Source organism: Somniosus microcephalus, unplaced genomic scaffold, assembly GCF_052327205.1.
Source record: "Somniosus microcephalus isolate GS21.2 unplaced genomic scaffold, FLI_Smic_1.0 unresolved_chr2, whole genome shotgun sequence".
Lineage (NCBI taxonomy): Eukaryota > Metazoa > Chordata > Chondrichthyes > Squaliformes > Somniosidae > Somniosus > Somniosus microcephalus.
This window is the reverse complement of record NW_028225180.1, coordinates 78429666-78501441: the sequence shown is the minus strand read 5'-3', so window position 1 is coordinate 78501441 and position 71776 is coordinate 78429666. Positions and strand designations below refer to the sequence as shown.

Below are 71776 nucleotides of genomic sequence, written 5' to 3'. Positions count from 1 at the left end.
CTGGAATAAAAAGCTAGCATCAGTAATGGTGACCATGAAACTATCGGATTGTCGTAAAAAAAACCATCTGGTTCACTAATGTCCTTTAGGGAAGGTAAATCTGCCGCCCTTACCTGGTTTTCAGCCAGCACTAAAGCACAAGCCCCTCTATGCAGGATCAGTCCCCCGCCCCTGCCTCATCATTCCGGCGCTGAATCATCGTGTGTGCCATTAGCCGTGCTTGCATTTTGTGGAAAAGTACAGCAGCGGCAGATCACCGCCTCCCCCAAACCCTGGGGTTTCGCGAGGATGTTGCCAGCACTGGGGAATTTCAGCTACCAGCAAAGATTGGACAGGCTGGGGTTGTTTTCTTTGGAACAGAGGCGGCTGAGGTGTATATAATTGAGAGGCCTAGAGCGGCTAGGAAGGACTCGTTTCCCTTAGCAGAGAGGTCAATAACCAGGGGGCATAGATTTAAAGTAATTGGTAGAAGGATTAGAGGAGAGTTGAGGGGAAATTTCTTCACCCAGAGGGTGGCGGGGGTCTGGAACTCACTGCCTGAAAGGGTGATAGAGGCAGAAACCCTCATCACATATAAAAAAGTACTTGGATACGCACTTGTAACCTACAGGGCTACGGACCAGGAGCTGGAAAGTGGGATTAGGCTGGAGAGCTCTTTGTTGGTCTCCTTCTGAGCTGTCAAATTTCTATGATAGCATTTTAATTTAATTTGTTAAGTTTGCATTAAACTTTTTTTTTCTGTTCAGTTTACAGGTTTGTTTAAAAAAATATATTGGTTGTGCCACATGCTTGACTTTTAATAGGCTAATTTTGCCTATGATAAAGATAAAGTCAGCAGGCTTGGTGCAGACTTTGCTCCAGCCTGATTGCGTCATAGAGGCCACTGCGTAGGCGCAGTGGGGGGGGGGGCGCCTCCTGCATTAATCCGCGCAGGCGCAGTGGGGCGCTGCGGCGGTTGCTCCCGGACCCAAAACAAAACCGGCCGCGACCGGTCTGACGCTTCACCACCACCACCACCCGTGTCAATGCGCCGGAAAGTTTATTATGTATATAAATTATAAAAAAAACCACTGGGCTAAAACCGCCCGGACACATCTAAGAATCATCAAAGGCGTCGCCTGAGAGTCAGTTGGAGGCTCGTCCTGGGCAAATCAAAGGGCCGACGCTGAAGGGCTGGCGGGACTCTTTTTTGTGGGCGGAGTGATCCCCCAGCCCAGGCGCCGCCACCGGCCAGCCTATAAAAGACGTCGAGCGGGCTTTGTTGCGCAGTTAGCGACGGAGCGGAGCGGTGGGAGGTTGTGGAAGGGAGGAGAGCGGGAGGGATCGCGGCGGAGCGGGCGAAATATTATCAAACAAGTCCGAACTGAAGAGAATTCAAGCGGCTTTTTGATATTAAAGCGGGCGGAATGCTGAGGGGATGAGGGAGGGAGGGTGGAATCTGGTAGCGGCGAGGAGGCTCCGGCGGTGAGGTTCAGGCGGCGAGGAGGCTCCGGCGGTGAGGTTCAGGCGGGGAGGAGGCTCCGGCGGTGAGGTTCAGGTGGGGAGGTGGCTCTGGCGGTGAGGTTTAGGCGATTATGGGCGGCGGGGCGAATCGCGAAGCCGGGGGTGGGCGTGCGGTGCGGTGGATTTAGTGCCGGGGATTGCGGCGCGGATAGACTAGGTAGAGATGTGGCGTTGGGCTCGTTAGGGTCGCGAAGCGTGAAGGAAAATTCTAAACTGTCGAAGGAAAGGTTTCGCGGGCGGGGCGCCCGCCATTTTGTCGGGTTGGTTCGGGATTGGCCGCCATTTTGTCTGGGGTGGGTTCGGGATTGGCCGCCATTTTGTTTGGGGTCGGTTTGGGCTTGGCCGCCATTTTGTCTGGGGTTGGGCCGGCCGCCATTTTGTGGCTCGGCCGCCATTTTGTGAACCTTTGAACATCAAATGGTGGTTCATTTTCCCCCAGCTCCTCCCAAAAAAAACCCACACGCCAACCTTTTGAGAGTTGCTATCAATGGTTGAAAGCTTCTGGGTTTAGTTTGGAGGGAGGGTGAAACTAAGTCAACTGGAGTTTGAGGGGGCAGGGAAAAACGATGTTGTCTATTCTAAGGCAACTGGAGTTACTTCTGGTGGCCCGTCAATGTGCTACTGGCTTATAATTTAATAAACTGGCCAGTCAAGGTCTGAGAAGGGGTGGAAAAGGATGGGAGGGGCTGCTCAACAATTTTCCCTCACTTGTTAATATCCCAAGTCCGATGGGCTGGTGTGGCATGGAGATTAAAAAAAAAAGTTTCCGTACCGTCCGAAGAGTTAAGCTGGGGGTTTACTTGACTTGTTTTGTTCAAACCCTGAAGTCGTGCCAGGTCTAAGTTGTAACTGTGCCGGGCGCGAGGCTGGAACCCGACCAAGAAAGCTGCTTTTCATTTTTATCTCTGCGAAACTAATTTGTTATAATTAGCCGCAGAATTAAAAAAAAAAAAAAAGCTGATTGGAGGGCGTTGGATCACTTTGAAGGTTTTAGATGTCACGGTGCCTGCCGTTTGTGGGAGAGACTTGTTCTGAAGGTGCGGTGCCCAGATTATTGAAGGTGAAGTTGAGTTGTGAAGGACTGACCTGTAGAGGACGTGAGCGGAAATCGCCCAGAACTGACATGAAGCGTGGATGTCTTAACAGGCAGGTTAAGATGGAAGAATGTCTTCGGGAGGAAGGGGTTTGGATAGGAAGAAAGCCTGAAGCAACGCAAATGTGAGGTAGCCAGTCCAGATGAAGAGTCCCTGGAGGAAGGAAGGCTTTGTGGAAGCTCAGAGCAGGGGTCGTTGAGGCAGAGGTGGATGAAGAGATGAAGGGTTGAAATCTTCTGGACCAAGTCAGATAGGAAGAGTGAAGAAGAGAAAAAAAGCGAGGCTGGTTTGTATGTTGAGAGCCCAGTAACTTGATATAAACTTGCTAACATTGCAAAATCTTGTACAGTTAATTTGAGCTGGCTGTAATTTAATTTGAGCTGGCTGTAATTTTAACTACGTGGGATTCCTGGGGTGGGCAACAATGTTGAGTTTTATTTTTCAGGCCTCTGATTCTGTAAGCAGTTCCAATACTGGAAGCTTTCTGCAGCAAGATGACATGGCTGTGTCATGCTTTCTAGGGAGTGCTGATGTGAGTTTTGCATCGGACCCAGTTATTGCTTTGCTCTTCGTATTTTCTGTCTTACCTAAGTAGGCTGAGGTTCAATATCCTTGTATGCAAGTCTGATGCGTTCAGGACACCATGGCACGAATAAGCAACTAAGGTTCACTTCTCAACAGCTAAGTGCACGTTTGGACTTTACAAAACTTTATTTCCTGGTAAATTTATTCATCCTAGCATCTTGACTTATGGTTAGATCTATATGATCAGCTGCAAAGGCTAATAATGATGGGGGCAGTGAGGAGGAGGGGGGTCATGATTATATCTATCTTGGCTTTAAGCCTGCTGCAAGAAAGTTTAGACTCCAGTTTTAAAGTCTGCTTTGTAAAGTATATTTCACTGTTTGGGCCAGTGTAGCATTCAGTTGCTTATAGGCTTTAAGCCGGGGGTGGATGATAGAGTTGAAATTTGGGGTTAACAGGCTGTTGGGCTTTAAGCCTACATGTGCCTGGGGCTTTATGCCTACATTATTCAAAGATTTGAGGGGGGCTGTAAATTTCAGTTGGACTGGCTTTATGAGCATCTCAAAGCATAGCTTTATGCCTGTGATGCTGAAGTCTTGGATCTGGAGTGTTCAATGTTAATTTAAGCTGCTGATGCATGTAGCTGGGCTTTATGCCTGCAATTAACATTATCTGGAGGGTACTGTACCAACTTTAAACTGTCTGGGCTTTATGCCTGGAGTGAAGTTTCAGTATAAACTTCTGTTCTACTTGTATATGGACTTTATTATGGCTGTAGGACAGAACTGGAATTGTGGGCTTTATGCCTGTACAGAACTGAAATTGTGGGCTTCATGCCTGCAGTATAGAAGTAGAATTATGGCTGCAGTACAGAACTGGAATTGTGGGCTTTACGCCTGCAGTATAGAACTGGAATTATGGGCTTTACGCCTGCAGTATAGAACTGGAATTGTGGGCTTTACGCCTGCAGTATAGAACTGGAATTATGGGCTTTACGCCTGCAGTATAGAACTGGAATTATGGGCTTGACGCCTGCAGTATAGAACTGGAATTGGGCTTGACGCCTGCAGTATAGAACTGGAATTATGGGCTTGATGCCTGCAGTATAGAACTGGAATTATGGGCTTTACGCCTGCAGTATAGAACTGGAATTAAGGGCTTGACGCCTGCAGTATAGAACTGGAATTATGGGCTTGACGCCTGCAGTATAGAACTGGAATTATGGGCTTTACGCCTGCAGTATAGAACTGGAATTATGGGCTTTACGCCTGCAGTATAGAACTGGAATTATGGGCTTTACGCCTGCAGTATAGAACTGGAATTATGGGCTTGACGCCTGCAGTATAGAACTGGAATATGGAATTCAGTGGTTGGGGGGTTAAGGGTTGGCAAAATGGTTTCTAGTTCTTATTTTTCAGGCTTAACAGACCATAATCAGGTCAATAACCAGGAACACATTGAAATTGCTCATCAGAAGATTCATTCCAACTTGGGTCACCGGCTTTTTGTGTATCATAATTGGCTACTTAAGAGCTCTGTAGGCAGCATCTAATCCCGCAAGAACACTTCCTGCTTTTCATCAGGACACAGACTGATTCAGTTAAGTGCGAGCAATGTTTCTCTACATGTCAGTTTCAAAATCAGTAAATTTGTAAACGAGTGTAAAATGTTAACTTGTAAATCATGTAGTTTTCCCCATTAGTATTCCCATTAAAGTAACTTTGTAAATTAATGCATCTAGTGGCAAAAATAAAAATCCATTGTCTGGTGGGTAGATAATGGGTGGGGTACAACAAGCTCTCCTAGACTTTTCTTACAGATCATATAGACCCCTTGATGTCAGTAACAGACCATGGCTGCAAGGAGCCTAACCCTTCAGGACCGTGGAGATGGAAGTTGAGCTTGAATGTCCAGTAAAGCCATTTAGGAGCGTGCATATTGGAGCCTTCACTGGCAAAGTCCATTTTTCTGTCGTAACGGTTCTTTCTGGCTAAAAGGTTGCCGATAAGTTCTTAAACACTTCTCATCAGTTTTAAGTGTGCCTAACTAAAGGTAACTGTTTTGCTTTCTGCTCAACAAGTTGGCTTAACCGTCTGCATGTCTGAGATACTAGTAACTAAGACTTTGTTAAAGCAGTGAGGTGGGAACAAAGTTCAACTCCCTTTCCCAGATCAGTAGACTAGATTGCTTGTGCTGGCCATTAATGGGTGTTTTGTGCTGAGACCCTTTGAACAAAAAGGTAGCCAACAGATTGATTTAAGAAACAAATGACTATTTACTGAATATATTGGAGCAGATCTAGTATTAAGAACAAATTTGTAACTAGTTTAATTTGAGGAAATGCAAATTGCTAGGGTGGAACAAGTGCTGTTGAGACTTTTGCAGGCATCCAGGGAGACACATCTGCAATGCGTCAATGAAATAATGTAACTTCCACATGGGACCAAAAAGATGGTGAGGATTGAGCTGTAATAAGTGTCGAGTGGAGCCCAGGGTCTGTAATGACTGTTTCATGATAGGACAAGAACTGAGTGATGGCATCCTGTTGCAGTGCTGAAGATAAGTCAAACACATAATGTTTCCTATTTGGAGTTGTATCTAGTGGTAGTGTAGTATTTCTTGGCAAAACTAGGCTCACCAAAGCAGTATATGAATACTGCCTATATTGGTATTGCTGGAATACTGGAAATTCTACATTTTGCATGGAGGAATTCCAATATGAGCAAAAATAACATGGGGCTTTGGTATTCTGTCTTGTATAACACTCACAAGCTTGAATTCCAGCCCTGTTTGAAAAAAGGTTTTGAAAATGTTCACTGCCATACAAGTTTATGTAATACTGCTTTTATATAGATGTCCCTTAAGTACTGGTGTTCAGATACTTGGTAATGTTAATATACTTGTCATTGATTAATGGAGTGCTTGTATACACTTGCCAATAAATTTCCCAATGTTTGTTTAGAGGAATTTCTGTTCATATTTCTTGATGTGGGATTTGGGGAATAGCAAGGGAAAAGTTGTCCCAAGATTTTATTTTCCAGGTGTGCTCCTACAAAGGTTTTCCTGGTGTGGAAAGTTGTCTGTTGAAGGTTCTTTTAAAGCTCTCTGCAAAATCGGCAAGTAAAACTCCAAATAACAGCAGAATTAAAAAAAAAAAACAAACACCGTGATTCAAAATACAGAAGGGTTGATGATTTTCTGTACTGAAGGTAACTGCACATGATGCTGTAGAACTGCACACTATGCTGTAGAACTGGCTTTTTAAACGTTTTTCAGATACTCCGTCCAACCCTAAGCACAGTTGAGTGGAATGCTGTTGTATGAAGACCAGAAAGGTCCGTCTAGTTGAGTAGTCTCTAACCCGTCAGTATTTTGTATCTTTGTTTTAAATGTGCTTAGCTGGGAAAAGTCACTTCAATTCTCTTGCAATTTTGTACATCTTTAAGATTTGCTTGACAGAAGGGCCATTTGGAATCCATGGCATAGAAAGTGTTCATTGTTAAGCTGCATATCAATCTTTCATCTCCCTGTAGAATTGGCTGTATTTGGGCAATGTGTACCAAAGTTCCCATTTAATTGCATGGCCGCACAGCTATCTGAAGCTCTTGCGCAGGTTGTTTGCTGGCTTCTCAATGGGGAAAAAACTGCATGTGCGGAGGTTTCCCGCGTAGCCTTTGAAAGGGGACCATGCACTGAAATAAAAATGAGGGACATTGATGTGTACCCTAACCTTTTTTTCGAGGTCTATTTTCCAAATGTATTTGTAGGCTGGATTGAAGTGTCAATTCTTGGTGGTTTCCCTGTCAACCCAATCCTGTGAATTTTGGACTTTACTTTCCTAGCTGCTTAATAGCTGCATGGAGTCAAAAGTGGGAGACTAGTTGTAAATCACTCTTGCATGTATTCTAGGTAATGGCCTGATCAAAATCTGTACTTAAAGTAATTCATCAATGTATAATTGTTGTTGAAATTGCTGAAGTTGAGAATCTGACAAAAAGCTAGGTTTTGCATGCAAGAGGCATTTCAGTAAACATTAGTTTCCATGATTTAATTTTGTATTAATACTTAACCTCCTGAAATAGCATGAGGGAGGGAGGGGAAAAATCAGACTCTTTCTTTAGACTTTTGCAGGTGTGCACAAGACTGAGCCCTAATCTCATGAGATATAAAAGGATGAGTGGTGAACTGAGTGTTCGTGGTACTGAATATCTTGGATCCTTCCATCTATATGCACGATTCTCCTAGCCTTGTTACACGCCTTAGGTCCTACAATCTTTCCAAACCTCTAGTTGGTTGGGTTCAGAAGTGCTTCTATCACAGATAAGTTACATATTGACATCTCCGTTAAAGTTTTGATGCTCTAAAATTGCAAACTACGTGAATTTGATTTCAAGTGGTGGGGGGGGCGGGGTGATTTCCTTTTAAGATTTGTTTTCCAGATACTAGAACCTACTTGGAATCATAGTGCATACATCTGAGCCAACTACCCATACTAAATGCAGTAGGTCATGTTTGCAAACAGTGTGTAATACAAGATACATCTATACTAGAGATGGTAGTTTGTCAACTAATGGGAATTACTTCAGAAGGTACAAGTGAGCTACCAAAGTAATGACTACCAAGAATCAGTCTGGTAAGCAAACAACTGATCACCTTTCACCTTTGTCAACTGCTCTAAGTGCAAAGTCCAATCCATTACTTTAAACTGAGGATTAAATTTCCCAAAAAGAGCTCTTAATCTTAAATCAACTAAATTTTAATTATATGAACTCTGGAAAATGGGTGCATCCTCAAGTTGTTAATGCTTCAAACATTTGATTCAATGCATACTGGGGTTCTAGGGGTGGGTGTTAACTAACTTTCAAGGAATGAATGACGAGCTCATCACTAAAACTTGTTTGTGGGGTTAGGGCTGTAAAATGGCACTCTTTAGTTTTATTTTCCAGATATCCAAGCCCATGCTGCTCAAGTGGGACTGGACACTTGACGGGAGCTGAAACACCTCAAAACAGCGCAATGGGGTTTAGGATGGGGAACAGTCTGTGCTTAGTTTTTCAGGTATCCAACCTTTGCTCGGTGTGGATATACTGCGTTGGACAGCCTTCCAGAAGGTGCAGAATCTCATTCCCATTTCAAACAAATTTAGGGTGGGGAACAGTGTTGTTCTTAGTTTTTTCAGGTCTCCAGTTCGTGCTGCTTAGACAGATGGAATATACCCGTACACTGGACTTGCTCGACAGGTGCTGAATCTCATTCCTATTTAAACCATTTCAACAGGGTTCAGGGTGGGGAACAGTGTTGTTCTTAGTTTTTTCAGGTTTCAAGTCTTCCCTGCTTAGACAGATGGAACATACCCGCACACTGGACTTGCTCGACAGGTGCTGAATCTCATTCCTATTTAAACCATTTCAACAGGGTTCAGGGTGGGGAACAGTGTTGTTCTTAGTTTTTTCAGGTTTCAAGTCTTCCCTGCTTAGACAGATGGAATATACCCGCACACTGGACTTGCTCGACAGGTGCTGAATCTCATTCCTATTTAAACCATTTCAACAGGGTTCAGGGTGGGGAACAGTGTTGTTCTTAGTTTTTTCAGGTTTCAAGTCTTCCCTGCTTAGACAGATGGAATATACCCGCACACTGGACTTGCTCGACAGGTGCTGAATCTCATTCCTATTTAAACCATTTCAACAGGGTTCAGGGTGGGGAACAGTGTTGTTCTTAGTTTTTTCAGGTTTCAAGTCTTCCCTGCTTAGACAGATGGAATATACCCGCACACTGGACTTGCTCGACAGGTGCTGAATCTCATTCCTATTTAAACCATTTCAAAAGGGTTTTGGGTGGGGAACAGTGTTGTTCTTAGTTTTTTCAGGTCTCAAGTCCTTGCTGCTGAAGTGGAAATACTGTGGCGGTGGACAGTCTCAACAGGTGCTGAAAACCTTGCATTTAAAGAGAATTCCGTGGGGTGTTCTGGGGTGGGCAAATGGCTTGTGTTTAGTTTTTCAGATACCTGAATTCTGATGGTCGCAAGTCCAGCTGCATAACACTAGTTCTCCATGAACTCCAGCCCCTCTACAGCACAATGTATCTGTAAGCTATCCCATTGTGTACCTTTCCCCCAACAAATGTAAGCATAACTTGTATGAATGTTAATTTCTGAAACTGAGGTAGTGACCTCTGGTAAAGTAAAATGTAATTTTATGGTGAGTGGATGCTGTAATTTTAGCTTTCTGGCTACCATAACCTGTTTGGAATTTTGCCAGAACAGCAGTTGTCTATCCATTTGTGCTTATTTGGTGTGGTCTTGTTTCTGTTCAATTTAGGGTATGATGGAAATATGGTGTAGTGAGTGGTGTATTGGGCTTCTTAAAGGCCTAGATTTTGGGATTGGAACTATTTTTTGAGATTTTTCAGGTTCTCGGAGGCAGAATTGTTGAGAGTACAGTGGACTAACGTCTGGAATGCTACCATCTCTGACTTGGGTGATCCTGGATGCAGAATTTGGAGTCCATTTAGGCAGCAACTGGGTTTTCTTTTACTGGGAGAACAAATGTTGTTTTCTCAGGTTTTGCTTTTGCCTTCATAATACTTCACCCAAAAAAAGCAAAAGATGCTGGTGGTTGGCACTCCTGGCTTCCAGGACAGGGTTCAAATCCCTGCAGTATCTGCTTTATTTTGCAAACTGATCCTCTATGAAGGGCAATTGTATTGTTCACTACTGTAGCTCTTGTGCAACAGAAAGATTAGTTGTCTTAAACTGCAGTACTGTACTTCAATCAAATAAAAAAACTTGTTGGGTCCCTGGTAAGGTTCAGGGAGATGCATTAGTAACTTCCCCCATACAGCTGGGAATATATATTTCATAAATGAATTGGCTGACCGTTCTAAAGCTCACTTCAGATTTTGTATGTCAAATATTCATAGTGTAAGAAATTGTGAATAATGGTTTTATAAAAGAAATGGGTTTGCCTAGCTCAGCAGCCAGGATGATCTGATAGAATCTGATATTGCACAGGGAGCAGAGGACATTTACAAGGGCATAATGCAGAAACAGACCTTCATGTAGGCATGACTGGGCCTGGTAAGAGGATTGAGCAAGGAGCTTTGAGATGGAGACTGTCCGAGAAGGTAACCAGAGGTCCAAACCAGAGATGGGCGGAAGGATGATCTCATGGTGACAGGCAGGGTTTGCTGTAGGTACCAATTCCCCCTGTAATTGGACAATTGAATGGATAACAAATGATTGACATGAGGTATCCACTGGCCCCCTGAAATAATCTATATATATAAAAGAGCTCTTCTGTCTGTCTGTCCCGATGTCTGTCTGTCCGTCTGTTCTCTACGTTTGAAAGTTAGAGCGTACAGACGCGCGCGTCGCCTCAAAAGAAAGCTTGCGATTCCGGCGTATTTACGTTTCGGCCGGACAAAAATCCCGCCCGCGGTATCCCAAAAACGTTCAGCGTTCCGCTCATTAGCATCTCTAGCGACCGTGTGACGTCGAGGTCCACCAATCGGACGGCGGGTTCCTTCCTACAGTTGGGAGATGTCGAGTGACTCGACGATTGACCAGTCCTACGCTTCGGTGACCTGACCGGTCGACCAATCGGTGCGTGTGTGGGCGGGCCTTATCCTTCTGAACTGAGGCGAGTGGCCGCCATCTTGATTTTTCACAATTTTTTCCCCCACACTGTTAGGGAACTAAGGTAAATATTTTAATGATGTGTTAGGGAATTAAATAACAATTTAATAGGAGGGGGGGGGGGAAAGAGAGCCTCGGGAAATCGGCGGGGGGGGGAGCCTCGGGAAATCGCGGGGCGCTCGCGCTGACCGCGCATGCGCCGCCCGCCCACAGCGGCCGCGCGATACGCGGGGGACCTCGGCTCCGGACCTCAGGCGCGAGAGGGGGAGGACATGACAGGGAGAGGGGGGACACACGGGCAGGGAGACCAAGCGCCCCAAAATTGCCCTCGCAACGCAGGGCTCCCCAGCTAGTGTGTATATAAAAGGCAGGTGAAAGGGAAAAATGGGCAGAGGGGAAGGGCTTCCTGTGAAGTGGAGCCATGCTAGCTTCAGCTGAACACCTCTACCAACCTCGAGACTGCAGGGATCAGAGACCAGCATTCTGGGGCCAGTAAACATGTTACGGGTTGTATGTCTATCCTGATTGTTGTATTTGATATTTGAACTGCCACTCCTTAATAAAACGACCTATGACTCCTAAGACGCTTTGGGTAATGTGATCTATATCTTACAATAGGTATGGCAATCCTCAGTGCTGACTTTGTTCTAGTTTAGCTGGGGAAAATAGTGTAGAACTGAGCCAAAACCTGCCATGGCACTAGTGTTCCAGCAGCAGCTTGGGTTAAGATTGATCGCTCTGACATTATTGACCCCTCATTTTGGCACAGTAAATCAGCACATTGCAAACATACCAAAGATGTGGGGCTCGAGTTAAGTGGGTTGTAGCTGACATGCTGTATGAAAAGCTATTTCACATCCTTCTCTCGTGCTTTGGGAAAGTACCAACTCATCCTCAAGACATCAATGCTTAATGAACAATGAACAGATGTTGGATACTCAGTATTGCAGCTGGTTACCTCATTTCATCCTTTACATGATGCCCCTTTTTGATCGGTCAAAAGCATTCATTTTACTGTTTCTTAAAAGTACATCAACATTCCAGCCATCACTAATTTTTGTACAATATCGATGATACAAAAGGCCATTCAGCCCAACATATCTGCTAGCTCCAAGCTATCCAATTAGTCCCACTCCTGCATTTCCCCCATAGCCCTGCAAATTTTCTGCCTTCCCAGTATTCATCTACAGGAAACTTTGTGATATCCGGCACCGACGGGACCGAGCTGTTGCCGATCTATCAAAACTGCTGGACATAAAGTTAATGGTGAAGCATATGGAGGTTTTCATCTCCGTATCTGACAACAAACACTGTTGCTTAGCAACAGCTTCTAAACTGGCTGCAGCTGCAAGTGTCTCTAGCTGAAGCTGTTGCTATAGCTACAGACCTTGCAGTGCCTGACTGGGGGGAAAAAAAGCAAAGAGAACTTAAAAAAAAAAAAAAAAAAAATAGAAAACAGCTCCTGATTTTTGCCATTAGATTGAGTATTCTGGACATATAACCTCCGGATAAACCAAAGTTTCCTGTAATTCCCTCTTGGGGTAGTTGAAGCAGATTCAACAACTTTTCAGGCAGCATATTCCAGATCATTAGTCACAAAAAAAATCCCTTGTTGCCATTGCTTCTGGTTCTGCCAGTGGAAAGATTATTTACTCTGATCAAAATGATTTGAGCACCTAATCAAATCTCCCTTAATCGGCTCTGATGTTAGGTCACCAACCTGAAATGTTAACTCTCCTGATTATTTCCACCAGTTTCTCTTATCTACGTGATTGAAATCCTTAATCTGTGGTACCATTCTGGAACCCAGAAGATTTGTAACTTAATTGATTACTCTTGTAAGGTTAAACTGTTGGAAGTCTTTATATTGTAATGACTTGTCTTTCACCTGTTTAAGTGAATGTTAGAATAAAAGTAATCATAGAAATTTACAGCATGGAAGGAGGCCGTTTTGCCCCATCGTGTCTGCCGGCCAACAGAGAGCTACCTAACCTAATCCCACTTTCCAGCTCTTGGTCTGTAGGTTACGGCACTTCAAGTGCATATCCAGGCACTTCAATTTGTGAGGGTCTCTGCCTCTACCACCCTTTAAGGCAGCGAGTTCCAGACCCCCACCACCACCTGGGTGAAGAAATTTCCCCCAAATCCACTCTAAACCTACCAATTACTTTAAATCTATGCCCCCTGGTTGTTGATCCCTCTGCTAAGGGAAATAGGTCCTTTCCACTCTATCTAAGCCCCTCATAATTTTATACACCTCAATTAAATCTCCCCTCTGTTCCAAAGAACAACGCAGCCTATCCTCGTAGCCGAAATTCCCCAGCCCAAGCAACAGCCTCGTAACTCTCTGCACCCTCGAGTGCGATCACATCCTTCCTGTAATGTGGTGACCGGAACTGCATGCAGTACTCTAGCTGTGGCCTAACTAGTGTTTTATACAGTTCAAGCATAACCTCCCTGCTCTTGTATTCTATGCCTTGGCTAATAAAGGCAAGTATTTGGTATGTCTTTTTTAACCACCTTACCTACTTGGCCTGCTACCTTCAGGGATCTGTGGACCTGCACTCCTTTGTTGTCCTACCATTTAATGTGTATTCCCTTGCCTTGTTGGCCCACCCCAAATTCATTACCTCACTTCTCCAGATTGAATTCCATTTGCTGCTGTTCTGCCCACCTGACCAGTCCATTGATATCTTCCTGCAGGGAGCAAGCGCAAGGAGCTCACGTCAACCCAAGCACCCCCACCCACCCGCCCCTTCAACCACCGTCTGCCCCACCTGTGACAGACTAGGTCCCGCATTGGACTCATCAGTCACCTGCAAACTCATTTTTAATGTGGAAGCAAGTCATCCTCGGTTCAGAGGGATTGCCTAAGAAGAAGACAGCTTTATCAACCACACAGCTGATTTTAGTATCATCTGCAAACTTAATCATACCCCCTACAGTCAAGTCTAAATCATTGTTATATACCACAAAAAGCAAGGGACCTGGTACTGAGCCCTGCAGAACCCCACTGGAAACAGCCTTCCAGTCACAAACACCCTTTGCTTCCTGCCTCTGAGCCAATTTTGGATCCCATTGGCTTTTATTTTCGTGACCAGTCTGCCCATGTGGGACTTTCTCAAAAGCCTTGCTAAAATCCATATACACATACTACCTTCCTCGTGAAAAATTCAATCAAGTTAGTCAGATACGACGACCTTCCTTTAACAAGTCTCTGCTGACTGCCCTTGATTAATCTGTGTCTTTCTAAATGAAGATTTATCCTGTTGGAGCTTTTTCCAATTTTCCCACCACTGAGGTTAGGCTGACTGGCCTGTAATTACTCTGTCTATCCCTTTCTCCCCTTTTAAACAAAGGTACAACATTAGCAGTCCTCCAGTACTACACCAGTAGCCAGAGAGGATTGGAAAACAGTCTGAGCCCCTTATTTTCTCTTTTGCTTTGCTTAACAGCCATGGGATACATTTCAGCCAGGCCTAGAGATTTATCCACTTTCAAAGCTGCTAAACCCCTTAATACTTCACACTCTTCCAATTGCAATGTCTGCATTGGCCCTCTCTTGTGAAAACATACACAAAGTATTCATTAAGATCCATACCCACGTCTTCCACACCCAGATTATCGTTATGGTCTCTAATATTAAAGAACATAAGTAGGAGTAGGCCATACGGCCCCTCGGGCCTGCTCCGCCATTCAATAGGATCATGGCTGATCCGAACCTAGACTCGCGTCCACTTCCCTGCCCGCTCCCCGTAACCCCTAATTCCCTTATCAGCTAGGAAACTGTCTATCTCTGTTATAAATGTATTTAATGTCGCAGCTTCCACAGCTCTCAGGTAGCAAATTCCATAGATTTACTACCCTATGAGTGAAGAAGTTTATCCTCATCTCAGTTTTGAAACAGCAGCCCCTTATTCTAAGATTATGCCCCCAGTTCTAGTCTCGCCCATCAGTGGAAACATCCTCCCCGCATCCACCCGATCAAGCCCCCTCACAATCTTACATGTTTCGATAAGATCGCCTCTCATTCTTCTGAATTCCAATGAGGCCCAACCTACTCAACTTTTCCTCATAAGTCAACCCCCTCATCTCCGGAATCAACCGAGTGAACCTCTGAACTGCCTTGAGAGCAAGTATATCTTTTCTTAAATATGGAAACCAAAACTGTACGCAGTATTCCAGGTGTGGCCTCACCAGTACCCTGTATAACTGAAGCAAGACTTCCCTGCTTTTATACTCCATCCCCCTTGCAATAAAAGCCAAGATTCCATTGGCCTTCCTGATCACCTTCTGTGTTTCATGCACCAGGACCCCCAGATCCCTTTGTACTGTAGCACTTTGCAGTTTCCTTCCATTTAGATAACTTGCTTTGATTTTTTTCTGCCAAAGTGCATAACCTCACACTTTCCAACATTATATTGCATCTGCCAAATCTCTGCCCACTCACTTAGCCTGTCTATGTCCTTTTGCAGGTTTTTTTATGTCCTCCTCACTCACTGCTTTCCCTCCCATCTTTGTATCGTCGGCAAACTTGGATACGTTGCACTTGGTCCCCTCCTCCAAATCGTTAATATAGATTGTAAAGAGTTGGGGTCCCAGCACTGACCCCTGCGGAACACCACTAGTTACTGATTGCCAACCCGAGAATGAACCATTTATCCCCAATCTTTGTTTTCTGTTAATAGCCAATCCTCCACCTATGCCAGTATATTACCCCCAATCCTGTGATTTTTTATCTTGTGCAGTAATCTTTTGTGTGGCACCTTGTCAAATGCCTTTTGGAAGTCCAAATACACCACATCCACTGGTTCCCCTTTATCCACCCTGTTACGTCCTCAAAGAATTCGAGCAAATTTGTCAAACATGACTTCCCCTTCATAAAACCATGCTGACTGTCCGATTAAATTATGCTTATCCAAATGTCCGTTACTGCTTCCTTAATAATGGACTCCAACATTTTACCAACCACAGATGTTAGGCTAACTGGTCTATAGTTTCCAGCCTTTTGTCTACCTCACTTTTTAAATAAGGGCATTACATTAGCAGTTTTGCAATCTGCTGGGACCTTTCCTGAATCCAGGGAGTTTTGGAAAATTACCACCAATGCATCCGCAATCCCTACCGCTACTTTCAAGACCCTAGGATGTAAGCCATCAGGTCCAGGGGATTTATCCGCCTTAAGTCCCCTTATCTTACCGAGTACCATCTCCTTAGTGATTTTAATCATGTTTAGCTCCTCCCCCCCCCCCCCCCCCCATAGCCCCGTTTGTCCAGTGTTGGGATATTTTTAGTGTCCTCTACTGTAAAGACTGATACAAAATATTTGTTCAGCGTATTTGCCATCTCCATGTTCCCCACTACTAATTTCCCGGTCTCGTCCTCTAAGGGACCAACATTCACTTTAGCCACCCTTTTTTTATATAACTGTAGAAACTCTTGCTGTCTGTTTTTATATTTTTTGCTAGTTTACTATTTACTAATAGGCCCTACTCTCTTGTTAGTTATCCTCTTGCTCTTAATATATTTATAAAACATCTTTGGGTTTTCCTTAATTTTACTTGCCAACATTTTTTCATGCTCTTTCCTAATTTCCTTTTTAATTGCACCCCTGCACCTTCTATACTCGAGTTTCTGCAGTATTGAGCCCTCGGTATCTGTCATAAGCCTCCCTTTTTTTCTTTATCCTACCCTGAATGTCCCTCGACATCTGGGGGGATGGGGCTCTAGATTTGTTAGTCCCACCCTTTTTCTTTAAGGGAACATACTTGCTGTGAACCCTCAGGATCTCCTCCTTGAATGCCTCCCACAGATCTGACACTGATTTACCTTCAAGTACAGGAAACTTTGGTTTATCCGGAGGTTAACTGTCTGGAATGCTCGAGCCACTGGCAAAAATCAGGAGCCGTTTCATTAGTTTTTTTTTCTTTTTGTTGCTTTTTTTTCCACCAGTCAGGCTCTGCAAGGTCTCGCTGAAACTGTTGCTAAGCTACAGAGATGCTTGCAAGGTACGGCCGACTGTTTAGAAGCTGTTGCTAAGCAACAGGGTTTGTTGCCAGATACGGAGCTCAAAATCTCCGTATGTTTCAACATTAGCGCTGGTTTGTCCGGCAGTTTTGATGGGACGGCAACAGCTCGGTCCCGTTAGTGCCGGATATCTCACAGTTTCCTGTAGCTGTTTCCAGTCCACTTTGGCTAAATCCCATCTCCACTTAGCAAAATTGTCTTTCCCCCCAATTGAGAACTTTTATTCCTGGTCTATCTTTGTCCTTTTCCATAGCAACCCTAAATCTAACTGAATTATGATCACTAGCACCAAAATGCTCTCCCACTGATTCCACCTGCCCAGCTTCATTCTCTAAAATGAAGTCCAGAACCACCCCCTCCCTTCTTGGGCTTGTTACATACTGGCTAAAAAAGTTCTCAATGCATTTTAGGAATTCCGCACCCTCGATACCTTTCATTAATTTTATCCCAGTTTATATTAGGGAAGTTGAAATCCCTTACTATTACTGCCCTATAGTATTTGCCTACATATCTGCTCTTCTATCTCCCGCTGACTGTTTGGGGGTCTATAGTACACTCCCAGCAGTGATCTCGCCCCTTTTTTGTTCTTCAGTTCAACCCATATGGCCTCATTTGATGATCCTTCTAACATAACATATCCCTCCTCACAGCTGTAATTGCTTCTTCAATCAATACCACAACCCCACCTCTTTTTTACCCCCTATCCCATCTGAAAACCCTGTAACCAGGAATGTTGAGCTGCCATACCGTAATGACAGGCTTACTTTAGAATAGTGGCAAGGCCGTTTGGACATTCCAGTAATGGGAGGGGAGGAAAGAGGAGCTCGGGCATTAAAATCCCTCCATGGCCGCACCCCTTCTTCCTATCTGAACTTAGCAGTGAGTGTGCCGGTAAGCCCGGAGGGTGAGCCCTGTCTGTTCTCTGAAAGCAGTGTTAGCACGGTGAACTCAGTAGCCTGTCTGTGAAAATGACTGGATCACATTCCCGACAAACTGCTTGGTGGTGTTGCAAATAGACACGGCTCCCGTTAAGGCATTGAATTAAGCGTCTGCCTGCGAGATCATCAAACTGGAACGTTAGGGACTGTCAACGCCAAGGCCACATCTGCATAAGGAAGGTGGACAAGTGCTGATGTTGCACATAAAAGAGGCCTTTTGTTCTCGAACTGTCTTTAAGCCTAATGATTTGTTTGCTATGGAACATGTGAATCGTCACTGAGCTTGGAACTTAAGGTGTTCTGAATTTCCTGGCCCAATACAAGTGTTTGTATTAAGTTTGCACTGTATGCTTAATAAATCTCTGATCAACAATCCATGCTGTGAAACCTATTGAGAACATCCAGCGTCTCATAAGTAGAAGCAGGCCATACGGCCCCTCGGGCCTGCTCCGCCATTCAACAGGATCATGGCTGATCCGAATCTAGACTCACGTCCACTTCCTTGCCCATTCCCCGTAACCCCTAATTCCCTTATCTGCTAGGAAACTGTCCATCTCTGTTTTAAATGTAATGTTGCAGCTTCCACAGCTCTCAGGTAGCAAATTCCATAGATTTACTACCCTCTTGAGTGAAGAAGTTTCTCCTCATCTCAGTTTTGAAAGGGCAGCCCCTTATTCTTAGATTATGCCCCCTAGTTCTAGTCTCACCCATCAGTGGAAACATCCTCACCGCATCCACCTGATCAAGCCCCCTCACAATCTTATATGTTTCAATAAGATCGCCTCTCATTCTTCTGAACTCCAATGAGTAGAGGCCCAACCTACTCAACCTTTCCTCATAAGTCAACCCCCTCATCTCTGGAATCAACCGAGTGAACCTTCTCTGAACCGTCTCGAGAGCAAGTATATCTTTTAAATATGGAAACCAAAACTGCACGCAGTATTCCAGGTGTGGCCTCACCAATACCCTGTATAACTGCAGCAAGACTTCCCTGTTTTTATACTCCATCCCCCTTGCAATAAAAGCCAAGATTCCATTGGCCTTCCTGATCACCTGCTGTACCTGCATACTAACCTTCCGTGTTTCATGCACCAGGACCCCCAGATCCCTTTGTACTGTAGCACTTTGCAGTTTCTCTCCATTTAGATAATAACTTGCTCTTTGATTTTTTCTGGCAAACTGCATAACCTCACACTTCCCAATATTATATTCCATCTGCCAAATCTCTGCCCACTCACTTAGCCTGTCTATGTCCTTTGGCAGGTTTTTTATGTCCTCACTCACTGCTTTCCCTCCCATCTTTGTATCGTCTCACCTTAATAAGGGACACAACTCTATCTCTGCATCAGCCTCTGATATGATGCCTATTTGAACCATTTCTGGCAGTGGGTTTAACAGAGGGCCCAGTGAACATTTTTTTTTATAACATCCACAGTTCCTCTTCAGCTTCCCAAGATATCCCAACGTGCAGGCACCCTTAAATATGGCACTGACTGGGGTGAAGCCTTCATATGCACAAAAACACACATAACAATCCAGCATAGGCAAGGTACCTTTAATTTAAAAAAAATATGCTGCCCCTCAAAGCACCGACTCACTTGGGTCCACAGATGTGAAGTTCGCCACTGATCATCAGCAGGGGCCTGTAAAGCCAAGCCTGACACAGGCACTTGGAGCAACAACGCAGATTTCCTCCCCCACCCCAGACTGTGGCACCTCAACTGCTGAAGGGCCTTGAATTATACTGTTGGGTGGGGAGTTGCGGGGATCGTCCAGTGTTGGGGCACACGAGGGTTGAGTTACCATTGACACCAATGCTTTGACCTGTACCCCATGCAAACTATACAGGGAGAGAGATTAGGCACAACCAAAGCTGCAGTTTGAAAACTTCAATGTAATGGGACTGTACAAGAACTCTTTCTGCAGCACTCACATTGCCAACTTCAAATGGGTGAAATACAGAATAATGTGAAATAAAAAACATTGCAGCTCTGCCCCTCGGCTAGCCCAACAAAACAATAAGATCTTTTACTGCACAACCATATAATTACACTATATCTCGCATACTGTGAATATCCGAACATTAGGACATGATCTCGCCACTTAGGGTCCCAGGCTTTTGAATAGAGTCATGTATTCTATGCAATCCTGGAACCAGCGACTCGGGTAATATGTTCATCGAATCCAGTTGTCACCATAGCCAATTTGGTCTTCCCACCCATCGGGACACCTTCCCGTATTGCACAGAACAGGATTCCATTGTTAAAAAGGGACTCCGAAAGAAAAAAAAAAAATCACATCCTCACTCAAAGATGGTCTGTTACTCTAAAAAGACAAGCTTGAGCAGTTCAATGACAGTGTGGCAGGCTCCTTCCTTGGAACGCCCAGACGTGCGATCTGATCTTTTCAGGGAACGACACGGAATGTAATTGCACCGTCGCCAATTAATCTGCCGAGGATTCACCGCTGCGGCCGTGCGCTGCACAAATGTATTCATTCGAATTTGCGGGCACCAAGTTTCAGTGGTCCTTTGGCACCTTTTCTCTCCGCTCGTTTTGCTTCTATTTCCCGCTTCCTTTCTTCTCGCTTTTTCCTGGCGATATCAGATTTACGTAACCCTGGGGGGGGGGGGGGGGGAGGAAATCAAAGATCAGTTATCCAGGAGGACATGAACCACAGGCTATAGACATCAGCTTGTATTTATAGAACGCCTTTAACGTAGTGAAACATCCCAAGGCGCTTCACAGGAGGGTTAACAAAATTTGACACCGAGCCACACGAGGAGATATTAGGATCGATGACCAACAGCTTGGTCGAAGAGGTAGGTTTTAAGGAGCATCTTAGAGGAGGAGATGGAGGTAGAGAGCAATGTTCCCTGTAAGCTGCACTTTGTTCTGCACGGCCTGCTTTTAAATCAAAATCAAATCAACTTTTATTGTCATTGTTAGTGCACAAGTGCAGTACAACGAAATGTAGGCATTTGTATGAAATGTAAACATTCAACATACATTTGGCTTATATATTAACATAACATAACCATAATAAAGTGCATTGGCAGATGTGCAGGCTTTAGAGTTTATTTGTGGAGTTCAGTAGGATGACAGCCCTGGGAAAGAAGCTGTTCCTAAATCTGGTCGTATGGGTGCGAATGCATCTGTAGCGTCTCCCAGATGGCAGGAGGGCGAACAGACTGTGGCTGGGGTGGGTAGGGTCTTCGATGATGGACCGTGACCTCCGTAGACAGCGTTTCTGGTATATGTGCTCTATGGTCGGTAGCCGGGTGCCGGTAATGCGTTGGGCAGTTTTGACTACCCGCTGCAGGGCTTTCCGGTCATAGTAGCTACAGCTGCCATACCATACTGTGATACAGTTTGTCAGGATGCTCTCTATTGTGCAGCGGTAAAAGTTAGAGAGGATCAGGGGTGACAGGTTACATCCCTTCAGCCTCCTTAGGAAATATAGGCGCTGCTGGGCCTTCTTCACCAGAGAGGAGGTATTGAGGGACCAGGAATGCGCGGTCCCTTTAAATTTCTACGCATGCGCGATGTTTACAATGCAAAAGCCGGTAAGCGGCCTGCGCAGGACCTTTTGAGATTCTTGCGTGGCCGCGCACCTTAGCGAGAACATTGGTAGGAGAGGCGGAGCGTTTAGGGAAGGGAATTCCAGAGCTTAGGGCCCAGGCAGCTGAAGGCACGGCCGCCAATGGTGGAGCGATTAAAATCGGGGGATGCTCAAGAGGGCAGGAAACATTCCAAAACAAACTGGGCCCAACTCCCCCTCCCCTGACGGCACAGATTTCTATCGGGTTACAGCAACCATGAGCTCACCGCGTGGCTATTCGCAATGCAGCCAAGCCTGATCCCATCCTCGCCCGCTCACTCACCACGACAGAGGTCAGTGGGTGGCGATCAGGGACCGCCTGATGTTTTGCTCCCACTCCCAAGCCCAGGGGAAAAACAAATTGTAGCATCACAGAAGCTGCCCTGGCTGAGGTCAGTTAGGTCAGTACAGGCCAGAGATTGAGCATCCCATCTGCATAGCTCAGTACGACACCAGGGGGTGCATTTACCCACGAGAGATTTTGTCTTACAATCCAGACAGCATCCTGCATGTATTTTGCTGTAATTAAACTTAATGTATCTTTGGGATAAAAGAATTGTAGTTGAGGGGGTTGTCCTACGAGGAAAGACTGAGCCGATACTCTCTGGCGTTCAGAAGACTGAGAGGTGATCTCATTGAAACATATAAGATTCTGAGGGGGATTGACAGGGTAGATGCTGAGAGGCTGTTTCCCCTGGCTGGAGAGTCTAGAACCAGGGGTCACAGCCTCAGGATAAAGGGGTTGGCCATTCAGGACTGAGTTGAGGAGAAATTTCTTCACTCAGAGGGTGGTGAATCTTTGGAAGGAGGCTCAGTCCTTGAGTATATTCAAGGCTGAGATCAGCAGATGCAGTATAATGTGGATAAATGCGAGGTTATCCACTTTGGTGGCAAAAACAGGAAGGCAGATTATTATCTGAACGGCAATAGATTGGGAGAAGGGGAAGTGCAACGAGACCTGGGTGTCCTTGTGCACCAGTCGCTGAAGGTAAGCATGCAGGTGCAGCAGGCGGTGAAGAAGGCAAATGGTATGTTGGCCTTCGTAGCGAGAGGGTTCGAGTACAGGAGCAAGGATGTCTTGCTACAGTTGTACAGGGCCTTGGTGAGACCACACCTTGAGTACTGTGTGCAGTTTTGGTCGCCTTATCTGAGGAAGGATGTTCTTGCCATGGAGGGAGTGCAGCGAAGATGCACCAGACTGATACCTGGGATGGCAGGAATGACGTATGAGGAGAGATTGGGTCGATTGGGCTTATACTCACTGGAGTTTAGAAGAATGAGAGGGGATCTCATTGAAACTTATAAAATTCTAACAGGACTAGACAGACTAGATGCAGGAAGGATGTTCCCGATGGCCGGGGAGTCCAGAACCAGGGGTCAAAGTCTAAGGATAAGGGGTAAGCCATTTAGGACAGAGATGAGGAGGAATTTCTTCACCCAGAGAGTGGTGAAACTGTGGAATTCTCTACCACAGAAGGCAGTTGAGGCCAATTCATTAAATATATTCAAGAAGGAGTTGGATATATTTCTTAAGGCTAAAGGGATCAAGGGATATGGGGAGAAAGCAGGGACAGGGTACTGAGTTTGGATGATCAGCCATGATCTCATTAAATGGTGGAGCAGGCTCGAGGGGCTGAATGGCCTACTCCTGCTCCTATCTTCTATGTTTCTATGATAGATTTTTGAACTCCAGGGGAATCAAGGGATATGGGGATCGGGTGGGAAAGTGGAGTTGAGGTCGAAGATCAGCCATGCGGCTTGCTCCTGCTCCTATTTCTTATGTTCCACCATAACAGACCCACACAAAGACTGAGCTTACCAGAGTCTTAGTGTAGGTCTGCTGTAGCGGAACATAAGACACTGGTAAGCTCAGTAACTCCAGCAGAATGTTAAGACTCCTGGTGAAAGGGTCCTTCATTGAATCCCTGCTTTGACGGAGTGGCTTCACTCACCACCCTGCGGCACTAAAAATGAGGAAAAGTCAGTACCAGGCGAGTACACAGCGGCTCCTGAACCAGCACCTCACGTTTCCTCAGCTTCGGTACTCTGGGACTGGGGTGGCCAAGCTGTTCGAAAGATTCGGCTTTCTTCCAAGTGAATGAGGTGAATCGGCCTCAAAACCTGCATCTTCGGAGCAGCGTCAGGTATTAGTGAGGTTCTCCACATAAATACCATGCATCCTTTCTGGATTTTAGGTGGGGTGGGTGGAAGAGTAAGGAAGCTTAGGAGCACTCGCCTTCAGCCCTCCCAGCAGCCAGCTGGTGTACTGGGACCCCTCACCATCAGCTCTCCCAGCTGGTATATGGGGACTGGGAACCCTCACTTTCAGCTCTCCCAGCTGGTGTACTGGGACAAGTCAACTTCAGCCCTTCCAGCACCCAGCTGGTGTACTGGGGCGGTGAGCCATCACCTTCAGCTCTACCGGTACCTTGCTGGTGTACTGGGACTGGGACCCCTCACCTTCAGCTCTCCCAGCTGGTGTGTGGGGACTGGGAGCCCTCACCTTTCCCTGCTGGTATACCAGGACTGAGAGAAGTCACCTTCATCTCTCCCAGCAGCCAGCTGGTGTACTGCGGCGGTGAGCCCTCACCCTCAGCTCTCCCAGCAGCCAACTGGTGTACTGGGACTGGGAAAAGTCACCTTCAGCTCTCCCAGCACCCAGGAGGTGGTATACTGGGACTGGGAGCATCGACCTTCAGCTCTCCTAGCTGGTGTACTGGGACCCGAGGCCAGAGAAGGAAAATGTGACCAGACCATAATTGTTTAACTAGAACTATTTTATTTAGGAACCTCAATCTCCTGTGACAACGCTGATGAGAAAGAGAACCTTTTTCGGGGCACTGGAGGCGGCCACCACAGCGCCAGACTTTGGGCTTGGTCATAAATCGAGTTCCAGCCTTGTCCAAATGCCCTGGTTTCAGTAACCTGAGGACTTTAACATGGTTGCACAGAATTTTACAGTTAATTCCATTAAACTTTCATGCACAGTGAATTCCCACCTTCACTTGGTGGGGGACCATAGCAGCTGGCTTCAGTGTATGTTGCAGAATTCCCAGGCCGGACTGCACCCCAATCAGGTGACCACCCAGAGACACGCCACATTCATTCACCGAACTGCTCCAATGGGATTTTCCATTCTCCTGGCTTCGTACCTCCCAGCTAACGGCAAACCAAACAAACAATCGGCACCGCGTTCCCTGTATAAGCAGTGAACTGACCTGGCTCTGCATCCACAGACTCCCAGTTCTCCTCGGTGTCCCAGCCACTAGCCGTGTCAGCTTCCCACACATCCTCATTTTTCTACGGAGAAGACAAAAATGATACAAACTCAGCTCAAAAACGACAGCCTGCATTTATACAGCGCCTTTAACCTAGTAAAACGTCCCAGGGTGCTTCACAGGAGCGATTATCAAACAAGATTTGACACCGAGCCACATAAGGAGATATTAGGGCAGGTGACCAAAAGCTTGGTCAAAGAGGTCGGTTTTAAGGAGCGTCTTAAAGGAGGAGAGAGAGGCGGAGAGGTTTAGGGGGGGGAATTCCAGAGCTCAGGGCCCAGGCGGCTGAAGGCACGGCCGCCAATGGTGGAGCGATGGAAATCGGGTGATGGTCAAGAGGCCAGAATGGGAGGAGCGCAGAGATCTCGGAGGGTTGTAGGGCTGGAGGATGTTACAGGGAGGGGGAGGGGGCGAAGCCACGGAGGGATTTGAAAACATGGATGAGAATTAAAAAATAAAATCGAGTGTTGCTTAACCGGGAGATCAAATTGTAATACATAACATAGGAAAGACTTGTATTTCTGTAGCGCCTTTCACCACCTCAGGACGTCCCAAAGCATTTTACAGCCAATGAAGTACTTTTTGAAGTGTGGTCACTGTTGTAATGTAGGAAACGCGGCAGCCAATTTACGCACAGCAAGCTCCCGCAAACAGCAATGTGATAATGACCAGATCATCTGTTTTAGTGATGTTGGTTGAGGGATAAATATTGGCCCCAGGACACCCGGGAGAACTCCCCCTGCTCTTCTTTGAAATAGTGATCGCGGGATCTTTTACGTTCACTTGAGAGAGCAGACAGGGCCTCGGTTTAACGTCTTATCCGAAAGATGGCACCTCAGACAGTGCAGCGCTCCCTCAGTACTGCCCCTCCGACAGTGCAGCGCTCCCTCAGTACTGCCCCTCCGACAGTGCGGCGCTCCCTCAGTACTGCCCCTCCGACAGTGTGGCTCTCCCTCAGTACTGGCACTGGAGTATCGGCCTAAATTTTGTGCTCAAGCCTCTGGAGTGGGACTTGAACCCAGAGGTGTCATCAGACAAAAATAGACGCTGAGGCAAAGAAAGAAACAATCGGAAGGGGTAGCGACCAAGAGGCAGGTTTTAAGGAGGGTCTAAAAAGGAAAAAGGAGGTTGAGGCAGAGGAGTTTTGGGAGTGAATTCCAGAGCGAGGGTCCTAAATGGCTAAAGGCACTGCCGTCAATGGAGGGGCAAAGGGAGGGACGGATACAGAGTCTGTGGAGGAATGGAGAGCTGTGGGGAGGGCTTTGTAAGGCTAGAGGAGGTTATAGAGGCAGACAGGGGAGAGACCACGACGTAGGAAATAGCAGGAGTAGGCCATACGGCTCTTCGAACCTGCTCGCCATTCAATATCAGGACCAATCTTGGACCTCAACTCTACTTTCCAGCCCGATCCCCATATTATCCAAAAATCTATCGATCTCGGCCTTAAATATACTCAACGACTGAGCCTCCACAGCCCTCTGGGGTCGAGAATTCCAAAGATTCACCACCCTCTGAGTGAAAAAATTCCTCCTCATCTCAGTCCTAAATGGCCGACCCCTTATTCTGAGACTGTGACCCCTGGTTCTAGACTCTCCAGCCAAGGGAAACATCCTCCCTGCATCTACCCTGTCAAGCCCTGTAAAAATTTTGTATGTTTCAATGAGATCACCTCCCATTCTTCTAAACTCTAGAGAATATAGGCCTAGTCTACTCAATCTCTGCTCATAGGACAACCCTCTCAACCCAGAAACCAGCCTGGTGAACCTTCGCTGCACCGCCTCTAAGGCAAGTATAGAAACATAGAAGATAGGAGCAGGAGTAGGCCATTCGGCCCCTCGAGCCTGCTCCGCCATTTAATGAGATCATGGCTGATCACCCAAATTCAGTACCCTGTCCCTGCTATCCCTTGATCCCTTTAGCCCTAAGAAATATATCTAACTCCTTCTTGAATACCTATCTATATAAACGGGTCGTTCTGTCTGTCTGTCCTCACGTGTGCGTCTGTCCGGCTATGCGCTCGAAAGTTATAGAGCGTACCTACGCGCGTGTTACCTCCGAAGAAAGCTTACGCTTCCGGGACGGTCGTAAGCGTATTTACTTTTCGGTCGGACGAAAATTGTTCGCGCCTTATGCAAAAAACCTTCAAAATTAAACTCATTATCTGCTACTTAGCATTGATTGACTGACGTCAAGGTTCGACCAATCCTGTGCCGTCACGATTGACCAATCCTACAGTACTGTCCCCTGATGGTTGGCCAATCGGTGTGTGTGTGTGTGTGCGGGACTAATCGTTTTCATCTCAGGGATGTGGCAGCCATTGTTTCACTGCCATTACTTCAGCTTCCAGCTCAAACTACTTTGATCATCCAGCTTTGAAAAAGTTAGTATCTCTTTTAAAAATAACATAAGATTTACCAAAAACGTTTTATAAGTACTTTCACTTTCATCTTTCAAGGTATTAAAAGGTAGAAATGTTGCCGGCAGCAGATTGAGAGAGGGACACAGACAGGGCCCAAAAGCCTGGGACTCGATTTAAAAGGTTGCCCGGCACCAGATTCACAGAGGGACACAGAGAGGCCCCAAAGCCTGGCACTCAATTTAAACCGCCCGGCCCAAAACTGCCTTCTGTGGTAGAGAATTCCACAGGTTCACCACTCTCTGGGTGAAGAAATTCCTCATCTCTGTCCTAAATGGCTTACCCCTTATCCTTAGACTGTGACCCCTGGTTCTGGACTCCCCCGCCATCGGGAACATCCTTCCTGCATCTAGTCTGTCTAGTCCTGTTAGAATTTTATAAGTTTCAATGTATGTCCTTCCTTAGGTAAGGAGACCAAAACTGTGCGCAGTACTTCAGGTGTGGCCTCACCAAAGGGATTTAAAGACAAGGAGAATTTTGTATTGGAGACGTTGGGGGGGATTGGGAGCCAATGCAGGTTGGCAAGGACTGGGGTGAAAGGGGGAAGCGGGTCTTGGCTTGTTTGAGCTGAGGCTGCACAGCATGGAGGATCGGAGGACAGCCTTTCAATAGTTCCCGTAGGATCCAGGCCCAGTGCTTCAGAACCAGTTCATAGCCTGAAGCCATTGCTGCTTTTTCTTCAAGCTTTGGAAGCTACACTAGGGCAGACAATGGTATTTAACCTCTGTGACCTGGGTGCTAATCCAACAGAGACAGATGGATGAAAGACTCCACTCTCTCGTGGCTGCAATGGGGCCGGTGTACAATGACTGGAGATTTTCTCAATCCAGTTCAGAGTAGACATGGGCCCACAAAAAAAAAATTGGCAAATGGACGAAAGGGGAAAGGAGGAGAATTTTCCCCCCACAGATTGTTGTTGAAGTCTGGAACGCAGCACCTGGTGGAAGCAGATTCCACAGGCAATTGGATATGTACTTGAAGAGGACTCAGCTGTAGGGGAAAGAGCAGGGGGGGAGTGGGACTAATTGGAGAGCCCTTTCAAAGAGCCAGCACTGGCACAATGGGCCGAGCGGCAGCCTTCTGTGCTGTAGGATTCTATTCTATGATTCACACACAAAGGCTCCACAATGGTACCAGTTAGCACTAATTGGAAATCCCATCCAGAGAGGCCACAGGAAAGCTGGAAATGCCACACTGGTGCAGTAAGAGGTGCTCATCTCAGGCTGGGACTGAGGCACCTTGTTGCTGGCAAAGTAGAGAGTGGCTATATCTGCCCTGGGAGTGTTTGATGGGACAGTGTAGAGGGAGCTTTACTCTGTATCTAACCCGTGCTGTACCTGCCCTGGGAGTGTTTGATGGGACAGTGTAGAGGGAGCTTTACTCTGTATCTAACCCGTGCTGTACCTGCCCTGGGAGTGTTTGATGGGGGCAGTGTAGAGGGAGCTTTACTCTGTATCTAACCTGTGCTGTACCTGCCCTGACAGTGTTTGACAGGACAGTGTAGAGGGAGCTTTACTCTGTATCTAACCCGTACTGTCCCTGCCCTGGGAGTGTTTGATGGGACAGTGTAGAGGGAGCTTTACTCTGTATCTAACCCGTGTTGTACCTGCCCTGGGAACGTTTGATGGGGACAGTGTAGAGGGAGCTTTACTCTGTATCTAACCCGTGCTGTCCCTGCCCTGGGAGTGTTTGATGGGACAGTATAGAGGGAGCTTTACTCTGTATCTAACCCGTGCTGTACCTGCCCTGACAGTGTTTGACGGGACAGTGTAGAGGGAGCTTTACTCTGTATCTAACCCGTGCTGTACCTACCCTGGGAGTGTTTGATGGGACAGTGTAGAGGGAGCTTTACTCTGTATCTAACCCGTGCTGTACCTACCCTGGGAGTGTTTGATGGGACAGTGTAGGGGGAGCTTTACTCTGTATCTAACCCGTGCTGTCCCTGCCCCAGGAGTGTTTGATGGGACACTGGGTGACTGTATTAGGAAGAGCTCCATTCCCCAGTTCTATATTCACCTGCTCTGTGGCCGGCGCTTGTGCGAGTGTGGCGAAGAGGTTCTCCTGTTTGCTCGCGCCGCCCGATTCATCCCAGTTGTATTCGCTCGCGAGCCGCGTCTCTTGCCGACTCGCCGAGGCTTTGACCTTCAGGCTCTTGCTCTGGCTCAGCGCGATATCACTGCCCCATTCGTTGCTCCAGCTGTCATCTCCAGCCGTGGTCTGCCCCTGCGCTGCCTCGGCCGTGGGGGCCCAGCTGTCCTCCCAGCCTGCAGTGTCCCACTCGGAAGCTGTGGGATTTGCCTCCTTGCTTCCAGCAGCAGCAACATTCTGCGAATGGTAAATATATTAAAAAGGTCTTGCGTGCAGTTGCTGTGCCCGTTGCACCCCAGTCTCACAACGATCAATGCCATGGGGCATATAGGGTACGGTCGTGGTTATGTTACCGGACTAGTAATCCAGAGGCCTGGACTAATGATCCGGAGACGCAAGTTCAAATCCCACCACGGCAGCTGGGGAATTTAAATTCAGTTAATTAAATGAATCTGGAATAAAAAGCAATCAGTAATAGTGACCATGAAACTACTGGATTGTCGTAAAAACCCATCTGGTTCACTAATGTCCTTCAGGGAAGGAAATCTGCTGCCCTTACCCGGTCTGGCCGATATGTGACTCCAGACCCACAGTAATGTGCTTGACTCTTAACTGCCCTCTGAAATGGCCTAGCAAGACACTCAGTTTTACCAAACCGCCACAAAGTAGCATACTACCCGAAACACCTCCCTCGCCACCCACCACTACCCACGCCTACCCCCAGTACGCTTACGTAGCGTACCCGGACGGGCGGGAGGACACAGCCCCCACACGAGATCTCGTACCTTCGGGTACCCCTGAAACACTACCATTGCCATCCACCACTACCCACAACCCAACCCCGCTAGACGGCATGCCGCAGCCCCAGGACCCGTCATTGACCACCCAACCACTCAATGAGACGCCAGATTCAACGTTGGATGCTACCTTCAACACACGGACTGCAGCGGTTCAAGGCAGCTCACCACCACCTAGGGCAATTAGGGATGGGCAATAAATGCTAGCCTTGCCAGTGACGCCCACATCCCACAAACAAATAAAAAGATACAGCAAGCACTGCCTGCAAGTGTCACACTTACTTCCTGTCGCACTTTCCCTGTCACACTGTTGACATCCTTTTAAAAAAATATATAAACCAGCCCCTTCCCCGGCTCAAGGATGAGCAGTGCCACGGGTTATCAGCTAACAATAGCGGCCCAAAGAACGTGCTCATTCATGTAGTTTTATAATCATTATTCTGTCGATGAAGGTTCAATTGCATTTATGCTAAACCTATATAAACAAAACTTTTATTTATATAGAGCCTTTAACATAATAAAATGTCCCAAGGCGCTTCACAGGAGTGTTATTAAAAAAAAAAAAATTGACACCGAGCCACAGAAGGAGATATTAGGACAGGCGACCAAAAGCTTGGTCAAAGAGGTAGGTTTTAAGGAGCATCTTAAAGGAGGGGAGAGAGAGGCGGAGAGGTTTAGGGAGGGAATTCCAGAGCTTAGGACCCCAGGTAGCTGAAGGCACGGCCGCCAATGGTGGAGCGATTAAAATCAGGGGATGCTCAAAAGGCCAGAATTGGCGGAGATCAGAGGTCTAGGGGGATTATAGGGCTGGAGGAGGTTACAGGGATAGGGAGGGGGCGAGGGCCATGGAGGGATTTGAAAACAAGGATGAGAATTTTAAAATCGAGACGTTGCTTAATTGGGAGCCAATGTAGGTCAGCGAGCACATAAGTTCGACCCCAGCTAGAGTCTTGTGTCCAATTCTGAGCCCCACACTTTAGGAAGGATGTGAAGGCTTTGGAGAGGGTGCAGAAGAGATTTACAAGAATGGCTCCAGGGATGAGGGACTTCAGTTATTTGGAGAGACTGGAGAAGCTGGAGTTGTTGTCCTTGGAGCAGAGAAGGTTAAGAGGAGATTTGATAGAGGTGTTCAAAATCATGAAGGGTTTAGCTAGAGTAAACAAGGACACACACACACTTTCCACCCCACCTCCCCCAGGGACAGTCAGTCAGTCACACCAAGGGCTAGAAGAGCTTTGCTCGGAAGAGGCATATGTTTACCACATCCGCCGTGTTGATACAGGGACAGAAAGGAAAAGGCCACCGTCAACAGTAACGATAAAAAAGGAGCACTAGGAGACAAAGGATTTTCCGCAACACCCACACTAGGAATGTATAAACAGCTTACGTCCATTAACAATAGATGGTACAATGCATACCTACATTTAATTGTACTCTGCCGAACAACTGTGTGCTGAAGCAAAAATAAAAGTGTTGCAACAACCACCAAAAGCTGACTTTTTTGTTAAAACTACAGGAAACTTTTTTTTATCCGGCACCGACGTGGTGCCGGTTCATCAAAAATTCCAGATCAACGAGCGCTATAGTAAAAGATACGGAGCTGAGAGCTCCGTATAAAGCAACAAACCCTGTTGCTTAGCAACAGGTTCAGAACAATGGCCACAAGTTACAAGCATCTCTGTAGCTTAGCAACAGCTGCAGCCACACCTTTGCACAGCAACAGATGGAGGAAGGCAAGTAATATGAAGTATGAACCTACTCCTGAATTTTGCCGGTTAACCGAGATTTCCGGTTATTTAGGTGCCGGTAAATCGAAAGCTTCCTGTACTCAAGCGAATGACACACACGGGTTATTAAATTCAACACCTATGCCCCAGTAAAAGCACTCCCCCAGTCTCTCATGCACACCGCCGCAGCCAGTCCCACTGCAGGTTAATCATCACGAGCACCTTGGTGGATCACTGGCCCCAGGTTCCACACAAGAGCTTTCCGGCAAGCAGCGCACAGTCTGTCGTACCCACCTCAGTCCAGTGCCCCCCTCCCCCCCACAGCAGTGTAAATGTGCTGCCATATGGCCCCCGTGGCTGCTCGGCCGAGAGTACCGACCCCGGCAGCGCCGACGTACCCACCTCCAGGCTGCCCCAGTCTTCGTCATCCCACTTTTCCGTCGTTTCATCTTTATCCGCCGACTTTTCGGTGGGAGCTGGTGTCACGGGCTCGGCCGCGGGGCTGTGTCTATCACCTGAGAATTCAAGGTTACACATATTATACAGTGTTTACAGCACAGAAACAGACTTCGGCCCAACAGCTCCGTGCCGGTGTTCGTGCTCCACACGAGCCTCCTCCCATCCTCCTTCATCTCACCCTATCAGCATATCCTTCTATTCCTTTCTCCCTCATGTGTTTCTCCAGCCTCCCCTTAAAGGCATCTAGTCTCAACCACTCCCTGTGGTAGCGAGTTCCACACTCATAGCAACAGGAGGAGGCCATTCATCCCCTCGAGCCTGTTTCCATAGAAACAGGAGGGGGCCATTCAGCCCCTCCAGCCTGTTACCATAGAAACATAGAAGATAGGAGCAGGAGTAGGCCATTCGGCCCCTCGAGCCTGCTCCGCAATTCGATGAGATCATGGCTGATCATCCAAACTCAGTACCCCGTACCTGCCTTCTCCCCATATCCCTCGATACCTTTAGCTCTAAGAAATATATCTAACTCCTTCTTGAATATATTTAAAGACTTGGCCTCAACCGCCTTCTGTGGTAGAGAATTCCACAGGTTCACCACTCTCTGGATGAAGAAATTCCTCCTCATCTCTGTCCTAAATGGCTTACCCCTTATCCTTAGACTATGACCCCTGGTTCTGGACTCTCCGACCATCGGGAACATTCTACCTGCATCTAGTTTGTCCAGACCTGTCAGAATTTTATAAGTTTCGATGAGATCCCCTCTCATTCTTCTAAACTCCAGCGAGTATAAGCCCAATCGACCCAATTTCTCCTCATACGTCATTCCTGCCATCCCAGGGATCAGCCTTGTGAATCTTCGCTGAACTCCTTCCATAACAAGAACACCCTTCCTCAGATAAGGTGACCAAAACTGCACACAGTACTCAAGGTGTGGTCTCACCAAGGCCCTGTACAACTGCAGCAGGACATCCTTGCTCCTGTACTCAAACCCTTTTGCTATGAAGGCCAACATACCATTTGCCTTCTTCACCGCCTGCTGCACCTGCATGCTTACCTTCAGCGACTGGTGCACAAGGACACCCAGGTCTCGTTGCACTTCCCCTTCTCCCAATCTATTGCCATTCAGATAATAGTCTGCCTTTCTGTTTTTGACACCAAAGTAGATAACCTCGCATTTATCCACGTTATATTGCATCTGCCACGCTTCTGCCCAATCACCCAACCTGTCCCAATCATCCTTGAGTTTCTTGGTATCCTCCTCGCAGCACACACGCCCACCCAGCTTTGTGTCGTCTGCAAACTTGGAGACATTACATCTAGTTCCCTCGTCTAGATCATTAATGTATATTGTGAATAGCTGGGGTCCAAGGACCGATCCCTGCGGTACCCCACTAGTCACTGCCTGCCACTCAGAAAAAGACCCGTTAATTCCTACTCTCTGCTTTCTGTCCGCCAACCAGTTCTCTATCCAAGTCAATACCTTGCCCCCAATCCCATGTGCCTTAACTTTACACGCTAATCTCTTATGCGGGACCTTATCGAAAGCCTTTTGAAAGTCCAAATACACCACATCTACTGGTTCTCCCTTATGTATTTTCCCAGTTACATCCTCAAAAAATTCCAGTAGATTAGTCAAGCACGATTTACCTTTTGTAAATCCATGTTGACTTTGTCCGATCCGGTCACTGTTTTCCAAGTGCTCAGCTATTACAGCCTTTATAATGGACTCTAGCATTTTCCCCACTACCGATGTCAGGCTTACCGGTCTGTAATTCCCCGCTTTCTCTCTACCACCCTTTTTGAATAGTGGGGTAACATTAGCTACCCTCCAATCCATGGGTACAGTTCCAGATTCCAGCAAATTTTGGAAGATGATCAGCAATGCATCTACTATTTCTAGGGCCACTTCCTTAAGTACCCTAGGATGTAGATTATCAGGCCCTGGGGATTTATCGGCCTTCAATCCCATCAATTTCCCCAACACCATTTCCCTACAAATACTGATTTCTTTCAGTTCCTCCCTCTCATCTGGGAGGTTATTTGTGTCCTCCTTTGTGAAGACAGAACCAAAATATGCATTTAATTGGTCTTCCATTTCTTTGTTCCCCATTATAACTTCCCCTGCTTCTGACTGCAAGGGACCTACACTTGATTTCACTAATCTTTTTCTCTTCACATATCTATAAAAGCTCACAGTCAGTTTTTATGTTCCCTGCAAGCTTACTTTCATATTCTATTTTCCCCTTCTTAATTAATCCCTTTGTCCTCCTTTGTTGAATCCTAAACTGCTCCCAATCCTCAGGGTTACTGCTTTTTCTGGCCAATTTATATGCCCTCTCCTTGGATCTTATGCTATCCCTAATTTCCCTTGATAGCCACGGTTGAGTCACCCTTTTTGTTTTATTCTTATCCCAAACTGGGATGAACAACTTCTGTAGTTCATCCATGCAGTCTTTGAATGTTTGCCATTGCCTATCCACCGTCAACCCTTTGAGTGACATTCCCCAATCAATCCTACCCAATTCGCGCCTCATACCATCGTAGTTTCCTTTATTTAAATTCAGGACCCTAGTCTCTGAGTCAATTACTTCATTCTCCATCCTAATGAAGAATTCTATCATATTATGATCGCTCTGACCCAAGGGGCCTCGTACAAGATTGCTAATTAATCCTCTCTCATTACATAATACCCAGTCTAAGATGGCCTGATCTCTGGTTGGTTCCTCGACATATTGTTCCAGAAAACCATCCCGTAAACATTCTAGGAATTCCTCCTCCACAGTATTTTTACTAATTTGGTTAGCCCAATCTATATGTAAATTAAAGTCACCCACGATGACTGCTGTGCCCTTATTGCACGCGTCTCTAATTTCCCGTTTAATGCCATCCCCAACCTCCGTATTACTGTTTGGAGGTCTATATACCACTCCCACTAACGTTTTCTGCTCCTTGATATTTCTCAGTTCTACTCATACAGATTCCGCATCATCAGAGTTAATATCCTTCCTTTCAATTGTGTTAATCCCCTCTTTAACCAGCAATGCTACCCCACCTCCCTTTCTTTTTTGCCTATCCTTCCTAAATATTGAATACCCCTGGATGTTGAGTTCCCAGCCTTGGCCATCCTGGAGCCATGTTTCTGTAATCCCAATCAAATCATATTCGTTTACCTCTATTTGCGCAGCTAATTCATCCACCTTATTACGAATGCTCCTCGCATTAAGACACAAAGCCTTCAGGCTTGTTTTTTTAACGCTCTCAGACCTACATGAATTATTATTTACTGTGACCATGTTTGATTTAAACCGTTGAGTTCTTTGCCTTCTAATTTTGTTTTTCTCCTTCCTGTCTTTTGCTTTTTTCCTCGTTTCCCTTTCCTCTGTCTCCCTGCTCAGGTTCCCAACCCCCTGCCACTTTAGTTTAAACCCTCCCCAACAGCACTAGCAAACACTCCCCCTTGGACATCGGTCCCGGCCCTGCCCAGGTGCAAACCGTCCCGTTTGTACTGGTCCCACCTCTCCCAGAACCAGTTCCAATGTCCAAGGAATTTGAATCCCTCCCCCTTGCACCATTCCTCTAGCCACGTATTCATTTGAAATATCCTCCTATTTCTACTCTGACTAGCACGTGGCACTGGTAGCAATCCTGAGATTACTACCTATGAGGTCCTATTTTTTAATTTACCTCCTAACTCCCTATATTCTGCTTTTAGGACCTCATCCCGTTTTTTAACTATATCGTTGGTGCCTATGTGCACGGAACAGGAGGAGGCCATCCAGCCCCTCGAGCCTGTTTCCATAGAAACAGGAGGAGGCCATTCAGCCCCCCTCGAGCCTGTTAACATAGCAACAGGAGGAGGCCATTCATCCCCTCGAGCCTGTTACCATAGGAACAGGAGGAGGCCATTCAGCGCCTCCAGCCTGTTCCGCCATTCAATGAGATCATGGCTGATCTGTGACCCAACTCCATCTACCAGCCTTTGCCCCGAATCCCTTAATACCTTTGGTTAACAGAAATCTATCAATCGCAGATTTAAAATTAACAATTGACCCAGCATTGCGGAAGAGCGTTCCAAACTTCTACCACCCTTTGCGTGTAGAAGCGTTTATTCTGTGGGTAAAGAAGTTTCTCCTGAATTCCCTATTGGATCTATTAGTGACGATCTTATATTGATGGCCCCTAGTTCTGGTCTCCCCCACAAGTGGAAACAGCTTCTCTTCATGTCTACCCTATCGAACCTGTTCATAATCTTAAAGACCGCTATCAGGTCACCCCCTCAGCCTTCTCTTTTCTGTAGAAAAGAGCCCCAGCCTGTTCATCCTTTCCTGATAGTGTCCTGGTATCATTCTCGTAAAGCTCTTTTGCACCTTCTCCAGCGGCTCTACATCCTTTTTATAAAATGGAGACCAGAACTGTTCACGCATACGACTGAACAAAGTCAAACACAGATGGCAAAAGGCAGCGGGAATCCGCAGACAAAAAAAAAAATCACAACCTTCTCGCGTTTCAGGGGTGGCTCCAGGTGCCTGCACCGCGGCGGGCTGTCCTTCCGCCGGCTGCCCTCCCGCCGCCGGGCTTCCTCGGATAAACTTCGACGTGAGAGTGGAGACTCCGGTGACGGCCCAGCCAGCCCAGCTGCCGGCCAGGACACCGGTGGGACTCGCCGAAGCAGAGTTGACATCCTTCTCTGCGAACGACAAGACGACGACAAGCGTTTCATTGAGGGGAGCAAATGCCCACAAGCTCAGGGTCAGCTCCAATGTCCCCTTGAATTTTTTTGTGTGCGCGTGCTTCCTTTAAGTGCATGCGCGGTTATTTCCACTGAAGAGCCGGTGAGCGGCTTGCGCTGGACCGCCAGACCGCTGCGCGGCTTGGCGGGAATGTTGGTCAGGTCCCTTTGTGCAAGATCCCACAAACAGCAATAAGATAAACGATCAGTTAATGTGCTCCCCCACCCCGCCCCACCTCCTATGGGCAGTAAGACGGGGCCTCGGTTTAACGCCTCCTCCGATACTGCAGCGCTCCCAGAGTGCGGCACTGGCGCGCCGGCCGAGATTATGGGCTGAAGCGAGGCGCGGAGCCACCACCTTTTTTCCACTCAAGAGGCAGGAGTGCTACCCACTGAGCCATGGCCGACACTTGCATGCAACCTGGCCTGCCCGACGCTGGGTGTAGGAACAAACGAGAGGAGCGCATGTCGTGCCCAGTTGGGATGGGCGAAGGATGCACGACATTAGAGATGGGCAATAAATGCTGGGCCTTGCCAGCGACGTCCACATACATCCCACGAACGAATAAAAAAAAAGTTGTACCAAGCATCGAGTGGCCTGTTCAAAAACAGCCCAGGGAAACGCGAAACTTTTTTTTTTGGTGGGTCCAGTCGAAGGGTTCCGCCTCCTTCCCCACCCAGCTCAGAACGGGAGCTGACCGACCGACATCCTGCCCTCCCACAGACAGTGAGCTGCCCGTTAGCCATCCCGTTAGTTAAGGTCTGGTGCACTGCAGGGACTGTGGTAATCACGGGAGGTGCCCAGAGGGAGGGGGGGGGGGGGGGTTGGTGGAGAAGGAAGGGTCAAAGATCAGGTCACTGCTGCTTACCCCTCCCACCCAAAGCACCTCACCTCTCAACCCCGCCAACATTCCCACTTGCACACTCACCCACTTCAAGGAGCTTGGACGGATCCTCCGAGACCATCTCCAACTTTGCCAGGAAACTCCGGATTGCCTTAAAGGCCTGCAAGGACGTTGGAGAAATATATATGAATGGGCTGGGGAGGAGGGCTTCAAAATGCTAGTTATTGGGAACTGAAAGGCAACTGGTCAGTGCCAGCACTTGCAAAGTACCACGGCACCCACCACACTCACGGCACCCACCACACTCACACGCCCCCTCGGACACTTTCTCTATCCAGCTCCCTCTTCAACTTGCTGACTACAGGAAACTTTGAGTTATCCGGAGGCGAACCATCCGGCAAGCTGGAGCCACCGGCAAAAATCAGGAGCCGTTTTTTATTCTTTTCGTTTGTTTTCTTTGCTTTTTTTCCCCCCCAGTCAAGCACTGCAAGGTCTGTAGCTATAGCAACAGCTTCAGCTACAGACGCTTGCAGCTGCACCCGACTGTTTAGAAGCTGTTGCTAAGCAACAGTGTTTGTTGTCAGATACGGAGACAAGAATCTCCGTATCTTTCAACATTAACACTGGTTTGTCCGGCAGTTTTGAGGGAACGGCAGCAGCTCGGTCCCGTCGGTGCCGGATAGCACAAAGTTTCCTGTATAACTGTCGCCGTACACAAACTTCCCCTCGGTGTAAAGTTGACACCGTGTGCTCGCTTTCCCCCTTCTGGGTGTCTGCCTCCCTGCTGTGGAGTTCGTGTGTGGAGTTTGATTACGTCAAAGAGAACATCTCTCAATATTAATCACCGCTCCTCATAAGAACATCAGAAACAAGAGCAGGAGTCGTCCATTCGGCCCCTCGAGCCTGCTCCGCCATTCAATAAGATCATGGCTGATCCAATCTTGGCCTCAACTCCACTTTCCCGCTCTCTCCCCATACCCCGTGACTCCCTCGTAGTTCAAATGTCTGTCAATCTCCACCGTGAATATAGTCAATGACCCAGCCTCTACAGCTCTCTGGGGTAGAGAATTCCAAAGATTCATGACCCTCTGAGGGAAGAAATTCCTCCTCATCTCCATTTTAAATGGGCGACCCCTTATCCTGAGACTATGCCCCCTCGTTCTAGATTCCCCCACCAGGGGAAACACCCTCTCAGCATCAGAATCTTATATGTTTCAATAAGATCACCTCTCATTCTTCTAAACTATATGAGTATAGGCCCAACCTGCTCAACCTTTCGTCATACGTCAACCCCTTCATCCCAGGAATCAACCTCGTGAACCTTCTCTGCACTGCCTCCAAGGCAAGTATATCCTTCCTTAAATATGGAGACCACAACTGTACGCAGTACTCCAGGTGCAGAGTATTGCATACTGCTCTTAATTCCACGTCGCGCGACTCAAATGATCCGACAGTTCCATTTTAACGTCACAAGGTTTTCTGTGTTATTTACTTTGCTTACATCAAATTATTGGGCAACTTCGGTCGGCAGTAGGCTATATACCCTTCAGACTGGGTGTCCAGGCTTGTGTCTTTGTGGCTCCATCGAACGGCGCGTACCCGTGTAGAAAGTTCGGATTCAGCACAGGCACGGTTCGCTGCTGTAAGATTGTACAATCCGAACTCTCGGATATCTCCAGTTACTGATATGAATAGATCTTCAGTGTCTGACTTTATCCAGCAACAGTGCCAAGATCAGCCCTTTCCAAACCTCCAGGCCCACAGAACTCAGACAGGAGACACCAGCGAGCGAGAAAGACGAGGGTAAACTGGACCCAGTTGCCCGGGCTTCATGTGGCCCTTGGGCCATAGCTGGGACACTCCTGCCTTGACATCTCAATAAGATCTGCCCGGACCTTTTGTCCGGGGTAAAATTCCAGTTCTCGTATTAGGGACGCAAGAAATAGGAGCAGGAGTGGGCCAGACGGCCCTTCGAGCCTGTTCCGCCATTCAATAATATCATGGCAGATCTTCGACCTCAACTCCACTTTCCTGCACTATTCCTTGATTCCAAAAATCTATTGATCTCAGCCTTGAATATACTCAACGACTGAGCATCCACAGCCCTCTGGGGTAGAGAATTCCAAAGATTCACCACCCTCTGAGTGAAGAAATTCCTCCTCATGGCCGACACCTTATCCCGAGACTGTGACCCCTGGTTCTAGACTCTCCAGCCATGGGGGAAACATCCTCTCAGCATCTACCCTGTCAATCCCCTTCAGAATCTTATATGTTTCAATCAGACCACCTCTCATTCTTCTAAACTCCAGAGAATACAAGCTCAGTCTACTCAATCTCTCCCCTTAAGAGGCTGCTTACCTGATCTCGCACATTCTTGTCAGGATCCACTGCCAACGGACTCAGCACTAGAAGGATTTTGTAAGCACAGTCACGGACTGAATAGCAATTGTGGGTGGCAGCAAATCCCAGGACGCCAGCAGCCCTGGAGGGAGCAAATGGATCCTTTGTTGCTCGGGAGAAGGCGGAGAGGAGAACTCTCTGCCGTGTCTGCAAAAGAAAACAACTGAAATCCTAATCTGTGACAGAACAGAGCAACGTTATACCATGCTACAGTGGTTTGTGGGTGTTTCTGAATGGGGAACAAATATTCACACACTCCCGGGGAACTCCTTCAAATATTGACACACTCCCGGGGAACCCCTACAAATATTCACACACTCCCGGGGAACCCCTTCAAATATTCACACACTCCCGGTGACCCCCTACAAATATTCACACACTCCCGGTGACCCCCTACAAATATTCACACACTCCCGGTGACCCCCTACAAATATTCACACACTCGCGGGGACCCCCTACAAATATTCACACACTCCCGGTGACCCCCTACAAATATTCACACACTCCCGGGGAACCCCTTCAAATATTCACACACTCCCGGTGACCCCCTACAAATATTCACACACTCCCGGGGAACCCCTTCAAATATATTCACACTCCCGGTGACCCCCTACAAATATTCACACACTCCCGGGGAACCCCTTCAAATATTCACACACTCCCGGGGACCCCCTACAAATATTCACACACTCCCGGTGACCCCCTACAAATATTCACACACTCCCGGTGACCCCCTACAAATATTCACACACTCCCGGTGACCCCCTACAAATATTCACACACTCCCGGGGAACCCCTTCAAATATTCACACACTCCCGGGGAACCCCTACAAATATTCACACACTCCCGGGGAACCCCTACAAATATTCACACACTCCCGGGGAACCCCTTCAAATATTCACACACTCCCGGTGACCCCCTACAAATATTCACACACTCCCGGGGAACCCCTTCAAATATATTCACACTCCCGGTGACCCCCTACAAATATTCACACACTCCCGGGGAACCCCTTCAAATATTCACACACTCCCGGGGACCCCCTACAAATATTCACACACTCCCGGGGACCCCCTACAAATATTCACACACTCCCGGGGACCCCCTACAAATATTCACACACTCCCGGGGAACCCCTTCAAATATTGACACACTCCCGGGGAACCCCTACAAATATTCACACACTCCCGGGGAACCCCTACAAATATTCACACACTCCCGGGAACCCCTTCAAATATATTCACACTCCCGGTGACCCCCTACAAATATTCACACACTCCCGGGGACCCCCTACAAATATTCACACACTCCCGGGGAACCCCTACAAATATTCACACACTCCCGGGGACCCCCTTCAAATATATTCACACACTCCCGGGGACCCCCTACAAATATTCACACACTCCCGGGGACCCCCTACAAATATTCACACACTCCCGGGGAACCCCTTCAAATATTGACACACTCCCGGGGAACCCCTACAAATATTCACACACTCCCGGGGAACCCCTACAAATATTCACACACTCCCGGGGAACCCCTTCAAATATTCACACACTCCCGGGGAACCCCTACAAATATTCACACACTCCCGGGGAACCCCTACAAATATTCACACACTCCCGGGGAACCCCTTCAAATATTCACACACTCCCGGGGAACCCCTACAAATATTCACACACTCCCGGGGACCCCTACAAATATTCACACACTCCTGGGGAACCCCTTCAAATATATTCACACTCCCGGTGACCCCCTACAAATATTCACACACTCCCGGGGACCCCCTACAAATATTCACACACTCCCGGGGAACCCCTACAAATATTCACACACTCCCGGGGAACCCCTTCAAATATATTCACACTCCCGGTGACCCCCTACAAATATTCACACACTCCCGGGGAACCCCTACAAATATTCACACACTCCCGGGGAACCCCTACAAATATTCACACACTCCCGGGGACCCCCTACAAATATTCACACACTCCCGGTGACCCCCTACAAATATTCACACACTCCCGGGAACCCCTTCAAATATATTCACACTCCCGGTGACCCCCTACAAATATTCACACACTCCCGGGGACCCCCTACAAATATTCACACACTCCCGGGGAACCCCTACAAATATTCACACACTCCCGGGGAACCCCTACAAATATTCACACACTCCCGGGGAACCCCTACAAATATTCACACACTCCCGGGGACCCCCTACAAATATTCACACACTCCCGGGGAACCCCTACAAATATTCACACTCCCGGGGAACCCCTACAAATATTCACACACTCCCGGGGACCCCTACAAATATTCACACACTCCCGGGGACCCCTACAAATATTCACACACTCCTGGGGAACCCCTTCAAATATATTCACACTCCCGGTGACCCCCTACAAATATTCACACACTCCCGGGGACCCCCTACAAATATTCACACACTCCCGGGGAACCCCTACAAATATTCACACACTCCCGGGGAACCCCTACAAATATTCACACACTCCCGGGGAACCCCTTCAAATATATTCACACTCCCGGTGACCCCCTACAAATATTCACACACTCCCGGTGACCCCCTACAAATATTCACACACTCCCGGGGACCCCCTTCAAATATATTCACACACTCCCGGGGACCCCCTACAAATATTCACACACTCCCGGGGAACCCCTACAAATAGTCACACACTCCCGGGGAACCCCTACAAATATTCACACACTCCCGGGGAACCCCTACAAATATTCACACACTCCCGGGGACCCCCTACAAATATTCACACACTCCCGGGGACCCCCTACAAATATTCACACACTCCCGGGGAACCCCTACAAATATTCACACACTCCCGGGGAACCCCTTCAAATATTGACACACTCCCGGGGAACCCCTACAAATATTCACACACTCCCGGGGAACACCTACAAATATTCACACACTCCCGGGGACCCCCTACAAATATTCACACACTCCCGGGGAACCCCTTCAAATATTGACACACTCCCGGGGAACCCCTACAAATATTCACACACTCCCGGGGACCCCCTACAAATATTCACACACTCCCGGGGAACCCCTTCAAATATTCACACTCCCGGGGACCCCCTACAAATATTCACACTCCCGGGGACCCCCTACAAATATTCACACACTCCCGGGGAACCCCTTCAAATATTCACACACTCCCGGGGAACCCCTACAAATATTCACACACTCCCGGGGACCCCCTACAAATATTCACACTCCCGGGGACCCCCTACAAATATTCACACACTCCCGGGGACCCCCTACCAATATTCACACACTCCCGGGGACCCCTACAAATATTCACACACTCCCGGGGACCCCCTACCAATATTCACACACTCCCGGGGACCCCTACAAATATTCACACACTCCCGGGGACCCGCTACAAATATTCACACACTCCCGGGGAACCCCTTCAAATATTCACACACTCCCGGGGACCCCCTACCAATATTGACACACTCCCGGGGACCCCCTACCAATATTGACACACTCCCGGGGACCCCCTACAAATATTCACACACTCCCGGGGACCCCCTACCAATATTGACACACTCCCGGGGACCCCCTACCAATATTGACACACTCCCGGGGACCCCCTACAAATATTCACACACTCCCGGGGACCCCCTACCAATATTGACACACTCCTGGGAACCCCTACAAATATTCACACACTCCTGGGACCCCCTACCAATATTGACACACTCCTGGGAACCCCTACAAATATTCACACACTCCCGGTGAACCCCTACAAATATTCACACACTCCCGGGGAACCCCTACAAATACTGACACTCTCCTGGGGACCCTGTCCTAATTTTTTGATAATGTCAGCTATCCAAACAGTGCTGTAGTTGCAGAAAACATTTTTGAATAGAACAAATCGGTCATTCAAGCAACACAGAGGTACGGAATACAGGAGTTAGCGTGGCAGCTCACAGTATGGCTGGCTCCAGAAGGTCGGGAATCTGATGCGTGAGCACACCCGGTGCCTCAGTGGGTAAATGCCCCGTCCCTGTGTAGTGCTGAACCACAGGTTTCGAGGTAGTTCATTTCAGTCAGGCCGCACTGGGGAAGGGACTCCTGCTCCTGACAGCTGCCCTGTGAGCCCCCGGTGGACAGCGTGCTTGCCTGGCCTTTGGGAGAGGGTCAGGGTTGGCATTGTGACTTCCCCCCCCCATGGCCAAAGGCCCCACCAACACTCACTGCCTAGGCACCAGAAAGATGCCTCTTGGGCGGAGGAACGCACCCCAGCAGAGGAGCAAGGGAACGTAGATCGCCGGTACTTACATTGGCGTTGAGATAGGAAGAGATCTTCCCCAAGCAGACGGTGGTGTTGCAGCGAATGGGGCCTTGATCGTCCTTGGCCTGCAGCCGGGCAAAGTGTTTCATCAGCTCCACGTTCAGGTTGTTATCGTTGAGCTTCGGGGCGAGCAGCAGCATCGACTAGAACCGAGAATAAGCAGAGAGAACTCAGCAAAAAAAAAACAGGTGGCGGGCGGGGTTTGAGCCCCCGCACCAGGACTCGAGCTCTGTAATCTCAGGGGGACGCAGCGAGGGCAGCACTGAGGGAGCACTGCCAGAGATACCACCCTTCGGATGAAACGTTAGAAAGACTTGCATTTATACAGCGCCCTGCACAACTAATCAGAAATGGAATGGCCCACGCCCGCCTCCCCAACAGCGGGCCCACGCCCGCCTCCCCACCGGCCCACGCCCCAATGGGCCCATCCACAATGGCCCACGCCCGGCTAGTGACTAACGCACTGGCAGAGTTATCTGCCAGCCCTCGGTGACAGGTCTACCCTCCTCGTCCCCCCAAGGCTAGCTTGTTAATCAACAGCAGGGTCCCACAGTGCGGTGGCCCTGCCTGTCTCACGGTCTCTCTGCCACAGAGGGTTGTCGGGATTCAGAGCTTCCAACGCCAGGCACGTCATCAATCCCCACCACCCCCCCACACCTCCCTCCAAAGAAAGCCCTGCCCTTGCCGTGTGAGCAAGTATGTGAAATCCAACAGCACGAACCTTCACCGTCTGCTCTCTGATGGCGGGATTGGTGTCCATGAAGCCGTGCACGATGTGGGGGAAAATCTGCGCGTTCACCGTCGCCTCGTTCAGGTACTGGATAAACTGCTCCATCTGAAACGGCATCGCACGGCACAGGTAATTTGCTGCTCGCGGGATCTTGCGCGGCGCAAAAATGGCTGCCGCCTTTCCCTGTACATCAACAGTCTTCCAACTAATTAACTGCACGCCACGCTCAGGCTCGGGATAGAAGGCCGTGGGCTCGAGCCGCACTCTAGGACTCGAGCCCCTGATCTAGGCGGTCGCTCCGGTGCAGCACTGAGGGAGTGCTGCATGGCCGGAGGTGCTGTTCTTCAGATGATACCTGGGGCTACAAGGGTTACATTATGAGGACACGTTGCTTTGACTAGGCTTGCAATCCCTCGAGTTTAGAAGATTGAGGGGTGATCTAGTTGAGGTGTTTAAGATGGTTGAAGGATTTGATAGGGTAGATATGGAGAGAAACTATTTCCTCTGGTGGGGGGAGTCCAGAACACGGGGGCCGTAACCTTAAAATTAGAGCCAGGCCGTTCAGGGGTGATGTCAGGAAGCACTTCTTCACACAAAGGGTGGTGGAAATCTGGAACTCTCTCCCCCAAAAAGCTGTGGAGGTTGGGGGTCAATTGAAAATGTCAAAACTGAGATGGGTAGATCTTTGTTGGGTGAGGGTATTAAGGGTCACGGAACCAAAGCAGGTAGATGGAGTCGAGGTACAGATCAGCTGTGATCTGATTGAATGGCGGAGCAGGCTCGAGGGGCTGAATGGCCGACTCCTGCTCCTAAACCGAGGTTCCTGCTCAGGTGGATGTAAAAGATCCCTTGCTGTGCGCAAATTGGCAGCTGCATTTTCTTGCATGACCTCAATGACTGCACTTCCAACGTAATTCATTGGCTGTTGAGCACTTTGGGACGTCCTGAGGATCTGAAAGGCGCTGTAGAAATGAAATTTTTTCATTTGTGTCTACAGAATTGCTTTGAGAAGCTTAAAAGACCTGCATTTCTCCAGCGCCTTTCACCTCAGGACGTCCCAAAGCGCTTTACAGCTTTTGAAGTGTGGTCACTGTTGTAATGTAGGAAACGTGGCAGCCAATTTGCGCACAGCAAGCTCCCACAGACAGCAATGTGATAATGACCAGATCATCTGTTTTTTAGTGATGTTGGTTGAGGGATAAATATTGGGCCCAGGACACCGGGGAGAACTCCCCTGCTCTTCTTCCAATAGTGGCCGTGGGATCTTATACATCCACCTGAGAGAGCAGACAGGGTTTAACATCTCGTCCAAAAGACGGCACCTCCGACAGTGCGGTGCTCCCTCAGTACAGCGCTCCCTCAGTACTGACCCTCCGACAGTGCGGCACTCCCTCAGTACTGCCCCTCCGACAGTACGGCGCTCCCTCAGTACTGACCCTCCGACAGTGCGGTGCCCCCTCAGTATTGACCCTCCGACAGTACGGCGCTCCCTCAGTACTGCCCCTCCGACAGTGCGGCGCTCCCTCAGCAATGCCCCTCCGACAGTGCGGCGCTCCCTCAGTACCGCCCTGGAGTGTCAGCCTAGATTTTTGTGCTCAGATCTCTGCAGTGGGACTTGAACCCACGACCTTCTGACTCAGGAGCGAGAGCGAGAGAGAGAAAGTGCGGCCCACTGAGCCACGGCTGACACTTTAAGAGGCTTTATAAAATGCTATATAAATGAAGTGATCGGGAGAGAGGCAGGGCGAGAGATGGGGGTAAAGAAACAGAATGGGAGGTCAGGGAGGTGCAGCCAGATGAACACATTTTAATAATGCAAAGTTCCCCGACCTCACTACAATTAAACACCGATGAGTTTCAGCTGGGTTTACTTCATAACTTTACGGCCTTAAATTGACACCCCTCCACCGTAGCAGGATGACGTGATGCGCGTTACACTAAAGCACAGCCAGAAAGCCAGTCATTGCCTGCTGGTTCCTTCAGGCACTGGGGTGGGGGGGGGGGGGGGGGGGGGGAAGCAATGCATTTTCAAGCAGCTATCAAAGCACAGGGAACAAGCACTTCAATTGACCTGAAGTTGTGCCGATTTACAGCACTTCGATATTTTTCATCTTAAAGGGGCAGGCCCGCTGACAAACAGCTCCACTTATGCAGCAGGGTAATACACTGCGACTTACATGAAACACAAAAAGTTAGCAAGCAGGTACAGCAAGTAATTAGGAAGGCTAATGGAATGTTGGCCTTTATTGCAAGGGGTATGGAGTATAAAAGTAGGGAAGTTTTGATGCAACTTTACGGGGCGCTGGTGAGACCGCACCTGGAGTACTGCGTACAGTTTTGGTCTCCATATTTAAGGAAGGATATCCTTGCATTGGAGGCAGTGCAGAGAAGGTTCACCGGGTTGATTCCTGGGATGAAGGGGTTGACGTATGACGAAAGGTTGAGCATGTTGGGTCTATACTCATTGGAGTTTAGAAGAATGAGAGATGATCTTATTGAAACATATCAGATTCTGAGGGGGATTCCCGACAGGGTGGATGCAGAGAGGATGTTTCCCCTCGTGGGGGAATCTAGAACTAGGGGACACAGTCTCAGAATAAGGGGTCGCCCATTTAAGACGGAGATGAGGAGAAATTTCTTCTCTCAGGGTCGTGAATCTTTGGAATTCTCTACCCCAGAGGGCTGTGGAGGCTGGGTCACTGAATATATTCAAGGCAGAGATTGACAGGCATTGAACTACAAGGGGAGTCGAGGGTTATGGGGAGAGAGCGGGAAAGCGGTGTTGAGGCCAAGATTGGATCAGCCGTGATCTTATTGAATGGCGGAGCCGGCTCGAGGGGCCGACTGGCCGACTCCTGCTTCTTATGTTCTTACTACGAGCAACGACACGGTGCTCTAAGCATGCCTGGTCGCTCTTAATTCTAACACTGGCTGAAACATTTGCTTTGCTTGTGCATTTCGTCAGCCACAGCACCATCACCTTGCACTGAGAGGCCTACCTTCACCTTTAACGCAGCAAAATGTGTCCCAAGGCGCTTCACAGGAGCATTAGCAAACAAACATTGGACACCGAGCAGCACAAGGAGATATCAGGGCAGGCGACCAAAAGCTTGGCCAAAGAGGTCGGTTTTAAGGAGCGTCTTAAAACGGGAGAGGCGGAGAGGTTTAGGGAGGGAATTCCAGAGCTTAGGCCCCCGGCGGCTGAAGGCACGGCCGCCAATGGTGAAGCGATTAAAATAAGGGATGCGCAAGAGGCCAGAATTGGAGGAGCGCAGAGATCTCGGAGGGTTGTGGGGCTGGAGGAGGTTAGAGATAGGGAGTGGTCGAGGAGGGATTTTGAACACGAGGATGGGAATTTTAAAATCGAGGGGTTGTCGCACAATGTTCCAAAACCATCGTCACAGACCTGCTGCAGCAGACGGATCCTCATGGCTCTGTCCGTTGACGAAAACATTTTGACCACAACAGGGATGATTTTCTGCTGATATTCTTCCGCACTGAGGAATTTCCCCACCTGCGGAGGCAACACTGAAACATAAATGCGTTTTGCCCCTTAAAAATCAGCTCTTCCAATTCTGTACGCCACACCCAATGAAGTGTTACGGTACGTGTTCCCCGCACTAAAGGCACTGACTCGTGCTACAGTACTCGTACTCCCCCACCCCCCCAACACAAGAATTCACAGACTGCTATGAAGAGCAGCACAGACATCTGGACTTACCTTGAAGAGTGGAGTGAGGATGACGGCTCCGGCGCTGCCAAACTCAAACGCTGTCAGCAGCTGCGGGAGGATCTTGTGCTTGCAAAAATCTTCCGGGAAGTCGTCTAGCTGCGAACTCAGCTCCGAGATAAAATTCTGCCGTTCGACCGGCTCCTTAATCTGCAGACGTGAGAGAGAGGGAGGGAGAGATGGAGCTTGTCAAATTCAGAGCACAACCACAGCCCACCAACCTGAGCCGGCAGAGTTACACCGACAGACACAGGACTTGCGTTTCTCCAGCCCCTTTCACAACCTCAGGACGTCCCAAAGCACTTTACAGCCAATGAAGGACTTATTGAACTGTGGTCACTGTTGTAATATAGGAAACGTGGCAGCCAATTTGCGCACAGCAAGCTCCCACAAACAGCAATGTGATAATGACCAGATCATCTGTTTTAGTGATGTTGGTTGAGGGATATGTGTTGACACCAGGGAGAACTCTCCTGTACTTCTATGAAGTTGGGCCACGGGACCAGACGGGGGGACAGATGGGGCCTCGCTTTAACGTCTCATCCGAAAGACGGCACCTCCGACAGTGCGGCGCTCCCTCAGTACTGCCCCTCCGACAGTGCGGCGCTCCCTCAGTACTGCCCCTCCGACAGTGCGGCGCTCCCTCAGTACTGCCCCTCGGACAGTGCGGCGCTCCCTCAGTACTGCCCCTCGGACAGTGCGGCGCTCCCTCAGTACTGCCCCTCCGACAGTGCGGCGCTCCCTCAGCACTGCCCCTCCGACAGTGCGGCGCTCCCTCAGTACTGCCCCTCTGACAGTGCGGCGCTCCCTCAGTACTGCCCCTCTGACAGTGCGGCGCTCCCTCAGTACTGCACTGGGAGTGTCAGCCTGGATTGTTGTGCTCAAGTCTCTGGAGTGGGACTCGAACCCACAACCTTCTGGCTCAGGAGGCGGGAGTGCCATCAGCCTGATTAATATATCTATGAAATCAGTCTCCTTTTTCCTTCAGTATTAACTCTGCACACGCACATAGTTGGATCTGTGGGTGCGGGAAATGCAGTTTTTAGCTTTTCATAAATGTTAGGAATTAAAAATTCAATTTCTTCCTCCCCCCCGCTCACTGTAATCATTCTTGCCCCATATATTTCCCCCGAATTTGTGGGGAAAACGGATAATTTCACATTTCCCCACGTTATACGCCATCTGCCACTTTCGTGCCCAATCACGTAACCAGTCTAAAATCCCTCTATCTATATATGAGGAGTTCCCATTCCCAGCACATCACGGAGGAGCTGGGACCAGCAGCGGGAACTGCATCAAGGACCAAGCGGCAGTGCCTCCTGGGGACTGGGAAGGAGGAGAGGAGCCGCAGGTCGCGAATACCGTGTGCTGGAGCAACACAATCTCACCGGGACCATGCTCCTGGTGAACCGAGGACCCGCTTGTAACAGACACACGCCTCCCGCCCGGACTGACCTGAATCTCCTCCAGGAAGAGGTTGGTTTCGATAAACCTGTTGCTCATGAAACCATTAGGCCCCCGGCAACTCTGCAGAAATTTGGCCGGATTTGGCCTGATTTTGGGATTAGCGCCGACCAGCTCACAGTAATGGGGAACAAGAGACTTCGGGATCTGAAAGAAAGAAACGAGGAGAAGGAAAAATAACTTTAAAAGTAGCCAACGCCCAGCGCTCGTAAGTAAAGGAAACATAATTCAACTCCAGCTCCTTTATTTAAAGCTCGCGGCAAATTTCGGCACCAGCTCCAGCGCTGATTCGCGCTGCGGTTCAGTTTGAAGATCACCGGACAGCCAATGCACCCTCTTATTTTAGTTTTGGTGCGTGGTCCCTCCCATATAGAAGCCGGTGAGCGGCCTGCGCGGGTCCTCCAGTGGCCCTTCGCCGTTGGCGGGTGCTGGCAGGCTACTCGACTGTGGGGGCGGCACAGCAGGGCCCAGCCGCACCCTCGACCAAGGTCGGCACGCATGTGCATTCCAGCGAGTTAGTGAACAGCGATCGGGAGCAGGAACCCTGGGTGGGTTTTCCCTCCTTTGTTGGCCCAGGGCTGCCGAGATCAGCTAACCAAGGACAGACTGGGCACCGGACTCGGGCCTTCTTTTCAACTCTCTTACCGAAACCATGCCGATTACCAACGTGATGGGGCCTGGCACTAACTGCGTCCAGTTCTGGTCACCACATTACAGGAAGGGTGTGATCGCACTGGAGAGGGTACAGAGGAGATTTACGAGGATGTTGCCAGGACTGGAGAATTTTAGCTATGAGGAAAGATTGGACAGGCTGGGGTTGTTTTCTTTGGAACAGAGGAGGCCGAGGGGAGATTTAATTGAGGTGTATAAAATTATGAGGGGCCTAGATAGAGTGGATAGGAAGGACCTATTTCCCTCAGCAGAGAGGTCAATAACCAGGGGGCAGAGATTTAAAGTAATTGTTAGAAGGATTAGAGGAGAGTTGAGGAGAACTTTTTTCACCCAGAGGGTGGTGGGGGTCTGGAACTCACTGCCTGAAAGGGTGGGAGAGGCAGAAACCCTCATCACATTTAAAAAGCACTTGGATATGCACTTGAAGTGCCGTAACCTACAGGGCTACGGACCAAGAGCTGGAAAGTGGGATTAGGCTGGAGAGCTCTTTGTCGGCCGGCACGGACGTGATGGGCCAAATGTCCTCCTCCTGTGTCGTAAACCGCTACGATTCTATGATTGCAACAGCTTAGGATTCAGTGACTTTGCTCTGCAGATATACTGGCTTACCTTAAAGCTAATTTAGCACACTGGTACACCTACACTACAGGGAAAATCATACTCAACCAATACTCTTCAACGCTCGCTGATGTGATCCTTGTGCGATACTCTGAAATACAACAACCATGCATTTGTACGGTGCCTCTCACACTCTCAGTCACTGATGTACGCAGGCAACTGATTTGCCCAAGGCTAGATCTCACCAACAGCAAAGGGATAACTAAATGCCCAATTAATCTGTGTTAGGTCTCTTACACTGTTCCAATGAAGCTCAACGTAAGCTCGAGGAACAGCACCTCATCTTTCGATTAGGCACTTTACAGCTTTCTGGACTCAACATTGAGTTCAACAATTTCAGACCATAACCCCTGCCCCCATTTTTCAGGCTGTTTATGATTCTGCCATCCCCACTTTCAACATTTAATCTCTCCTGCCTCCGACCCTAGCACAGAATCTTTCTTCAATTCCTTCCTCCCCTCCCCTCCCCCTTTCCCTGCCTCTGCACCTGCTTAATATGTTACATCTCTCGCCTTTCCCAGTTCTGGTGAAGGGTCCCAGACCTGAAACGTTAACTCTATGTTTCTCTCTCTACGGATGCTGCCTGGCCTGCTGAGTGCTTCCAGCGTTTCCTGTTGTTAAATCTGCGTTAGGTGTTGGTTGAGGGACAAATATTGGGCCAGGGCACCGGGAGAATCCCCCTGCTTAGTGCTGCACTGGCGTCAGCTTAGATTACGGGCTCAAGTGTCCGGAGTGGGATTTCGACAACACCTCCCAAACCCGCCACCTCTACCACCTAGAAGGACAAGGGCAGCAGGCGCATGGGAACACCACCACCTCCAAGTTCCCCTCCAAGTCACACACACCATCCCAACTTGGAAATATATTGACCGTTCCTTCATCGTCGCTGGGTCAAAATCCTGGAACTCCCTCCCCAACAGCACTGTGGGAGTACCTTCACCACACGGACTGCAGCGGTTCAAGAAGGCGGCTCACCACCACCTTCTCAAGGGGCAACTAGGGATGGGCAATAAATGCTGGGCCTTGCCAGCGACGCCCACATCCCATGAACGAATTAAAAAAGAAAAACCCCACCATCTTCTGACAGAGGCGAGAGTGCTATCCACTGAGCCAAGCTGTAAATAATTCCATAATTCACGAGTATATAAAGTCCAGTTTTGTACGTGCGTGTATTAAGAGGACAAGTACAGACCTTTCCAAGGGATCGGAGGGAGGAGGATTTGTGCAGCGGTCCATTGAAAACCTCCCAGATTAAGCAGCCCAGACGCCACATGTCAGCCGACCTGCAAGAGGAGAAGCCGTCAGTCTAGCCTAGTTATCGACTATAGAGACTGCAGCATTAGAAATCTCAGAAACCAGCCTACATAAGCAACAGAACACAAATACAAATTATTCAATCATTCTTTGTGCCTGGGGCAGAGAATTTGTTTTAATCTCTCTCTGCTCCTGAAGATTGAGATTGTGTTGGGGTACAGCTACACTAGTCTCCGCAACTTTCCGGTGCTGGTATGAAAGGCTAGACAGCCGGCAAAGAGCACAGCCAGGAACCTGCCGCCTGGGGAAACACGGGGCCGTATTTTGTTGCCCCTATGAGGTGCGCATACCTAAACCCGGATGCAGAGAGGTTTCAAGGCGATTTAGACAAGTTGAGCGAGTGGGCAAATACATGGCAGATGCATTATAACGTGGATAAATGTGAAGTTATCCACTTCAGTAGGAAAAACAGAAAGGCAGAGTATTATTTAAAGAGTGATAGATTGGGAAATGTTGATGTACAGAGGGACCTGGGTGTCCTTGTACACCAGTCACTGAAAGCAAACATGCAGGTGCAGCAAGCAGTTAGGAAGGCAAATGGTATGTTGGCCTTCATTGCAAGAGGATTTGAGCACAGGAGCAAGGATGTCTTACTACAGTTATACAGGGCCTTGGTGAGACCACACCTGGAGTAGTGTGTGCAGTTTTGGTCTACTTACCTAAGAAAGGATATACTTGCAGCGAAGGTTCACCAGACTGATTCCTGGGATGGCAGGACTGTCGTATGAGGAGAGATTGGGTCGACTAGGCCTGTATTCACTGGAGTTTAGAAGAATGAGAGGGGATCTCATTGAAACGTATAAAATTCTGACAGGGCTAGACAGACTGGATGCAGGGAGGATGTTTCCCCTGGCTGGGGGGTGGTGGTCTAGAACGAGGGGTCATAGTCTCAGGATATGGGGTAGGACATTTAGGACTGAGATGAGGAGAAATGTCTTCACTCAGAGGGTGGTGAACCTGTGGAATTCTCTACCACAGAAGGCTGTGGAGGCCAAGTCACTGAATATATTTAAGAAGGAGATAGATAGATTTCTAGACACAAAAGGCATCAAGGGGTATGGGGAGAGAGCGGGAATATGGTATTGAGATAGAGGATCAGCCATGATCATATTGAATGGCGGAGCAGGCTCGAAAAGCCTGCTCCTATTTCTCTATGCTTCTATGTGTTAAAAGCCAGAACGTGTGATCGGTCAAGAATTTTCTTGACAGATGATCCGCATCCTCGGGAAAAGGGCATTCGCGGGCAGAGAGAGGTGCACTATTTGCCCAACTACTGCCCAGCGAATGCCCGTGAAATTCTTCCGCCTGGTAAAAGCATGTGATTGCACTAGAGGGGGTACAGAGGAGATTTAAGAGGATGTTGCCGGGACTGGAGATTTTTAGCTATGAGGAAAGATTGGACAGGCTGGGGTTGTTTGCTTTGGAACAGAGGAGGCTGAGGAGAGATTTAATTGAGGTGTATAAAATTATGAGGGGCCTAGATAGAGTGGACAGGAAGGACCTATTTCCCCTAGCAGAGAGGTCAATAACCAGGGGGCAGAGATTTAAAGTAATTGATAGAAGGATTAGAGGGGAGTTGAGGAGAATCTTTTTCACCCAGAGGGTGGTGGGGGTCTGGAACTCACTGCCTGAAAGGGTGGTCAAGGCAGAAACCCTCATCACATTTAAAAAGTACTTGGATATGCACTTGAAGTGTCGTAACCTACAGGGCTACGGACCAAGAGCTGGAAAGTGGGATTAGGCTGGATAGCTCTGTCGGCCGGCACGGACACGATGGGCCGAATGGCCTCTTTCTGTGCCGTAGATTTCTATGATTCCAGGATTCAGAGTAAAGCTCCCTCTACACTGATCCATCAAACACTCCCAGGGCAGGTACAGCACGGGTTAGATACAGAGTAAAGCTCCCTCTACACTGTCCCATCACACACTCCCAGGGCAGGTACAGCACGGGTTAGATACAGAGTAAAGCTCCCTCTACACTGTCCCATCAAACACACCCAGGGCAGGTACAGCACGGGTTAGATACAGAGTAAAGCTCCCTCTACACTGTCCCCATCACACACTCCCAGGGCAGGTACAGCACGGGTTAGATACAGAGTAAAGCTCCCTCTACACTGTCCCATCAAACACTCCCAGGGCAGGTACAGCACGGGTTAGATACAGAGTAAAGCTCCCTCTACACTGTCCCATCAAACACTCCCAGGGTAGGTACAGCACGGGTTAGATACAGAGTAAAGCTCCCTCTACACTGTCCCATCACACACTCCCAGGGCAGGTACAGCACTGGTTAGATACAGAGTAAAGCTCCCTCTACACTGTCCCATCACACACTCCCAGGGCAGGTACAGCACGGGTTAGATACAGAGGAAAGCTCCCTCTACACTGTCCCATCAAACACTCCCAGGGCAGGTACAGCACGGGTTAGATACAGAGTAAAGCTCCCTCTACACTGTCCCATCAAACACTCCCAGGGCAGGTACAGCACGGGTTAGATACAGAGTAAAGCTCCCTCTACACTGTCCCATCAAACACTCCCAGGGCAGGTACAGCACGGGTTAGATACAGAGTAAAGCTCCCTCTACACTGTCCCATCACACACTCCCAGGGCAGGTACAGCACGGGTTAGATACAGAGTAAATCTCCCTCTACACTGTCCCATCACACACTCCCAGGGCAGGTACAGCACAGGTTAGATACAGAGTAAATCTCCCTCTACACTGTCCCATCACACACTCCCAGGGCAGGTACAGCACGGGTTAGATACAGAGTAAAGCTCCCTCTACACTGTCCCCATCACACACTCCCAGGGCAGGTACAGCGCGGGTTAGATACAGAGTAAAGCTCCCTCTACACTGTCCACATCAAACACTCCCAGGGCAGGTACAGCGCGGGTTAGATACAGAGTAAAGCTCCCTCTACACTGTCCCATCAAACACTCCCAGGGCAGGTACAGCACGGGTTAGATACAGAGTAAAGCTCCCTCTACACTGTCCCATCAAACACTCCCAGGGCAGGTACAGCACGGGTTAGATACAGAGTAAAGCTCCCTCTACACTGTCCCATCAAACACTCCCAGGGCAGGTACAGCACGGGGTTAGATACAGAGTAAAGCTCCCTCTACACTGTCCCATCAAACACTGCCAGGGCAGGTACAGCACAGGTTAGATACAGAGTAAAGCTCCCTCTACACTGTCCCATCAAACACTCCCAGGGCAGGTACAGCACGGGTTAGATACAGAGTAAAGCTCCCTCTACACTGTCCCATCAAACACTCCCAGGGCAGGTACAGCACGGGGTTAGATACAGAGTAAAGCTCCCTCTACACTGTCCCATCAAACACTGCCAGGGCAGGTACAGCACAGGTTAGATACAGAGTAAAGCTCCCTCTACACTGTCCCATCAAACACTCCCAGGGCAGGTACAGCACGGGTTAGATACAGAGTAAAGCTCCCTCTACACTGTCCCATCACACACTCCCAGGGCAGGTACAGCACGGGTTAGATACAGAGTAAAGCTCCCTCTACACTGTCCCATCAAACACACCCAGGGCAGGTACAGCACGGGTTAGATACAGAGTAAAGCTCCCTCTACACTGTCCCCATCACACACTCCCAGGGCAGGTACAGCACGGGTTAGATACAGAGTAAAGCTCCCTCTACACTGTCCCATCAAACACTCCCAGGGCAGGTACAGCACGGGTTAGATACAGAGTAAAGCTCCCTCTACACTGTCCCATCAAACACTCCCAGGGTAGGTACAGCACGGGTTAGATACAGAGTAAAGCTCCCTCTACACTGTCCCATCACACACTCCCAGGGCAGGTACAGCACTGGTTAGATACAGAGTAAAGCTCCCTCTACACTGTCCCATCACACACTCCCAGGGCAGGTACAGCACGGGTTAGATACAGAGTAAAGCTCCCTCTACACTGTCCCATCAAACACTCCCAGGGCAGGTACAGCACGGGTTAGATACAGAGTAAAGCTCCCTCTACACTGTCCCATCAAACACTCCCAGGGCAGGTACAGCACGGGTTAGATACAGAGTAAAGCTCCCTCTACACTGTCCCATCAAACACTCCCAGGGCAGGTACAGCACGGGTTAGATACAGAGTAAAGCTCCCTCTACACTGTCCCATCACACACTCCCAGGGCAGGTACAGCACGGGTTAGATACAGAGTAAATCTCCCTCTACACTGTCCCATCACACACTCCCAGGGCAGGTACAGCACAGGTTAGATACAGAGTAAATCTCCCTCTACACTGTCCCATCACACACTCCCAGGGCAGGTACAGCACGGGTTAGATACAGAGTAAAGCTCCCTCTACACTGTCCCCATCACACACTCCCAGGGCAGGTACAGCGCGGGTTAGATACAGAGTAAAGCTCCCTCTACACTGTCCACATCAAACACTCCCAGGGCAGGTACAGCGCGGGTTAGATACAGAGTAAAGCTCCCTCTACACTGTCCCATCAAACACTCCCAGGGCAGGTACAGCGCGGGTTAGATACAGAGTAAAGCTCCCTCTACACTGTCCACATCAAACACTCCCAGGGCAGGTACAGCGCGGGTTAGATACAGAGTAAAGCTCCCTCTACACTGTCCACATCAAACACTCCCAGGGCAGGTACAGTACGGGTTAGATACAGAGTAAAGCTCCCTCTACACTGTCCCGTCAAACACTCCCAGGGCAGGTACAGCACGGGTTAGATACAGAGTAAAGCTCCCTCTACACTGTCCCATCAAACACTCCCAGGGCAGGTACAGCACGGGTTAGATACAGAGTAAAGCTCCCTCTACACTGTCCCATCAAACACTCCCAGGGCAGGTACAGCACGGGGTTAGATACAGAGTAAAGCTCCCTCTACACTGTCCCATCAAACACTCCCAGGGCAGGTACAGCACGGGTTAGATACAGAGTAAAGCTCCCTCTACACTGTCCCATCAAACACTCCCAGGGCAGGTACAGCACGGGGTTAGATACAGAGTAAAGCTCCCTCTACACTGTCCCATCAAACACTGCCAGGGCAGGTACAGCACAGGTTAGATACAGAGTAAAGCTCCCTCTACACTGTCCCATCAAACACTCCCAGGGCAGGTACAGCACGGGTTAGATACAGAGTAAAGCTCCCTCTACACTGTCCCATCACACACTCCCAGGGCAGGTACAGCACGGGTTAGATACAGAGTAAAGCTTTTTCCCACTCTGGCCCAGCCTCAGAATAGTAACTCTATTGCAGCAGCATGACACTTTTCTATCTCCATCACCAGCCTCTTGATTTGCCAACATAGAGCTGAACAATTCTGTGCTGTGATCCCATGTCGACTGGGAACTCGAGGCTGCCAAATTCATTTCACATCATCATTTTTATTTGGCACGGGTTCCTCCAGTGCTCTGTGTGCAATATGCCTAGGACAAGTACAAAAGGCGCATGGTGTCTCGTATACAATTACCATTTCTCCACCCCGCCTCTGTTGGCATTCGGGTCGGTTTTCTCCGGTGGGTCGTACTTATCGAGTTCCGGGAAACCTTTCAACGGCTGCGGCGTTTCCCCTTGTGTCGCGTACATGTACTCGAGACCGCCGAGCTTCCACTCGCCCGCACGGTCCACGAATACCGCCGCCAGGCAAACATTGTTGTGGATCAGACTGCAGTCGTTCACAAGGAAACTCAGGGCTTTCTGCAAGGCAAGAGACCGGGTTACAGCTCATTTTGTTTGACAAATTAACAAGAGCAGGAAGATAAACCCCGACTAAAATGAGAAAACCGGCAATAAATATTTTTTTAAATCTTGCGTCTGTGCAAACTTCCTGTTAGCTTGTTAAATTATAGCTGCGTATCGTGTCAGCCGCGGCTCAGCGGCAGCACCCTCGCCTCAGAGTCAGAAGGTCGGGGTTCAAGTCCCGCTCCAGAGACTGGAGCACAAAAATCCGGGCATACTCTCCCAGTGCGGTACTGAGGGAGCGCCGCACTGTCGGAGGGGCAGTACTGAGGGAGCGCCGCACTGTCAGAGGGGCAGTACTGAGGGAGCGCCGCACTGTCGGAGGGGCAGTACTGAGGGAGCGCCGCACTGTCGGAGGGGCAGTACTGAGGGAGCGCCGCACTGTCGGAGGGGCAGTACTGAGGGAGCGCCGCACTGTCGGAGGGTCAGTACTGAGGGAGCGCCGCACTGTCGGAGGGTCAGTACTGAGGGAGCGCCGCACTGTCGGAGGGTCAGTACTGAGGGAGCGCCGCACTGTCGGAGGGGCAGTGCTGAGGGAGCGCCGCAGTTTCAGAGGGGCAGTGCTGAGGGAGCGCCGCACTGTCGGAGGGGCAGTACTGAGGGAGCGCCGCACTGTCGGAGGGGCAGTGCTGAGGGAGCGCCGCACTGTCGGAGGGGCAGTACTGAGGGAGCGCCGCACTGTCGGAGGGGCAGTACCGAGGGAACACCGCACTGTCGGAGGGGCAGTACCGAGGGAACACCGCACTGTCGGAGGGGCAGTACTGAGGGAGCACCGCACTGTCGGAGGGGCAGTACTGAGGGAACACCGCACTGTCGGAGGGGCAGTACTGAGGGAGCACCGCACTGTCGGAGGGGCAGTACTGAGGGAACACCGCACTGTTGGAGGGGCAGTGCTGAGGGAGCGCCGCACTGTCGGAGGGGCAGTACTGAGGGAGTGCTGCACTGTCGGAGGGGCGGTACTGAGTGGGGCGCCACACTGTCGGAGGGGCAGAACTGAGGGAGCACGGAACTGTCGGAGGGGTAGTACTGAGGGAGCACGGCACTGTCGGAGGGACAGTACCGAGGGAGCGCCGAACTGTCGGAGGGGCAGTACTGAGGGAGCACGGCACCGTCGGAGGGGCGGTACTGAGTGGGGCGCCACCCTGTCGGAGGGGCAGAACTGAGGGAGCGCCACACTGTCGGAGGGGCAGTACTGAGGGTGTGCCGCACTGTCGGAGGGGCCGTCTTTCAGATGAGACGTTAAACCGAGGCCCCGTCTGCCCTCTCAGGTGGACGTGAAAGATCCCGTGGCCACTATTGGAAGAAGAGCTGGGGAAGTTCTCCCCGGTGTCCTGGGGCCAATATTTATCCCTCAATCAACATCATCAAAAACTGATGGTCTGGTCATTATCACAATGCTGTTTGTGGGATCTTGCTGTGCGCAAATTGGCTGCTGCGTTTCCTACATTACAACAGTGACTACACTTCAAAAAAGTCCTTCATTGGCCGTAAAGCGCTTTGGGACGTCCTGAGGTGGTGAAAGGCGCTGGAGAAATGCAAGTCTTTCAATTGCTTTCACTACAAGTCCCAACCAGAATGGAGACGATTGGGTAATTACCCTGTCAATCACTGCTGAGTGTGACTGGGATTGATTTTACGCACATGATTTGTATTCTGTAACTATCCTCCACTCACTGCATTTTGCTGGAGAAATAAGCCTGCTTTTATCGGGAGACTTTGCTGTAGCTTCGGTCATGAGCCCGGTCTGCTGCAGTTTGTAGAGACTCTCTTTAAATAGACTCTGTTTGGCGTAAAATGGACCCTGCTGGAAGTCCCGCCCCGCCCCGCTTACAACTCATTGGCTGACAGGGGCGTTAATGCGCACTCCCTTAAATTAGATCAGCCATTAGCGTCACCGAGCGGTGTAATCTTACCACAATCTGATGCAGTCCCCAAGAGATCTCCTGCTCGTTCAGCTGCCCCGCTGCTTCTTTCCGTTTCAAGTAGGCACCAAGTGGGGTGACTGGCTCCGTCACGATGTACAGGCATTTCTCGGTCTTCGAAATTAAAACAGAAAGGGTCACCGACAAAGTTCCCGCTAAACTGCGCGGCCACGCAGCTGTCTGGAGGTCCCGCGCAGGTGGCTCGTCGGCTTTTAAATGAAAAAACCGCACACGCATGGAAATTTGAATGGGCTGCTCAGCCCGTTAAAGGGGCAACGCACCCAAGAAAAATTAGAGGGAACACTGATTACCAATACACAGATATTAAAAATAACCAACCAACGCCAGTTCAAACCTCATGACGTCTATCCCGGTTCTTAAAAGGACATCTTTTTCCTCTGGCACTTTCCTTACGGTTCAACGAGACTTGGAGACCAGGAAGTTCCCAGCCCAGAGGTAGGCTACTGATCTCAGGTAGGGCAGCAGTGGAGGTGCTCCAGTTAGCCTCGGCGTCACTGGGCTGGGTGATGTGAGGGGGTGGGGGGCGGGAAATCAGCCAGGATTCCTGCTCTTGATCCCAGCCCACAGCAAAGAGCACGTGTTCGAATATTGAAGGGGGGGTAGCAGGATTGGGAGCGGCAGCGATGCCCTCCAAGGTCGAAGAGCCCATCCCTACTCACTGCTTGGTCTTACCTGGATGATGTACCGGAGGAAGGCAGTCACCCATGGCACTCTACCCCATTAAAGAGTCAATATATTCAGGACAATTAGGGAAGAGTTCGCTAGAGGTACTGACTTAACAGAGGAGCAAAGGGATACACAAATCACTAAAAGCTGGGGGGGGGGGGAACAGGTACAAAAGGTAATTGAAAAGGGTAATGGCGACCTTTCTCTCAAGGGGGGGCTGCAATACAAAGGGGGAGGAGGTTAAGCATCAGTTGTACGGAGCCTTGGTCAGACACCATCTGGAGTAACTGCGTTCAGTCCTGGGCTCCGCACCTCAGCAAGGATATACTGGCCTTGGAGAGGGAGCAGCGCAGATTCACCAGAATGATACCCGGGGGGCTAAAAGGGTTAAATTCCGAGGACAGGTTGCACAGACTGGGCTTGTATTCCCCGAGTTTAGAAGGTCGAGGGGAGATCTAATCGAGACGGTAAAAATGACAAAGGGATTTGATGGAGGGGTGTGGGGGAAGAGGAGAGAGAGAGACTATTTCTTCTGGTGGGGGGAGTCCCGAACAAGGGGGCGTCACCTTAAAATTAGAGCCTGGCCGGTCAGGACTGAAATCAGGTAACAATTTTTCTCAAAGGGCAGTGGAAATCTGGAACTCTCTCCCCCAAAAGGCTGTGGACACCAGGTGAAGTTTGCAAGACGAGATCGGCAGTTTTTGTGTTATTGGGTAAGAGTCTCATGGGATGTGGTGCAAAGACCAGCCATTATGTAACTGAATTAGGGTTGTAGTCCCTGGAATTTAGAAGGTTAAGGGGTGATCTGATCGAAGTTTTCAGGATATTCAGGGGAACTGAACTGATAGGGTAGAGAGAGAGAAACTATGTCCGCTGGTTGGGGAGTCTAGGGCTAGGGGGCACAGTCTAAAAATTAGAGCCAGACCTTTCAGGAGTGAAGTTAGGAAACACTTCTACACACAAAGGGTGGGAGGAGTTTGGAACTCTCTTCCGCAAATGGCAATCGATGCTCGATCAATTGTTAATGTTAAATCTGAGATTGATAGATTTCAGTTAACCAAAGGTATTAAGGGACATGAGCCAAAGGCGGGTAGATGGAGTTAGGTGGCAGATCGGCCATGATCTCAATGAATGGCGGAACAGGCTGGAGGGGCTGAATGGCCTCCTCTTGTTCCTATGTATGGTGGTACAGGTTCGAGGGGCTCAATGGCCTCCTCCTGTTCCTATGTAGAGTGGTGCAGGCTCGAGGGGCTCAATGGCCTCCTCTTGTTCCTATGTATGATGGTGCAGGCTTGAGGGGCTCAGTGGCCTCCTCCTGTTCCAATGTATGGTGGTACAGGTTCGAGGGGCTCAATGGCCTCCTCCTGTTCCTATGTAGAGTGGTGCAGGCTCGAGGGGCTCAATGGCCTCCTCCTGTTCCAATGTATGGTGGTACAGGTTCGAGGGGCTCAATGGCCTCCTCCTGTTCCTATGTAGAGCGGTGCAGGCTCGAGGGGCTCAATGGCCTCCTCCTGTTCCAATGTATGGTGGTACAGGTTCGAGGGGCTCAATGGCCTCCTCCTGTTCCAATGTATGGTGGTACAGGCTCGAGGGGCTCAATGGCCTCCTCCTGTTCCAATGTAGAGCGGTGCAGGCTCGAGGGGCTCAATGGCCTCCTCCTGTTCCAATGTATGGTGGTACAGGTTCGAGGGGCTCAATGGCCTCCTCCTGTTCCAATGTATGGTGGTACAGGCTCGAGGGGTTCAATGGCCTCCTCCTGTTCCTATGTAGAGTGGTGCAGGCTCGAGGGGCTCAATGGCCTCCTCCTGTTCCAATGTATGGTGGTACAGGCTCGAGGGGCTCAATGGCCTCCTCCTGTTCCTATGTATGGTGGTACAGGCTCGAGGGGTTCAATGGCCTCCTCCTGTTCCAATGTATGGTGGTACAGGTTCGAGGGGTTCAATGGCCTCCTCCTGTTCCAATGTATGGTGGTACAGGCTCGAGGGGCTCAATGGCCTCCTCCTGTTCCTATGTATGGTGGTACAGGTTCGAGGGGCTCAATGGCCTCCTCCTGTTCCTATGTAGAGTGGTGCAGCCTCAAGGGGCTCAATGGCCTCCTCCTGTTCCTACGCAAGTCACTTTGGGACGTTTGAGACACATAATAAATAAAATAATATAAATTCAAGTCTCTCGTTCTTTAAGCTGCCAGGCAGATTATTCTGACTCTGATATTATTATGGATCAATACCTCACATTTCATACTTCACACACGCTGCAGGTCGCCCCTCATCCACCTCTTGTTCCAACTAGCAAGCCTGACCTTCTCTACAATCCTTCCTCACGGCACATCCCTGTTACACTTGGGATCAGTCTTGTTGCGCTTCTCGCTGCCTATTCCAGATCCCTTTAACGGTCCTCCAAATATCCCCCCCGGCCCCCCTCCCCAAGGCACAGTGTTCCTCCAGCTGAACAGTAACAGCCGCTTACCTCTAGCCCATCGGTGAAGGACAGGATGTTCGGGTGGCGAAGAGTTTTCAGTCGTTTGAAAGCCGCTTTTGCCACTTGTGTCTGCTCATCCGAGTTCGGCTTGATGTCATATACAAACACGGAGACCGGGTCACTGGTACCCTGGGGAGGAAGGTTTGACACAGACCTGGTTAGTCACGATGACAGGACACTGCTCAGCATTAGAACACAAGAAATAGAAGCAGGAGTAAGGCATACGGCCCCTCGAGCCTGCTCCGCCATTCAATAAGATCACGGCTGATCATTGACCTCAACTCCACTTCCCCGCCCAATCCCCATATCCCTCGATTCCCCGAGAATCAAAAATCTATCGATCTCAGCCCTGAATAGACTCAACGACTCAACATCCACAGCCCTCTGGGGTAGAGAATTCCACAGGTTCACCACTCTCTGAGTGAAGAAATTTCTCCTCATCTCAGTCCTAAATTCCCCTTATCCTGAGACTGTGACCCCTGGTTCTAAACTCTCCAGCCAGGGGGAAACATCCTCTCAGCATCTACCCTGTCAATCCCCCTCAGAATCTTACACGTTTCAATGAGATCAGCTCTCAGTCTTCTAGACTTCAGAGATTATAGGCCCAATCTCTCCTTATTGGACAACCCTCTCATCCCAGGGAAGTAGCTGTGGGTGGTTGCCTCGGGGCTTCAGAACGAGCCCACTCGACGGCGAACAGTTCAGCCTCAGATGCCAGGAAGGACCCAGGCTCGAGCCTCGATCAGCGCCCAGCTGGCTGATCTGGCCGATCCGGCCTGGAGCGGTGGTAGGTCCACTGCTGCTAGCGACAAGGCCCCTGGGTTAAGTTAAGTGGGGGTGGGGGGGGGGGGGGTAAAAAAGGGAAATGTGCAAGGGCTCCCACTCTCCTGATCATTATCCGGTGACACCCGCCGGCAGTATGTACGTACGGGCATTGGACGAGCACAGAATCAGGCTTGGCTGTGATGCCCCCCACAGTCGAGCAGCTGAATGGTGTTCACTACCAAGTGCTTACACGGGAAGAGTGGCCACTTAGATGAGGTACCATATCCTAACAAAGAGTTGCCCCTTTTCATGAGGGGTAGGAAAACAACAACCCTGCTCCTGATTGCCTCTTCCAAAGGGAGTCGCCAAATTACAATGTGGAGCTCACAGGAGGGCAGGGAAGGGCGATGCCCCCTATGGTCGGGTAGCCTGCGGACCCTGTCTGTGCTCCCATATCATATATAATAGTGCCAGCCGTGGCTCATTGGGTAGCACTCTCGCCTCTGAGTCAGAAGGTTGTGGGTTCGGGTCCCACTCCAGAGACTTGAGCACAAAAATCTAGGCTGAGGGAGCGCCGCACTGTCGGAGGGGCAGTGCTGAGGGAGCCCCGCACTGTCGGGAGGGGCAGTACTGAGGGAGCGCCGCACTGTCGGAGGGGCAGTACTGAGGGAGCGCCGCACTGTCGGAGGGGCAGTGCTGAGGGAGCGCCGCACTGTCGGGAGGGGCAGTGCTGAGGGAGCGCCGCACTGTCGGGAGGGGCAGTACTGAGGGAGCGCCGCACTGTCGGGAGGGGCAGTACTGAGGGAGCGCCGCACTGTCTGAGGGGCAGTACTGAGGGAGCGCCGCACTGTCGGGAGGGGCAGTGCTGAGGGAGTGCCGCACTGTCGGGAGGGGCAGTACTGAGGGAGCGCCGCACTGTCGGGGGGGCAGTGCTGAGGGAGCGCCGCACTGTCGGGGGGGCAGTACTGAGGGAGCGCCGCACTGTCGGGGGGGCAGTACTGAGGGAGCGCCGCACTGTCGGGAGGGCAGTACTGAGGGAGCGCCGCACTGTCGGGGGGGCAGTACTGAGGGAGCGCCGCACTGTCGGGAGGGCAGTACTGAGGGAGCGCCGCACTGTCGGGAGGGGCAGTACTGAGGGAGCGCCGCACTGTCGGGGGGGCAGTACTGAGGGAGCGCCGCACTGTCGGGAGGGCAGTACTGAGGGAGCGCCGCACTGTCGGGGGGGCAGTACTGAGGGAGCGCCGCACTGTCGGGAGGGCAGTACTGAGGGAGCGCCGCACTGTCGGGGGGGCAGTACTGAGGGAGCGCCGCACTGTCAGGAGGGGCAGTACTGAGGGAGCGCCGCACTGTCGGGAGGGGCAGTGCTGAGGGAGCGCCGCACTGTCGGGAGGGGCAGTGCTGAGGGAGCGCCGCACTGTCGGGAGGGGCAGTGCTGAGGGAGCGCCGCACTGTCGGGAGGGCAGTACTGAGGGAGCGCCGCACTGTCGGGAGGGGCAGTGCTGAGGGAGTGCCGCACTGTCGGGAGGGGCAGTGCTGAGGGAGCGCCGCACTGTCGGGAGGGGCAGTGCTGAGGGAGCGCCGCACTGTCCGGAGGGGCAAGTGCTGAGGGAGCGCCGCACTGTCTGAGGGGCAGTGCCGAGGGAGCGCCGCACTGTCGGAGGTGACATCTTTTGGATGAGACGTTAAACTGAGGCTATCGTCTGCTCTCTCAGGTGGATGTAAAAGATCCCATGGCCACTACTGGAAGAGGAGCAGGGGAGTTTTCCCCAGTGCCCTGGGCCAATATTTATCCTTCAAGCAACACCACTATGATCTGGTCATTATCAGAATGCTGTTTGAAGGCGCTGTAGAAATACTAGTCTTTCTTTATATGAAGAACGGTTACTTGGCAAGGTAAAGGAGGACCTCTGGCCCCTGTGGAACTGCACTCAACCACAAGGGAATGCCTTTAAGGCAGGAGCAGGCAAAATCGGAGGGGGGGGATGTAAACAAAAAATGAAAACCTTGTTCAATTGAACCCATTACCTTAAGGTCTAATAGTTACCACAAACCTATCACGCGGCAGAAAATGCAAACACAGTAACCTGTTCACAAGACCACGGTGACGGAGAAGGAAGGGCTGAGGCAAATATCACACGGTAGGTTGAGAGTCACTTGTTTAAAAGTATGCAGCAAGTTTAACTGAAATACAAATAATCAATCTTTAATCTTCAATGGGTACCAGCCTGCTCGATAAGTACCAGCACTATCAGTGCCAGTGACGCCAGCAGGAACCAGTGACGCCATTGAGTATCAGTATTATATAGGCATATAAATAGTAATACAGGAAACTCTTTTTTTTATCCGGCACCGACGTGGTGCCGGTTGATCAAAAAGTCCGGATTACAGAGAGGTATAGTAAAAGGTACAAGAGCCCCGTACACGGGCACAGGTGCAGGAAACCCGGTTACACGGCCACAGATCCAGGAGTCCCTGTTACACGGCACTTGTGCAGGAGTCCCGGTTACACGGCCACAGATCCAGGAGTCCCTGTTACACGGCACTTGTGCAGGAGTCCCGGTTACACGGCCACAGATCCAGGAGTCCCTGTTACACGGCACTTGTGCAGGAGTCCCGGTTACACGGCCACAGATCCAGGAGTCCCTGTTGCATGGCCACAGGTTGAGGAAACCCGGTTACACGGCCACAGATCCAGGAACCCCGGTTACACGGCCACAGATCCAGGAACCCCGGTTACACGGCCACAGATCCAAGAACCCCGGTTACACGGCCACAGATCCAGGAGTCCCTGTTACCCGGCACTTGTGCAGGAGTCCCGGTTACACGGCCACAGATCCAGGAGTCCCTGTTACACGGCACTTGTGCAGGAGTCCCGGTTACACGGCCACAGATCCAGGAGTCCCTGTTGCATGGCCACAGGTTGAGGAAACCCGGTTACACGGCCACAGATCCAGGAACCCCGGTTACATGGCCACAGATCCAGGAACCCCGGTTACACGGCCACAGATCCGGGAACCCCGGTTACACGGCCACTAATATATAGTAAAACTTACCTGAACCTACTCCTGAATTTTGCCGATTAAGAGAGATTTGCGGATATTTAGGTGCCGGTTAAAAGAAAGTTTCCTGTAGTGGAGTATGGTAGTATAGTGGTTATGTTACCAGACTAGTAATCCAGAGGCCTGGACTAATGATCCAGAGACGTGAGTTCAAATCCCACCACGGCAGCTGGGGAATTTAAATTCAGTTAATTAAATAAATCTGGACTAAAAAGTTAGTACCAGCAATGGTAAGCATGAAACTGCCGGATTGTCGTTAAAAACCCGTGAATGAATCGTCAATGGAAGGGAGAATGCGCCGAAGGACTGATACGCCTTGCAAGCAATCACAAAGGAAGGGAGGGCCAATTAGGAGATCTTCTCGTGGAAGCAGAGGACATGGTGAGGTACATTCCATCTGTCTTCACTGGAGAAGGGGATGCTGCCTGCCAATGTTACAGTAAAGAAGGAGGTAATAGAGAAACTGGAGAGGATACAAAGAGATAGAGAGGAGGTACTTAAAAGGTTAGCAGCGCTCAAAGTAGAAAAAGTCACCCGGTCCAAATGGGGTGGCTTTTTTTTTTGCTGAGAGAAGTGAGGAGCAGAGGCTCTGGCCACAACCTTCCAACCCTCCTTGGATATGTAGGTGATGCCAGAGGACAGCAAATGTTACAGCCCTCTTTAAAAAGAGGGGAGGGGGACAAACCTGGCAACGACAGTCAGCCAAAGGTCAGTGACGGGGGGAATTAATTGTCACTTGGAAAAAGATGAGTTAATAAATGGCAGCCAGCACGGATTTGTTAAAGGCAAATCGAGTGCCCAAATGAGTTCTTTGAGAATTAGTCTCCGCTTGGAGTTGCAAGGATTAATCAGGGATAGTCAGCATGGCTTTGTCAGGGGGAGATCATGTCTGACCAATTTGATTGAATTTTTTGAGGGGGTGACTAGGGGTGTGGATGAGGGTAGTGCAGTTGATGTAGTCTACATGGACTTCAGTAAGGCTTTTGACAAAGTCCCGCATGGGAGACTGGTCAAGAAGGTAAGGGCTAATGGGATCCAGGGCAATTTGGCACTTTGGATCCAAAATTGGCTTAGTGGCAGGAGGCAGAGGGTGATGGTCGAAGGTTGTTTATGTGACTGGAAGCCTGTGTCCAGTGGTGTACCGCAGGGATCGGTGCTGGGTCCCTTGCTGTTTGTAGTGTACATTAACGATTTAGATATGAATGTAGGAGATATGATTAGTAAGTTCGCAGATGACACGAAAATTGGTGGAGTGATAAATAGCGAGGAGGGAAGCCTCAGGCTACAGGACGATATAGACGGGTTGGTCAGATGGGCAGAACAGTGGCAAATGGAATTTAACCCTGAAAAGTGTGAGGTGATGCATTTTGGGAGGAGTAACAAGGCAAGGGAATACACAATGAATGGTAGGACCCTAGGAAGGGCAGAGGGACCTTGGTGTGCATATACATAGATCCCTGAAGGCAGCAGGACAGGTAGATAAGGTGGTTAAAAAAGCATATGGGATACTTGCCTTCATTAGCCGAGGCATAGAATATAAGAGCAGGGAGGTTCTGATGGAGCTGTACAAAACGCTAGTTAGGCCACAGCTGGAATACTATGTGCAGATCTGGTCGCCACACTATAGGAGGGATGCAATTGCATTGGAGAGGGTGCAGAGGAAATTCACCAGGATGTTACCTGGGCTGGAGCGCTTCAGCTATGAAGAGAGACTGGACAAGCTGGGGTTGTTTTCCTTAGAGCAGAGAAAGCTGAGGGGGAACCTGATTGAGGTGTACAAAATTATGAGGGGCATAGATAGGGTAGATAGAAAAGAACTTTTCCCCTTAGTAGAGGGGTCAATAACCAGGGGGCATAATTTTAAGGTAAGGGGCAGGAGGTTTAGAGGGGATTTGAGGAAAAACTTTTTCACCCAGAGGGTGGTTGGAATCTGGAACTCACTGCCTGAAAGGGTGGTAGAGGCAGGAACCCTCACAACATTCAAGAAGCATTTAGATGAGTACTTGAAACGCCATAGCATACAAGGCTACGGACCAAGTGCTGGAAAATGGGATTAGAATAGACGGGGCTTGATGGCCGGTGCGGACACGATGGGCCGAAGGGCCTCTTTCTGTGCTGTATAACTCTATGTAACGGAGAGGGCTGGTGGGGGCAGTGCGGTGGACGTGGTGTACCTGGACTTTTGATAAAAACGCCACATGGTAGACTTTTTAAGCAGAAACGGAAGCACAAGGGATTATAGAGGGACAGAAGGAGGCCGTTCGGCCCATCGAGTCGGTGCCGGCTCTCTGTAGAGCAATCCAGTCAAACCCATTCCCCCGCTCTATCCCCGTAGCCCTGCAAGTTTATTTCACACCAGTGCCTATCCAGTCTCCCCTTGATAACATTGAGAGTCTCCGCTTCCACCACTTCCGTCGGCAGCGAGTTCGCTGCGTAAAAAAGTTTTTCCTCACGTCCCCCCTGAATCTCTTGCCCAAAACCTTAAATCTGTGTCCCCTCGTCCTTGTACCATCAACTAGTGGGAACAGCCTTTCCCCGTCTAGCCTATCCAAACCCGTCATAATCTTGTACACCTCTATCAAATCACCCCTCAACCTCCTTTGCTCTAATGAAAACAATTCCAGCTTCTCCAACCTGTCCTTGTAGCTAAGATCCCCCATTCCCGGAACCAATCTGGTAAATCTCCTCTGCACCCTCTCAAGGGCCTTCACATCCTGTCTAAAGTGTGGTGACCAGAACTGGACGCAATACTCCAGTTGTGGCCTAACCAGTGCTTTATAAAGGTTCAGCATAACTTCTCTACTCCAGGCCCGAGGCGCAGAGCAGCCCGGGAGACCCCGGATCCCCCGGCACTGGGCCTCCCCCCGGGGCCGCTCACTCTGCACACTGGGCCCGGGAGGCCGAGGCCCCGGCACTCGGCCTCCCCCGGGGCCGCTCACTCTGCACACTGAGGCCGGCCCCGATCCCGCCGCACTGGGCCCGGGAGGCCGAGGCCCGGATCCCCCCGCCTGGGCCTCCCCCGGGGCCGCTCACACTGCACACTGGGCCCGGATCCCCCCGGCCCCGATCCTCCCCCCGGGGCCGCTCACCTTCCGCAGGCCCTCCTGCAGCCGCCACAGGCCCAGGCCCACACCGCCGCCGCTCTCGCTGGTCTCGAACGGGAAATCCTTCAGCGGGTCCCGGCTGAAGAAAGCCCACATCCCGGCCCGGCCGCGTCACCGCCCGCGTCACCCCGGATACAGGCCCCGCCCCCCGCGTCACTGCATTGAAACAGGCCCCGCCCCTCGCGTCACTGCTCGGATACAGGCCCCGCCCACCGCGTCACCCCGGATACAGGCCCCGCCCACCGCGTCACTGCATGGAGATTGGCCCCGCCCCCGCGTCACTGCATGGATACAGGCCACGCCCTTCGCGTCACTGCATGGATACAGGCCCCGCCCACCGCGTCACTCCCTCACGATCTGTCCCCCGCGCGTCACCCCTGAGACAGGCCCCGACCCCCGCGTCACTGCATGGAGACAAGCCCCGCCCCCCGCGTCACCCCGGATACGGGCCCCGCCCCCCGCGTCACTGCACGGAGACAGGCCCCGCCCCCCGCGCCCTTGCATGGCGACAGGCCCCGCCCCCCCGCATGGAGACAGACCCCGCCCCCCGCGTCACTGCATGGAGACAGACCCCGCCCCCCGCGTCACTGCATGGAGACAGGCCCCGCCCCCCGCGTCACTGCATGGAGACTGGCCCCGCCCCTCGCGTCACTGCATGGAGACTGGCCCCGCCCCCGCGTCACTGCATGGAGACTGGCCCCGCCCCCGCGTCACTCCCTGGAGACAGGCCCCGCCTCCCGCGTCACTCCCTGGAGACAGGCCCCGCCCCTCACGTCACTCACTGGAGACAGGCCCCGCCCCTCACGTCACTCCTTGGAGACAGGCCCTGATCAGGCAATGCCTCGAATTTAAAATTCTCATCAGAATAACAACAGAAAATGCTGGAAAATCTCAGCAGGCCAGGCAACATCCGTGGAGAGAGAAACAGAGTCAACATTTCGGGTCGAAACCCTTCGTCAGGACTGAGAAAAAAGGCAGGAAATTAAACAGATTAAAAGGCAGTTTGGGGGCTGGGAACTGGGGGAGGAGATGAAAGAAGAGACATTAAGAGATATTCAAGGTGAGACGAGATGGTAATAGGACAGGTAAAGAAACAAACAAT

General features: G+C 49.8%; 1 protein-coding gene and 1 long non-coding RNA gene across 3 annotated transcripts in view; one reads left to right on the top strand and one right to left on the bottom strand.

The window, feature by feature from the left end:
- The window catches only part of LOC147092845 (uncharacterized), a 6393-nt gene extending 109 nt beyond the window's left edge, over window positions 1-6284 (top strand). The window contains exons 1-2 of the long non-coding RNA XR_015075077.1: window positions 1-2563; window positions 2650-6284. The exon at window positions 1-2563 is cut by the window's left edge and continues 109 nt beyond it. This is a non-coding gene — a long non-coding RNA (uncharacterized LOC147092845). The remainder of the gene's footprint in view (window positions 2564-2649) is intronic.
- A 12978-nt stretch (window positions 6285-19262) lies between these two features.
- Window positions 19263-70815, bottom strand: scyl1 (SCY1-like, kinase-like 1). Of its 2 annotated transcripts, XM_085976099.1 has the most exons (17): window positions 70660-70814; window positions 63735-63875; window positions 60573-60695; window positions 58391-58617; window positions 52813-52903; window positions 50322-50477; window positions 48858-49016; window positions 48543-48650; window positions 45128-45241; window positions 44394-44549; window positions 40021-40209; window positions 37747-37822; window positions 36584-36775; window positions 32032-32144; window positions 29034-29342; window positions 24542-24623; window positions 19263-20341 (listed from the first exon to the last, which is right to left on the bottom strand). In XM_085976099.1, the coding sequence occupies exons 1-17, from the start codon at window positions 70768-70770 to the stop codon at window positions 20217-20219; spliced, it is 2472 nt and encodes an 823-aa protein (XP_085832225.1). In that variant the 5' UTR covers window positions 70771-70814; the 3' UTR covers window positions 19263-20216. The 2 variants fall into 2 exon arrangements, with proteins under 2 accessions (XP_085832225.1, XP_085832227.1); XM_085976101.1 differs by lacking the exon at window positions 45128-45241 and having other exon boundaries at window positions 70660-70815.
- Window positions 70816-71776: the final 961 nt, after the last annotated feature.

Bases quoted from the DNA above. Each gene is read 5' to 3' on its own strand.
- scyl1 (XM_085976099.1), bottom strand. From the start codon at position 70,770: ATGTGGGCTTTCTTCAGCCGGGACCCGCTGAAGGATTTCCCGTTCGAG. The intron at 60,696-63,734 runs GTAAGCGGCTGT...TTAATTTCGAAG, and splicing joins CCTTCACCGATGGGCTAGAG to ACCGAGAAATGCCTGTACAT. The intron at 50,478-52,812 runs GTCTGTACTTGT...TCTTTCTTTCAG, and splicing joins CCCTCCGATCCCTTGGAAAG to ATCCCGAAGTCTCTTGTTCC.